General features: G+C 53.1%; 3 protein-coding genes and 1 long non-coding RNA gene across 10 annotated transcripts; 3 read left to right on the forward strand and 1 right to left on the reverse strand.

The window, feature by feature from the left end:
• The first annotated feature begins 692 nt into the window (after positions 1 to 692).
• On the forward strand, positions 693 to 5,248 carry SLC25A39 (solute carrier family 25 member 39). Of its 2 annotated transcripts, none has more exons than XM_047708392.1 (12): positions 693 to 846; positions 1,909 to 2,008; positions 2,142 to 2,201; positions 2,325 to 2,369; positions 2,614 to 2,747; positions 3,084 to 3,151; positions 3,281 to 3,405; positions 3,587 to 3,760; positions 4,069 to 4,178; positions 4,380 to 4,461; positions 4,542 to 4,622; positions 4,717 to 5,248. In XM_047708392.1, the coding sequence occupies exons 2-12, from the start codon at positions 1,924 to 1,926 to the stop codon at positions 4,830 to 4,832; spliced, it is 1,080 nt and encodes a 359-aa protein (XP_047564348.1). In that variant the 5' UTR covers positions 693 to 846; positions 1,909 to 1,923; the 3' UTR covers positions 4,833 to 5,248. The 2 variants fall into 2 exon arrangements, with proteins under 2 accessions (XP_047564348.1, XP_047564349.1); XM_047708393.1 differs by having other exon boundaries at positions 2,638 to 2,747.
• A 635-nt stretch (positions 5,249 to 5,883) lies between these two features.
• RUNDC3A (RUN domain containing 3A) lies at positions 5,884 to 15,323 on the reverse strand. Of its 5 annotated transcripts, none has more exons than XM_047708391.1 (11): positions 14,971 to 15,323; positions 11,150 to 11,265; positions 10,624 to 10,772; positions 10,351 to 10,436; positions 9,294 to 9,383; positions 9,112 to 9,192; positions 8,862 to 9,027; positions 8,596 to 8,753; positions 7,734 to 7,871; positions 7,503 to 7,609; positions 5,884 to 6,477 (listed from the first exon to the last, which is right to left on the reverse strand). In XM_047708391.1, exons 1-11 carry the CDS (start codon positions 15,075 to 15,077, stop codon positions 6,335 to 6,337), a joined length of 1,341 nt encoding a protein of 446 aa, XP_047564347.1. In that variant the 5' UTR covers positions 15,078 to 15,323; the 3' UTR covers positions 5,884 to 6,334. The 5 variants fall into 5 exon arrangements, with proteins under 5 accessions (XP_047564347.1, XP_047564344.1, XP_047564343.1 ...); XM_047708388.1 differs by having other exon boundaries at positions 10,624 to 10,757; positions 14,971 to 15,292; XM_047708387.1 differs by having other exon boundaries at positions 10,624 to 10,760; positions 14,971 to 15,292.
• A 3,778-nt stretch (positions 15,324 to 19,101) lies between these two features.
• On the forward strand, positions 19,102 to 28,748 carry LOC125086794 (uncharacterized). The gene is made up of 3 exons (XR_007123266.1): positions 19,102 to 19,220; positions 26,986 to 27,008; positions 28,424 to 28,748. It is a non-coding gene; the product is annotated as an uncharacterized LOC125086794 (long non-coding RNA).
• An 11,342-nt stretch (positions 28,749 to 40,090) lies between these two features.
• On the forward strand, positions 40,091 to 55,514 carry SLC4A1 (solute carrier family 4 member 1 (Diego blood group)). 2 transcript variants are annotated; one of them, XM_047708968.1, is made up of 20 exons: positions 40,091 to 40,190; positions 43,682 to 43,764; positions 43,886 to 43,976; positions 45,011 to 45,090; positions 45,946 to 46,126; positions 46,233 to 46,368; positions 46,830 to 46,953; positions 47,081 to 47,165; positions 47,316 to 47,497; positions 47,948 to 48,158; positions 48,385 to 48,597; positions 48,775 to 48,923; positions 49,036 to 49,230; positions 50,108 to 50,281; positions 50,740 to 50,829; positions 51,317 to 51,483; positions 52,008 to 52,261; positions 52,894 to 53,063; positions 53,157 to 53,333; positions 53,779 to 55,514. In XM_047708968.1, the coding sequence occupies exons 2-20, from the start codon at positions 43,750 to 43,752 to the stop codon at positions 53,857 to 53,859; spliced, it is 2,775 nt and encodes a 924-aa protein (XP_047564924.1). In that variant the 5' UTR covers positions 40,091 to 40,190; positions 43,682 to 43,749; the 3' UTR covers positions 53,860 to 55,514. The 2 variants fall into 2 exon arrangements, with proteins under 2 accessions (XP_047564924.1, XP_047564925.1); XM_047708969.1 differs by lacking the exons at positions 40,091 to 40,190; positions 43,682 to 43,764; positions 43,886 to 43,976 and adding an exon at positions 44,674 to 44,733.
• Positions 55,515 to 62,301: the final 6,787 nt, after the last annotated feature.

The raw sequence follows: 62,301 nt of genomic DNA on the forward strand, positions 1-62,301 counted from the left end.
CCACAGTGGTGGTGTCACTTGCCCAAGGTCACGCGGTGGTGGGACTAAGACTAAGTTGAGTCCGGCTGACCCCGGGCTTCCTGGCTCCCGGGCCAACCTTTTCCCCGTCCCAGCCTGGGTGGCCCGAGTCGCAGCTCGTCTAATCCCAGCGCCCACGGGCGCACGGGACCCAGCGGTCTGCCGACTGGTTTTGGAACTGCGCCTCAGTGGATCACCTGTAAAATGGGGATAATGCTAATTCCTGTTTGGTAGGTCGCCATTATGTTGTAAAGCCTCAGCAGGGAGCCTGGCAGGTAACTGTTTGTCATCACTAGTTGATATCTCCGTGGCCTTGGAAGAACTGATTCAAATCCCTGCCTCCTCGCAGATGAGGACACTGAGGAAGAGGCGGAGAGCGCGTTATCCACGCTGGCCCGGCAAGATAAGGGGAGCTCCGGGACTCTCGGGGCAACGCTCGACCAGGGCACTGGTGGGATGGAGTTTGTGAGAATACACAGTTAGCTGCGGTGCTACCGCCGGTCACGCGCAAAGTGGAGACCCACGACCTTGCTTGGAGCGCTGGCCGGGCGGGGTACCCGCGGCGCAGCCGCAGCGCTGGGAGGGGGGCGCGGCGGGTCCGGGAGCGGCGGCTGGTGGGCGGGGCCGATGGAACTCCGGGCATGTAGCTGGTCGGCCGATGGAGGGCGGAGCCTCGCGGCGCGGTCCGGGGAGCGGGGCGGGCTTGGGTGCTTTCAGAGACGGCCTTGGTGCGGGGCGAGCGCGCGCGGACCGCACACCGGCCGCGGAGCCGCCATGGGCCCGCTGGGCCCCGGGCGCCGTGCAGCGCGAGCACTGACCTGGAGTCAGGTGGGCGGAGCTGGACCGGGGTTGAGGGCCTGGCAGGGGGCGGGGGCGGAGATGGGCCTCCGGAGGTCCCGGGGAACCTGACTCGGGGTTGGGCTGGGGTCCCGGACTCTCGAGACGTCAGGCAGACCTGGTCGTCCCATCGGGCGTCCGCTGCGCGCGGGACCGGGGTTGCTTCGAGGAGCAAGGGGAGATCCTGTCTTCGCACACCTTCTTCCCGCTCTCGTGGCCGAACCTCCGGCCTCTGTCTTGGGGAGAGAGAGCAGAGATTGTCCTTCCCATCCAGGCCTGAGGGACTGGCCCTTCCGGCCTCGGGAGGGTGCGGGAGGGAGGGCCGGGAACCCAGCCTTCAGTTACGAGAGCGGGCGGTTTTTTCGCGGCCATCAGATTTGTTTACATGTTTCCCCCATCGCTCGGCCCCACCTTCCACTCCCGGTGACGGGGCACAGAAGTGCCCGCCTCGGGAGTCGGGGGCTTAGAAGGATGGCTCAGGCGTTTGATCGATCTTTGGGTTCTCAGGGCCAGACGGGGCGCCTTCCCCAATGAGGGGGCACAGTAATTCCGTGTCACTCACAAGGGGGAATGACAGTGGACCGTTGTTTTTTCTTAACCAATGAGTAACTACGCAAGTTTCTTTCCTATCTACTCCCAGAGTGACCTTGTTCAGGTCGTTTCACCTCTCTGAATCTGTTTCTCCACTGGCAAAGTAGAGCTGACTAAATTGCTTTAAAAGGTAATTGTGAGGGGGCTTGGGTGGCTAAGTCTGTTAAACTTCTGCTTTCCGCTCTGGTCATGATTCCAGGGTCCTGGGATCCCGCCCCGATTGGGCTCCCTGATCCTGGTTCTCACTTTCCTCCCCGCTGGTGCTGTCTCTTTCTCTCAAATAAATAAAGTCTTCAAAAATAAAAATAAAAGGTAATTGTGAGGATTGTCTGAGTTCATATTTAGTGGGTGAATTTAGGTAAAGGGCTGGGTCAGATCCCAAAGTGCCCTGCCTCGTGTCTCCTCTTCCCAGTGGTTTTTGTTTTGTGAGTGGCGGTTCCAGTGGACTTGTTTGTTTTTCAGAATTGAAGCTACAAGATGGCTGACCAGGACCCTGGGGGCATTAGCCCCCTCCAACAAATGGTGGCCTCGGGCACTGGGGCTGTGGTCACCTCCCTTTTCAGTAAGATCTGGGGAGGTGGAGAGGGGGCAGCTGGGGTCTGGGGCAGGCCAGAGATTGGAGGCGACTTGGTCCTCTGGTGGGGTCAAGGGGAGGGGTCCTGAAAGGAGCCTTCAGACCTGCCCTCCTCCTCCAGTGACACCCCTGGACGTGGTGAAAGTTCGCCTGCAGTCTCAGCGCCCCTCGACGGCCAGCGGTGAGTGCCTAGCCATGGAGCCCAGAAGGGGCCTGGGCAAAACCAAGATCTTCCAGAGATGGGGTCCCTGGGACAGGTCAGAGTGGGGGCCCTTCTGACTTAAAGGACTGCCTTGTGTTTTAGAGCTGATGCCTCCCTCCAGACTCTGGAGCCTCCCCTACGTGAAATGTGAGTTCCCCGAACCACAGGGAGCTTGTGAAGGTCCAGGGGATAGAGTGGCCCAGTCTCCCCAGGGGACTTGAGTGCCCACAGCCCTACCACACACTTCAGGTCCTACCAGCGAGCCCTGTGTCCTGGACAAGAATGTCCACTCAGGGACCATGGCCTGTGCTGGCCTCCAAGGGATGGGACTCACCCCCTCCCTGCGGGGTTCCAGGGCAGTGTCCTCCTAATACCCTCTTCCCTTCCCCAGTGCCCTCCTCTCTCCGATCCACAGGGAAGTGCCTCCTGTACTGCAATGGGGTCTTAGAGCCCCTCTACTTGTGCCCGAATGGCACCCGCTGTGCCACCTGGTTTCAGGACCCCACCCGCTTCACTGGCACCGTGGTGAGGAGCGGCTGGGCCCCCGCCTGGAATCTGGGTGCTCTGGAGGGATTCACATCGGTCGGGTGGGAGACCCAAGGAGGAGTGGGTGGTGAAAAGCAAGTAGCAGTAGCCGGGGCGGCTTGGGAAGGGCTCTCTGGCGGAGGTGGTGCCTCTCTGCGGTTTGAAGGGTGAGCAGGAGTCTGTTGGGAGCTAAACGGGCGATTGCACGTGTGCTGGCCTGAGGGGCTCTTGCCTCCCAGCAGGACCCAGGGCTGCGGGCGGAGGTGAGGGCATCAGGCTCGGGCCGTGTCCAGGGGGGCCCCATCACAGGGCTCATTCTGGTGTCTGTGTGGCCAGGACGCCTTTGTGAAGATCGTGAGACACGAGGGCACCAGGACCCTGTGGAGCGGCCTCCCAGCCACCTTGTGAGTCTCCCAGTCCGGCACATTGCTTTTCCCTGCTCTCCTGCTCTCCTGTCATGGTGGCTGGGGCGGGGGCGCCCGGGAGGTTGGGAGCCTTTGGGAGTCCCAGCTAACATCTGTTCACGCTCCCAGGGTTATGACTGTGCCGGCCACTGCCATCTACTTCACCGCATATGACCAACTCAAGACCTTCCTGTGTGGTCGAGCCCTGACTTCTGATCTCTACGCCCCCATGGTGGCTGGCGCACTAGCCCGCTGTGAGGACAGCCCGGGGCCCTTGATCTCTCTCTGACCCGCTGCTCTGCCGGAGCCGGGTCCTGGCTTCCAGCTCTGGTGTCCGGCAGCTTAGGGGTGGAGGGATCTCTTGGGCCTCTAGATCCTGGGAGAGGCGGTGTCTGTCGGCCTGTGAGCTGACCCCTCCCTCCTGTTCCCCCGCAGTGGGCACCGTGACTGTGATCAGCCCCTTGGAGCTGGTTCGGACAAAGCTGCAGGCTCAGCACGTGTCCTACCGGGAGCTGGGATCCTGTGTCCGAGCCGCCATGGCCCAGGGCGGCTGGCGCTCACTGTGGCTAGGCTGGGGCCCCACTGCCCTTCGGGATGTGCCCTTTTCAGGTAGGAGTCAGGTGGGGTAAGGGAGCCTTTGGATGACATACAGGTGGCCTACAACGCAGTGACTTTGAAGTTGCTTTTCTGGACCTTGAATATCTCATCTGTGAAATGGGTTCAGCGGGTGGGGTAGTCACCCAGGTTTCCTGGAGAAAATTCTCACGGAGGATCTGTCACAGAGACCGGCCCGCCACAGACAGTCCTCATTCTCCAGAGGAAGGGCTCGTTGCATTGTGCGGGGGTGAAAAATGGGAGGTTTGAGGCCACCCTGCTGCCCTTCCTGACTCTAATGAGTATTTCCCTACATCCCCAAGCCCTGTACTGGTTCAACTATGAGTTGGTGAAGAGCTGGTTGAGTGGGTTCAGACCAAAAGACCAGCCATCTGTGGGCATCAGCTTTGTGGCTGGCGGCATCTCAGGGACGGTGAGTTGATTGGGCCCGGACAAGGCCAGTGCGTGAGGGAGAGTTGTGGGAGGCGCTCCAGGGAGACTGGCTCAGGTAGCTCCCTCTTGAGGAGCAAGCTCGCCCTGCGTAGTGAAGCCCTAGCTAAGGCTGGCAGAGCTCAGCTGGACACGAGGGAGGGGGTCCTGGGACCGGAGACCAGCCCTCTCCCCACCCCACCAGGTGGCGGCCATCCTGACTCTACCCTTCGACGTGGTGAAGACTCAGCGCCAGGTCGCGCTGGGAGCGGTGGAGGCTGTGAGAGGTGAAGGTTCTGGCTGGTGCGGGGCCGCGCGGGTGGGGACCCAGGCGGGGTCCTGACCTGGCTGTGCCTCACGTTTGCAGTGACGCCCCCACGCGCAGACTCCACGTGGCTGCTGCTGCGGAGGATCCGGGCTGAGTCGGGCACCAGGGGCCTCTTTGCAGGTGAGTGTGTGTGTGTGTATGTGTCCCAAGCTCAGGAAGGATTGGGGCCCCCTGGGTTCCTGACCTCTGACCCTAACCCCCACTCCCATTGCAGGCTTTCTCCCAAGGATCATCAAGGCTGCTCCCTCCTGTGCCATCATGATCAGCACCTACGAGTTTGGCAAAGGCTTCTTCCAGAGGCTCAACAGAGAACAGCCCCTGGGCTCTTAGAAGGAGCCAGGGGACAAGGACCCCATCTCTTCCGTGGCTGGGGGGTGCCGAAGGAGACTGAGCCAAGTGCCTTGTCCTCAGCACTGAGGGGAGGGGCCTCATTTCCCATCCCCCTCAACTATGAGTCCTAGGGGTAGGGGCTTGCCCCTCGAGGCCCAGGCAGGCCCCTTCCCAAAAACAGCTTCCTTCCTGCTGTTTCTCATTCCCAAGCCCCGAGGATAATCACTTTTCCACCACCATCCCCACCCCTACCCCAAGTTCAAGACCAAATCCGCTATTTGTCCCCTCCCTTGCCACCATTTCCCTGTGTGTTTGCTGTAGCGGGGTCTGCTCCTGGGGGCCACCAAACCCTGGGCCTGGTGTAGTCTGCCCCCGTCCCTGTGAATCCCTTGAATCTAAAGACGATGAACCTCTCACTATCGCCTCTGACTGCGGGGTAGGGAGGGGTGGGGAGGAGGAGAACTTGGTGAGTGGCTTGCACAGAGGAGGCCTGGAAGGGACCAGGAGGTTGGCTCTGACGACCCAGGTGATATCCATAGAGAGGACACCCTGCCAACTTAGAGCTGGGTCAGGGTGAGGACCCAGAGTTGAGGGGGTGACTGGTAGTGTTAGAGCCACGGGGGAGGGTGGCAAGACCTCTCCCCACGGATACCCTCCAAGTGACAACAGAGGGAGGATGCTTCACTGGGGGTGCAACTTTGGGCCAAAGCTGAATCCCTCAGGATGAGGAAAGTCTCAGAGAACGGGGCCCTGCCAGGGCTGGCCTCCTCTGTCCTGCCCTCGGGCTGTTCAGTGTCTTCCCTTCGGAGGGCTAATCAAGTACTAAGAGTGTCAGGTTGAATGGGGCACCGACACGTTGTGGTCTTTCCCTGGACAGACAGGACAAAAGCACCCCACTTCCTCAATCGTTCTGACCGGTTTGCTCCCGTGGGGCACACACCCGTGGTGTCTGGTCTACCATCACCCCAGTTACGGACCCAGCACGGGCTCTACTGAATTGTGCCACCTTAGGACAGCTCGCAGTCCCAACCCCCCACAGACAAAGTTGCCCTCAGTCTTCTGGTTTTTATTTGCCGGATCCCCTCAGAGCCCCTGCCCTGGGGCCGAGGACGGAGTGACTCTGGGGAATACACAGGGTCGGACTGGAGAGGGAGGGGGGTGGGGTGCTGAGGCTGGGCCATCAGCTCCTGAGGAGGGGGGTGGGGATGAGCGAAGAAGAGTCCGGTAAGAAGCCAGCCAGGTGCCAGGGTCACCAGAAGAATGATACAAGCTTTCCCCAGGGCACCCTGTGGCCTGTGGTGCTCCTGCGTCCCGGCCCAGGCAGCTTCCCTTTGCAGCTCCTGCTCCCTTGGGCAGAAAGTTAAAACGGGAAGAAGCAAAGGGTGCCTTTGGCAAGAGACCCATGGCTGGGTGGCCAGAGTTCTCTGGAAAAGTGGCCTGGATTGGGGGACTTTGTGCCTGTGCCCCTGGAAGGGGGTGGCCAGCACTGCCCACGCCGCTCCTCAGCTGGGGCTCAGTGCCGGGCTGCCCTCTGGACTGTCGCTCACCAGGCACTCGTTGGATTTGAAGCTCGCCAGGGACTTGCAGCTGGGGATGGAGGCCAGGGAGCCGCAGAGGCCCAGCATGGAGGGCGTGGGGTCCTTCCCTGAGGAGAGAGGGCAGGTGAGGCCGAGCCAACCGGTCTGCCTGTGTGTGAGCAGGGGAAGGGGGGGTGCAGGCGAAGGTGAAGGAAGGGTAGCCCTCAGGTCAGCACCCCCCCCCCCCAACTCCCCCTGGAGATTTTCCTCATTTCTGGAGGATTTGGCATTTTCGAGTAAACCGGGGTAAGCAGCTGGCCATGTCATGCCCAGTGCCGGGACACTGTATTGTAATCGTCAGTTTATGTCTCTGTCTCCCCCTGAGGTTCATCCTCTCTGTCTGTTTATTAAACACGCGGTGAGCACTTGTTCCGTTCCAAGCACTGGGGATACAGAGAACGGATGAGACACAGTCCCTGCCCTCACGGAGCTCACAGTCTGGTGGGGGAGACAGACACACAGACAATCACAAACACAGTGTGGCGGGGTTCCACGTCCACAGCCTGCCTTGTCTCAAAGAAGATCTAAAGTCATCCAGAACAGTGTGGTGTTGGGAAAGAAAAGGCAGGAGTCCAGGCCCCAGGAAAACTAGGGTAGGGAACCAAGGTGAAGCCAGGGGAGGGCAACACAAAATGCATGCGTTGAAGTCCTGGACATTCGCTTGAAGGGAGCCACTAATTTGGCTCTGAGCTTCCTGGCAGCCAAAGAAAAGGGGGAAACAAGGATCAGACAAGCGGTTCACAGAGCACGTGAGATAAGAGCAAATTAGGCAAAGAATTCCCTGAGAACCTGTGAGTCACGGAGCCCCCAACAATGCTACACTGGGGATTAACCAGCACCCCCATGTTACTGATGAGCAGGGCTTGGCAAGGTGAAGTGCCAGACCAGGGACCAAGCTCGAACAACTGGAAGAGGCGCTGCCTGGGGTTTGCAGCAGGGTCTGCCCGACACCCCAAAGCAAGCTCTTAAATGCGATGCTAAGCTCTCTGAAAGGGCTCAGTGAAGGAGGGCCTCGGCCAGGGTCACCGCAGGCCCCAAGGCCTGGCCTCAGCCCTTCTTGGAAGAATGTTGGGTGCTGGATTAGGGGGCTCACCGATGGGGCCCCAGGGCTCCTCGTCCCGTTTGCCCTCTCCCAGGCGCTGGGAGTCCGAGCTCAGGCTGGCTTCAGCTGACAGTGGCTCCGTGCTCATGAAACTGTGTCTGCAGCAGAGCAGAGGGCTGATGTGCAGGCAGAGGCCTGCAGCCCGCCCCAGCCCCCCTACCAGCCCCACTTCCCCAGTAAGGACCAGCACTGAGGCCCAAGCTGAGCCCCGCTGAGGCTTACCTCCGGTACAGCTTGGGATTGTTGGTGCCCTCTGCCCCACTGAGCGTTCCCAGGGATGGCCATTGGTTGACCAGGGGCGTGGTGAGGTCTTTGGAACCCTGGGCCAGGGGAACGTGGTCACCGGGGATCAGACCTGTCCTGGGATGGGGAGGAGGGGTCAGGCCTGACTAGGAGAGGGCACAGAAGTGGGGAAAGGGGGTCTCAATGGGGGTGGGTAGTTACGAATGAAATCTGAGCAGCGGAAATGGGGACAGAATGTTGTGGACCAATAGGGCAATTCCTGGGAGTCAGTGGAGGGTACTGAGGTCAGGGAGGAGATGGGGATCTAGTGCGCTCATGCTCATGATGGGAGCTGGAGGGAATGATGGGGTGCTGTGGGACTCAAGTTAGGGTGATGGAGTGGGTTGAAAATAGAGTGGGAATCCTGAAAGGTGAAAAGTTTCAGGCAGAAGCTATCAGAAGGATGAATAACAGTGAAGTCCCCGGCGGGGGGGCACTGTGGGGATGATAGTGGTTGCAGATCAGAGGGGTGCTGAACAGAGGGAAAGCGATCATGTCCACCGTTTCTGAGTAACAAATGAGGTCTTTCTGAGTAACGTTCTGTAGCCATGCTAGCTGATGGAGTAAGTGGGGAGCCGGTTTTTGGGGGGGCGGGTCGCTGGATCTTATGTCGAGGGCAATTTAGTTCACCGGTGAGGGGGTCTTGGGGTGGAGGTGAGAGGATCAGTGGTTTGATGCTGGCGGTGGGTGGCGCTGGCTGCTGTTACCAAGAAAGCGGGGGCGATGTGGTCGGGGTGGCCGGGACGCGGCGAGGTTGGGGGGCGGGCGGGGAGGACAGGGGTTGGGTGGCGGCGGCGCTCACAGCTGCTCCTGCAGCTCCAGGATCACGCCTTCCAGCTCCCGCTTCTCGCGCTGGTTCTGCGCCGCCGCCTCCTCCAGCTGCAGCTGCAGCCGCCGGTTCTCCGCCTCCAGGTCCTTCAGTTGCGACTCGCGCAGGCGCACCAGCTCCTCCAGGTAACCCTGCGGGACCCGGGTTCAGCGCCGGCGGCGGGACGCGGGTATCCCCGCCGACGCCGCCCGCCAGCCGGCCGGCCCCCCCACCCTGCTCCCCCGGCGCGCGGCACGCACCTTCTGCGCGTAGACGATGCGGAACTTCTGTTCCATCTTGTGCCATTTGCTGTACCAGCTGTCCTCGTCGGTGACGAGCGGCAGGTATGGGTGCTCGGGAGAGTTGTCCTCGCTCGTACTGCTCTCGGCGCTGTGCCGCTCCTCCTCGTCCGTCAGGTAGTCGTAGCTTGGGGGGAAGGCAAAGTGGGTACGGCCCGCCCTGCCTGCCCCTGCCCGCCCTCCGTCGGCCCCGCACCCACGCGCGGCTCACCTCTGGGTGAACTTTAGGTAGGGTGTGTAATCGATCACCACGGGGGTCTTCCCGTCCAGCACTTCGCCCTTGAGACAGAAGCTGGGGGCGGGAGAACCACAGGGTGGGGAGGCGGGCATGACGGAACGCGAGTGTGGACATCCTCGGCTCAACTCCCTCCGCCCCCGCCCCCGAGACCCCACCTGAAGTCTATGGCGCTCAGTCCGATCAGCATCCCGGTGAGGACGGTGGCTTCCTCCCGCAGCATGATGGCTCCCGAGTCGTAGAAACGTCTGCGGGGTTTGGGGGTGGGGGGAGGCTGGGTATCGAGGGACTGACAGTGCCGCAGCCTCTTCCGCCCAGGGAGGCCCCAGCCCTCAGGACTTCTCCTGTTGTCTCACTACAAACCTTTCCTAGAGGAAGGAGGTATGTCTCTCCTGCTCACCCTTCAGTGTGGATCTCGGCTCTCCCTCAGAGTGGCGCCCACTGTGTCTCCTGTGTACTAGAACGTGTGTTCCCCGAGAAAACTCTCCCCCATCCTCTGAACTACCCCTTTCCCACCAGTTGTGGGACCATTCAGATCCATACAGTCAGGAAACAAGTTCTCATCGTTAGTGCTTGACATACAGAAGGTGCTCAAAAACGTGTTGATGTGAACTCTGAAATGGGAGGTCAGACTAGAGATAGAACGGAGTAAAACCATCAGGTTACACGTGACCACTGGGGGGCGGGGCGGGGCGGGGTGACACATACTGCGGACTGTACTCGGTTGCAAACACCCATCCTGCCTGTGACCCCTGCCCCTGAGACCCAATCTCTCTGCAAATCCACAGTGCAGGGACTCAGGCTATGCACACCAGGACTTTAGTCCACGGGCGGCAAGTACAGACTGCTGCTACTGTTTGGGAAGTAGGTAGGGCTCTGTGTCACAGGTCATGGAACGAGGCCAACAGATAAAATGATGCATAGTTGAGGCTTGTTCAGAGGCATGTCGAGGTTAGAGCTGTGCATGAGATCAGTACTGTGGAGTGATAGAGAAGAATGAATGTGACTTGGAAGAAATGGTGGTGATGCTAAAGGCTGTCTGGGACTGCAAGCTCCTCAGCCGGAGGATAGTCTGGGAGAGGGAAGCTCGCAGGGCATGCTGGGAGTTGTAGTTCAGGGACTGAAGTTTGCTCCGGAAACTTAAGGATCAAGTATGTTTAGGCTGCGAGCACGCACACTGGGACCTGTGGTCTGAGCTGATGGACAGGGTCTGACCTGGTGGTCCGGGTGTCCCGCAGAGCTGTGGTGATATATTCTGACATTCGTTTCTCCATCAGTGCCACCCGGATCCACGCCCGGCCCTGGAAAGCACATTCAATTTTACTTGTTGCCCTGAAGGGACCCAGGAGTGCACCACTGGGTCTAGACCTCCTGTGGTTCTTCCACCCAGTGACTGTAGGCAGAGTTGAGGAACAAGGAGCAGGCAATTCCCACCTGTATCCCCTCCAAGCAACAGCTGGCCCAGCCCCGCCCATCAAGGCCCCTCACCTTGGCTCTGGCTGTGCTGATGTTCTCCATGTTCTCGATGCTGCTTACACAATTGTTGGGCACTTTGCTGCAGGCCAGCCGGATATAGTCCCAGAAGCCCCGCTGCCCGTCTGAGCTGAACCAGCTCACCGGACCTGCTGGGGCACAGGCTGAGCCAGGGCAGGGAGGGGGCTCAGCAAAACAAGGAAGTTTGTAGAGGGTCCGTGTGATGGGGTACACACATGCTAAGTATTAACAGCCCCACCTGCACAAAGCTCCTACCCCAAACACATGCGCCCAAATACCTGTACACAGAAGGCACGCTAGCATGTACCAGCACGCCCACTGATGGGGCTTGTGTGCACCCACCTGTGTGGCCAGAAGACCCCCTCCCCTCTTCCCAGCTGTGTGCATGGCCCAGCCAGAACTGGGGCCAGGATCAATGATGGGGTTCAGAAAGCCACGAGAAAGATCAGAGTGGGTGGCTGGAAGCTAAAGCCTGGGAGATGGGAGGGCTGGACGACGGGAGACAGGGAGCTGGGCCCACCTTTGAAGCGGTGGCTGAGGATCTGCTCTAAGATGGCTGCAAAATTCACAAACTCCTCGGATGAGTCATCGATGGGCTCCGCTGTGTATTTCTCCAGCAGCGTTTTCACAGAGAACCTGGCAGGAGGTCGGGAAAGGGGACAGCGGCGTGTCCAGTGAGAAGACAGAGTAATGGATTTTTAGAGGAGGGGTGTTAGGCGAAGAGAGGGAGAGAAGGGCAGAGGAGAGGTCATGAAGAGGGAGGTCATGTGGGGAGGCACAGGAAAGGGAGGTGAGAGGCAGGGGAGGTACACAGTGACCACAGAGGTGCTATGACATGGGAGTGATGGAGTGGCAGGCGGGAGACCGATGGACAAACAGGTGACAGGAGAGCTGACAGCCAGAGAAAGGAAGCTTCAGGAATAAGGTACAAGAGGGGACAGAACAGTAGGTAGGCAGAGGAGGCCCTTGGAGTCAGGGACTGTCCCAGAGCCCCTTCTTTCCTGCCCTTGCTTTGGAGTTGCGTTTTTGATGGGTGTGTGTTGGGGGTCAGCTAGGAGTTAGAAAGTGGGCTCGTACCCCTGCCCAGAGCTATCTTCTGCTATTGCTGGAACAAATTTCCGTCCCTCCCTGGGGGGGGGGGGTCACTTGGGCCAGGGCATGTGAGTTGAAGCTGAGCACATGGAGCGTGGGCCTGCAGGGGTGGCCAGGTGGGCTCTTAGCACACGGATGCCCCCCTTCCCCCTTCGCCTTCCCAGCTTGGTCGCCCACACACCAGCTGCCCAGAACCAGGCGGTGCAGAGCTGGGCTGGGGCGGGGTGTGTGTGTGTGTGTGTGTGTGTGTGTGTGTGTGCAGGGTGTAGGTCTGACACACACACTGGGTGGGAGGGGGCATTGGCAGCAAATCTCTGGGAGGGGTTTTAGGGGCCCAGACACCTGGCTTCTCAGAGAGGAGGGGAACAAAGGAAGGTAATGGAGACTAGCACCCCTTATCCCTCTCTGCAGTCCTGCTTGGAGCCTCAGCTACCTCTGCAGTCCCTCCCTCTGCGATCTCCACCTGCCATCCCTGCAGTGGGTGGGGCTGGAATGAGGACGCGGCTCCCAACCTCCCTTTATTGCCCTATTGTGGGCGGCAGAGCTGGAGTGGGTACCCAGGGATACGGGGGCTGCTTGAAACTGCCCTTTCCCCCGGAAGCTTATCAAGCCCTGTGACGTGCCAAGCACAGCATGTACTCCTCACCCAGCCTTACAACAGCTCTGGGGTAGGTCCTCTTAGCATCCTCCCCATGTTACAGATAAGGTGACCGAGGGTTCAAGAGGTTGACTGATCTATTCAGAGTCACAGGGCTTGTGAGGAGTCAAGTATGGATGTCTGACCCCAAAGCCCTTGCTCCTTCCGCTACATCCTGGGGCCTCCTGCTGGCTGTCACGATCACAGAGGTCTGGGAGAAGCCTCTGCCTCCTCTGCCTTCCACTCTGCAGGCTCCAGCCCTTAGCACTGGCCTCTGAGGCTCTCAGGCCAATGGCAGACTTGAGGCAATGGACCTCCTTCCCTTCTCTTTGGGCTTAGAGCTGGTCTGGCCTGAAATCAGAGCCAGATCAAGTGTGGGGTTGTAGTAGGGGGGAGGCGGACTGCTGGGCTCAGATCCTGTTCCCTTGTGATACCCTTGTGGCCTTGGACAAGTCATTTAACCTCTCTGAGACCCAAACAGGAATAATAGTACCTGCCCCAGACTCCAGGAAGGACTGGGAGAAGGAGCATGTGTATAGTCCATTGGGCAGGGGTGTCGAGGAGCAGGGCCATTAATGGGAAGATTGGCCCCACCAGAAAGAGGCTGTGTTTGGGACATTAGCTGGGCCTCATTGTGTAGCACACATCACCCCCCTATCGTGGTATTTTCTGGTCATCTGGGTCAGCCCTCAGTGGGGGCCTGGGGCTGGTTTCAGCACGGCGGCCATCTGCCATCCCTCATCAGGGGTGCTGTAGAACTGGCCATCGCCCCCAGGAGCCCCATGGTGTGTTCCCTGTTAGGAGGTGCAGCGGCTGCTGCAGGTTACCATGGAGACAGGGAGGCCAGGGCCCAGGGGAGCCCTTGGCCTGCTAAAGGGAACTGTTCTGGGAGCTGGAGGTGAACCACATGATGGCGATGAGGTGGCAGAGGCCCAAGGGGTTTCTGAGCCTTTACCATGCCCCCAATCACCTCTTAAACTATCCCTCCCACTGCAGCTCTAAGCCCACTTCCAATCCACCAGAACCTTTGGTGCTCTGGGGTACGCCAAAGGGAGATACCCTCTTCCCCAACACTGGGGAAGGCAGGCAAGAGAAAGAAGTATCTTCTTCTCAGGGACAGAAAGGACATCATCAGGGCCGGGCTATTTCCATATGCCAGGCACTGGGCTAGGCTCCTACCGGAATTATGCCGTTACTATTCCAGCATGGCTGTTACTTCTACTGTGGGAAAGATGAGGCACCCAAGGCCCAGAGTGGTTAGGAAACTTCCCCATGGTTGCACAGCTAATAACGGATGAAGTAAGAGCTTGACTTTAGGATCCTCTGGCCCCAAAGGCAGAAAGCTTTGTTTTATGCCACACTGGCAGGGTTTGAGGGGTGAGGATGGAAGCGTTGGCCTGTACTTTGGTCTGGGTGGGCCATTGCTGCACTCACTCCTTCTATAACATTCCAGGCATTTTTATAGAGGTTTGATGTGCAAAGCACCGTTCTAGGGACTAGGATATATGTGAGACAGAGGCAGGATGGCTGGGTGTGGGCTCAGGAACCTGGGAAGGAGTTATGGGAGGCAGGAGCCAGGGCATCAGGTGAGCACTGATTCCTGGGGGAAGCAGCAGGGCCCAGGCCTGTGTGTAGGCAGGTGAGGTGGCAAAGCAGGACAGCTGAGCCCTGCACTTGGAGCACCCTGCCCTCGGAGGTGGCATGTCAGGGGGTGGAGAGGTTGCAGATGGAGAAGGCAGCTGGTGGGGGGATGGGGGTGGGAGGAGTGGTCCTAGAGGGAGAAAGGAGGGCAGGTGAAGCTGAGGGACAGGGGCTGAGCAGCTGGCCACTGGTGGCTAAGGGCAGGGCTGATGTGTGAAGGTTCACTTCCTGGGCCCCCAAAAAAGCAGATGAATCTTTCCCAACACTGCGACAGCCCCACCCTCAGGGACCAATGGCCCTGCCCTCCCAGTCTCCTCCCTTGAACCCAGGAGACCCAGGCTTCTACAGTCAGACCCTCAGTCCTTCCCGTGGCAGGCCCAGTGCCCCTCACCCCTCACTGGGTGGATTCGGGGGCTTTGCCCACATCCCCAGTTGGCCCTGCCACAGGCTGCAGCTGCCCAGAGATGGAGGAGGGCACCGATCTCTGCTCCCGGATTGGAGCATGGGAAAATCTCTCAGGAAGCCCCACCCCAGAGAGGCCAGTCTGACACGGATGGGAGTCAGGGTACGCTCGGAGGGCGAGGGCGCTCACGCTGCTACTCCTCAGTGCTTCCCTGCCCACCCCGCCCCCGCCCCCGCCCCCAACAAGGGAGCCAGCCATCCCACCCCTCCCCCTCACACACAATGTCACTTCCTGGTTTTCACAGGAAGCTGCAGTGCCAATTAAACACCCCTCACCCCCCAGGCCGCGGGCTGGGCATAGGCCTGACTTGGCCTAGAAGGGTAGGGACCAGACCTCCAAAGCCCCTCCTGGTCTGGGCCTGAGGGGCAGTGGACGCGCTTATCTTAACTCTGTGCTTCCTCCCTTTTATCCGCGGTTGCCGTGCGTCCTCCCGCCGGCAGGCTCAGTCAGTATCTCCGCAGCCCGCCCCGACGCCTCTCCCTGACCACCCCCCGCCAGCGGCGCCCACCTGCACACGGTGATCAGGTTCCTACGTTCCACGGCCACATTGCGGGAAGACGCTTTCTTGGAGGACAGCCCCAGAGCCATGGTGGTCTGGACAAAGCTCGCTTCCATCCAGATGTGCGGCCACTGCTGCCGCCACCAGCTGACCCCCCCCCCCCAACCCCGCTTGGCGCCCCGGCCCCCTCCCCCGCCGGATCACAGCTGGGCCCTCTGCCCGCCGGGGCCCCTCGATCCCTGCACGGCCATCCCCCTACCGCTGCTCCCGCTGCCCGGCCCCCTGGCACCCTCCCCCGGCGGCGATTCCAGAGCAAAACAAGGCCGGGGAGGGAGCTCTCCGAGGTGCTGAGCCGGGGCCCGTCACCCCCTCCCTTAACTGCCCGCCCCCCTCGGCCGGTGACGTCAGGGCCCTCGGGCCCCGCCCCTGGCAGGCCGGGCACCAATCCGCAGAGGATGCAGAATTTGGGGGTGGGGGCTGGGGCCCGAGGGAGGGCGGAGGGGGGTCCCCGGGAGAGGCAGCGATTGGAAGGAGAAAGAGGGGGCATCTGGCCTGTTCTCCACTCCCACACTTAGGGCGGGGGACCCCTCGCCTCGCGTCTCTGAGTTCCGACGACGAAACTCTCTTGTTTCTGACCTGTGATCGGTGGTGTCTCAGTTTTTCTCCTGCGGCCGGAGAAAGGAGGTCCTCACTTTCATCCCAGCCCTGCCTCTCCAACCGTTCTGTATGTGTATCTCAGCGAGGCCCGGGCCAGGTCTACGTCCAGAGAGCGCAGGTGGCCCCTGTGCGCTAACCTAGGAGGCCAAGGTGTAGTCGGAGAGACTGCATATCTGATGTTTGACTGGTCAGCACCAACGGATGGATTCAACTGCTCCTGGGGTGGGGGATGGGAATCCAGAACAAGCTGTAGGAGCCCAGGGCCTGGAACCACTCACGGCAATGAGACTAGACTTGCAGCTACGGCCCTGGGTTCTATGGCGGTTCCCAGCAGTAGGGCTGGTACCCATAGTGGTGCCAAGGCATTGCTTTCTCTCGGAGTCCTACCCCCTCACATCACCCCAGGGCAGCTGGCTTGAGGTTTAACCCCATGGCTGCCAGCATTGCTGCATGGTGCCATCAAATCCCTGCAAGGCTAGGAGGGCCCCCAAAGCTGATTGCATCTTTTAGGGGAAGGTGAAGGAGATGGATGCATGGTGTGGCTTTCTTGTCCCCCGGTTGCTCTCTCTTCCCTGGTCTCACCGGCTCCATTCCTCTACTCAACCTGTTCTCTTTCATACACTGAAATCCCCAGCTCCTACAGAAATCTTTCTGTGTTGTTTAAGAGGGGGTCCACCCAGTTTCCCCACCTGGCTTTAGGAATATCCAACCTAGGGCTCAGCTGATACCTAATCACCAACTCTACCCATATGCTAGATTTACCCCACTTTCCTAGCGTATTGTCTTATGTCTCCACATTGATTCAGATGTGCACCAACATCTGAATACGATCAGCAGGCAGAGACCCTCTGTTGGCACGATCAGAGGAGGAAGAGTTAAAAGGCCTGTACAAGTTCACAACCCTGGTCTGACTCCCTGGGGGCAGGGCAAAAAGTCCTGGCTTCCAGCACAAATCTCACGCCTACTCAACCTCAGCCTCAATTCTTGGCTTCTGGGACCTTAGACTTGGTCTTTTCAATTTCCCCTTTGCCTTTCCCCTCTTACTTCACTTCTAGAAGCCCCTCTTATCATCTTCCTGCCTCCAGATATAGAGCCAATGCCAATCATGATGGTCTTCTGTTTTTCAATTGCAGGATATGTTATATGCACGTAAGAGCACATAAAATACATAGGTTCGGTTTAAAGATTTAAAAATTTAAAGTTTAAATTTACATACAAACATCTGTGTCATCATCTTAAAGATCAAGAAATAGAAAGTTGTCAAGAACTCAGGATTTCCCATGTACTTCTCCCAGATCTTGTCTTCATCCGTACTCCCAAAAGATAACCATGACCCTTACCTTTGCGATAATCGTTTCCTTGCTTTTCTTAATAGTGTTATCACCTATGTGTCCATCAATAAAAATATAGTTTAATGTTTCTTTATTAAAAGAAATTACTCTCTTTTTATTCGTTCTATTCTTTCCATATTATTTTCCTTGTATACTATTCCAATGCATGTCATACTACAGTTTATCTATTTTACCATTGAGGGTAACTTTGTGTATCAGCTGGAGCCTAGTAGGAAAAATAGAAACTGTATCATGTATTTCAGATAGAGGAGATTTAATACAGGGAGTCGGTTACACAGGAGTCAGAAGACTAAAAGCAAAAAGAGAAAGAGAACACTGAGACACCATAGAACTAGTGACTAGATGAAGCAACAAGGGCTGAGGGAATAAAAGAGAAGAGGTGGGATTACTACACCCAAGAAGACCACAGGTAGGACTCTACTCAGGCAGTGTCATCAGTGGTCTGCTGCTTAGTCCTCAAAGGAGCCATCTACAAAGCTGATTCTTGGCATGCAGGAAGAAGCTGAAGGCTGGAGCCTACTTCCAACAAGAGAGCAACTTTGAGGGGCACCTGGGTGCTCAGTGGTTTAAAGCCTCTGCCTTCAGCTCAGGTCATGATCCCAGGGTCCTGGGATCAAGCCCCGCATCGGGCTCTCTGCTCAGTGGGGAGCCTGCTTCCCCTCTCTCTCTCTACCTGCCTCTCTGCCTACTTGTGATCTCTCTGTGTGTCAAATAAATAAGTAAAATCTTAAAAAAAAAAAAGAGAGAGCAACTTTGAACAAAACCAGAAAAATGGGGAGATAGTTTCTTCTCCCTTCTTCCTACGTTCCATCTCTCTCTAGTGTCTCCTATTAAAAAAAGATTATTTGAGAGAGACAGAGAGCAAGCAGAGGGAGAGGGAGACTGGCAAACTCCCCGCTGAGCAGGGAGCTTGATGGGGGGGCTTGATCCCAGGACCATGTGATCATAACCTGAGCCAAAGGCAGATGCTTAACCGACTGAGCCACCCAGGTGCTCCTCTCAAATCTTAAAAGGAAAAGAAAATACCAGTAGCTTCTATAATCCTTATTTCCGTAACTTGTCATAAGTTGATCTTTATAACTCTTCTCTTCCCTCATTACTCATTTCATTTTCACTTTGCCCTTAGCCAAAACCTCAGTTTGTTATTACTGTTTTTTAACCAGGTCAGGTGACCAAACCTTCCTTCTTCATGAATCTAAGTCCTCAGAATTGAGTTCCTATGTTTGTTTGTTTGTTTTCTTTAACTTTCAGTATTGGACTTGGAAGAAGAAAGAGCCATGCTAGAGAATCACATGAGTTCTAGACATAGTCCTCCCTCCCATCATTGTGTAGAGGCAACTCAATAACCCTTGGTATTTGGGATAGTTACCCCAGAAGGTAACCTCCTTCTGTGCGCTGAGCCCCAAGCAAGCCTTAATCTCCAGCTGAGTGGAACCATTGTTGCATCTCTTAAAAGGATTCTTCGCTTGGTGTAGTTAGTGTTCTCCATGCTCCTTCCCCATTCCCCAGGCCCTTGGGTACACTGGAAGAAACTCCAACTGCCAGAAAAACTGCAGCTCTTTCCCTGAGGGCTTTTCTCTGGTCACTGAAGCCTGCCTTACTAACACTGGGCAGGCTGAAAGTCCTGGGGCATGGTCTCCCATTCAGAGCACACTTCAGGGAATCCTGGATGGGGATCAGTGAATAAATACCTCACCTCCCTCAGCCTTCATGTGGGAAGGTCCTGAGGCTCAATGATTACTGGTTCCTTGAGTTTCCCAACAGGATTTTTTTTTTTTTAGATTTTATTTATTTATTTGACAGAGAGAGATCACAAGTAGACGGAGAGGCAGGCAGAGAGAGAGGAGGAAGCAGGCTCCCTGCTGAGCAGAGAGCCCGATGCGGGACTCGATCCCAGGACCCTGAGATCATGACCTGAGCCGAAGGCAGCGGCTTAACCCACTGAGCCACCCAGGCGCCCCTCCCAACAGGATTTTAAGCTCTTGTGGTTCACATGCTTGCCTTGCTTGACAGTATACCCTTTATTGACCTCCTCTCCTTCCTGGTGTTACTTTCCCACCTGCTTCCTGGTGGTTCTTAGCATTGTTTCTCAAATACTTGGTTTTGAATCCTTGACTTAGGTTCGACTTCTAGGGCAAATCCCAAAATAGAGCTGGTGTCTGAGGTGGTCCCAGGAAGCAGATCTCCAGAATAGGATTCTGGAATTGGACCACTCACCTTCCAGATGGCAATAAGGATTCCATTGCTGAGGTAAGCAGAGCCCTGACATCCACTAGAGTGCCACACATCACTGCCACCATGGTGAATGTAGGGATGCACTACTAGTATTTGAGATATAAGAGAGAAATGATGATTACAAGGATTGTGGAACTGGCCAGTTAATGCATTTGTTAAATGCCATCAAAGTGCTAAAAGACAACAATGAGAGACTCACTTCAGCCAACTATCAACTCAGGGTACAGTGTAAGAGCCAGAAAGCCTTTATGGCAGCATTTAAGGGAACTCTCATGTGCAGCTTGTGCTGGTCAGACTGTGCTGAGAATCAATCCCATAATCTGAATGTGAGAACAGCAGAATGATATGTTTAAAGATGCAGCAAGACATGACCCTAGTAGAGAAAGAGTAGGACCCTCAGACCTGGTATGGGATCATCCGTCTAGGAAACCCCAGGTTTTCCTGAACCCTTTGAGCCAACGGAAGTGGCCTCTTCTCGTTTGTGGAAAGAGCAACCTCTTCTTGCTTGGATACCATGCAGAGTTCTCCCCTGAGGCAAATGCCTCGCAAGATGATACATGCCCTCTTCAAGATTGGACCCTGACCCCCTCTGTGATCCTAAACCAATAACTGTGGTCAAGCGTCACCATGAACCAAGTGGGGAAGTACTGTCCCAGCAATGGGAAGAAAGGGATTATTCATCAAAAGACTATAGGATCTGGCTAACCTGTAGCAGCAGAAATTGAGAGAACATGCTTGGGAATGGATCTTGAGGGTACTGGACTAGGGCCAGGGGGTGGAATATAAATAAGTCCGGATAATGGAGAGTTTATTGATCTGGGATATGCTACCATGACTGAGACTTCAACATTTTAAAGGCTTGGCAAAGACATCCAAAATCAGTTGCAATATGCTACTGGCCTAGATCTTCAAAGTTTAGGAAATCTATGCACTACAGCAAATGAGTAGGAGATGCTGGAACTTCCTTGGCAGAGTACTGGGGAAGGGGTTCAAAGGCACAGAGAGGTGGGCACACCGGAATGAAATTATTATTGTATGTGACCAGAGAACCCTCCAGCCTCCTGTGCTCCTCATGAAGGTTCAGAGATACTTCCTTCAGTAGAGTGATAAGAAATGGACTAGTTGTTGGGGGGCACTGGCACCATTTGTAGCTCAGTAGTGGCTCTGCTCTCCAGGCTAAAGTTGATGGTAGTGGAAACTGCTGTGGAAGTGGGCTTCCAAGAGTCAACAGGTACAACAGGAGCCCAGAACAGAGGCCAAGTGATGGCCCTTAACCACCAGAGTCAAGGTGGACATAATTACTGTAATGGATGGAAAGACCAAAACGGCCATCTGGGATCTCTTGTGAGTCCCTATTTTCAATTCTTTTGCATTGCTGTGTCATATGGTTATTCTATGTTTAACTTTTTGAGGAACAGCCAAACCATTTCCACAGTGGCTGAACCATTTTATATCCCCACCAGTCATATATGAGGGTTCTAATTTCTCCACTGGCACTTGCTACTTTCCATTTTTTATAATAGTCATCCTAGCAGGTATGAAGTGGTATCTCATAGTGGTTCTGATTTGATTTTCCTAATGACTAATGATGTTGAATATTTTTTCATATTTTTATTGGCCATTTGTAGATCTTCACTATTCAAGTCCTTTGACAATTTTTTTTAAAAAGATTTATTTATTTATTATTTTTTTGACAGAGACAGAAATCACAAGTAGGCAGAGAGGCAGGCAGAGAGAGAGGAGGAAGCAGGCTCCCTAGCGAGCAGAGAGCCCGATGCGGGGGCTCAATCCCAGGACCCTGGGATCATGACCTGAGCCGAAAGCAGAGGCTTTAACCCACTGAGCCACCCAGGCGCCCCCCTTTGACAATTTTTTAATTGAGTTGTCTTTGTGCAATTCATTTTTAAGCTGATGCTGCTAATTTACTAAAAAATTCTATAAGCTGAAATAATTGACCTGTAGCTTCTTTTGGATTGTCTAGACACAATTAGGTTATTTGCAAAAACAGGTTTGTTTTTTCCTCAGCAAGTAACAAGCATCTTTGCCCTGTTTCCAAGCTCAAAAGGAAAGATTTTGTTATTAAGTGTAATGTTTGCTATAGGTTTTTTTTTTTTAAGATTTTAATCATTTATTTGAGAGAGAGAGAGCATGAAGGAGAGAGGTCAGTGGGAGAAGCAGACACCCCGCCGAGCAGGGAGCCCTATGTGGGACTCGATCCCAGGACTCCAGGATCATGACCTGAGCCGAAGGCAGTCGCTCAACCAACAGAGCCACCCAGGCGTCCCTGCTATAGGTTTTTTATAGATATTCCTTATCAGGTTACAGAAGTTCCCTTCTATTCTTAGTTTGCTCAAAGTGTTAATCATTAATGGATGGCAAATTTTATCAAATTCGTTTTGTTTCTGAGATGAATATATGGTTTTCACACTTTCATATTCATGTGGCAATTTACATTAACTGATTTTTCTAATGGTATAAATTCCATTTATAGGATAAGCCAATTTGGTCATGGTGTATTATCTTATATATATATATTTTATATATTACATATATAATATATATTCCATAAAAATTTATGTTAATGTGTAAGATTGACCTGTTATTTTCCTTCCTTGTGCTATCCATGCCAGGTTTAGGTATTAAGATTATGCTGTTAAATGAGTTAAGACATACCCTCTTATTTTTTATGCTTTGTGGAATAATTTGTGAATCTTCGGAAATATTTGCTTCTTGACTATGTGGCTGAATTTGGTGATGAAACTATCTGGTCGTGGAACTAGTCTTTGACTGCTGATCCAATTTCTTTAATTGTTGTGGATTATTTGGGTACTCTGTCTATTCTCTTTAGTGTTTTATTTTGACTTTGTCACTTGGTGTCTCCATTTTTAAAAATCAACATCACCGAAGAATAATTTACACACAATAAATGTGCCCATGTTAATTTTACAAGTCGGTGAGTTTTGACAGATATATACACCCACAGCAAAAATACGGAATATTTCCATCACCAGAAAGTTTTTTTTTTTTAACCAAAAAGATTTCTTTGTGCCTCTTCCCTGTCAATCCTCTGAATCACACCTCACCTCAAGCAGCCATTTATCTACTTTCTGTCACTGTAGACTAGTTTTTGTTTTTGTTTTTTTTTAGAATTTCATTTAAATGGAATCATATAGGAGATAAGATTTTGTGTCTAGCTTCTCTCACTTAGTGTAACATTTTGGAAATTCATTCATGTTGTTGCAACTATCATTAATTCAGCCCTCATTATTGTTGGTGGAGATCGGTGGATAAATACAGTGGGTAATGTGTATTATTCCACTGTATGGCTGTAACACAATTTATTTGTCTGCTCACTTGGGATTGGGACATTGGGATTATTTTGTTTGTTTGTTTGTTTTTAAGATTTAAGATTTGTTTGTTTTTAAGAGAGAGAGGGGAGAAAGCAGGCTCCCCACTGAGCAGAGAGCCCGATGCGGGGCTCGATCCCAGGACCCTGAAATCATGACCTGAGCTGAAGGCAGAGGCTTAACCCACTAAGCCACCCAGGCGCCCCTGGGATTATTTTGATTCTTTTTTAATATTTTGGCTAACACTACTACAAATAGTATTGTATAAACTTTCAATACTTGTAATTAAATTTTTTGTTTCTCTTGGGTATAACCTAGGAATGGAGTTGCTAGATCATAGGCGAAGTATGTGCTTAACTTTATAAGAAATTTCCGAAGTGGTTGTACCATTTTTTACATCCCCATCATCAATGTGTAAGAGGTCCACTTGCTTCATATAGTTGCCAAGATTTCGTATTTATATCCTTTTTCATTTTAGCCAATCTGGTAAGTGGGCGGTGGTACCCCACCATGGTTCTTTTTATTGAGGTGTAATTTATAGATAGCAAAATGTTTAGATTTTGAGCACGCCATTCACTAATTTAATAGGTAGACGCAGTCAAGTATCCCACATACCAGTTAGGAACCCAGAATATTTCCATAACCCCAAAAACATTCCCCTGTGCTTTGTCCCAGTTAATCCCCACTACCACAGAAGCAACTACTGATTTCTAGAACCATAGATTAATTCTGCCTATTCTAGAACCTTATATAAATGGAATCATACAATAAATAAATACTCTTTGACACTGGCTGTTTTCATTCAGTGTGATGCTTTTGCAATTCACTGATGTCGAAGCATGGGTAAGTAGTTGTTTATTTTTATTGATGAGAAGTATACCGCAGTTTGTCTAGTCATTCTCCCGTTGATAGACGTTTGAACTGTTTCTAGTTTTCCAGTAGTTATGAACGAATCTTCGATGAATGTTCTCATTCAAGGTTTTTGTGAACATGTATTTCGTATCTTCTTGGATAAATATCTAGGAGTGAATAAATGAATCGTAAGATAAATCTATGATTAACTTTTAAGAAACTGCCAAACTGTTTTCCAGAGTGGTTGTACAGTTTGTACAATGTATAAAAGTGTAAGCTGTCCAATACTCCACCTCCTTTCCAATACTTGGTGCTGTTGATCTCTTTGCGTTTTAGCCATTTAAGTGAGTATGTAGTGATATCTCATCAGATATATCTGATGACTCATGATGTTGAGTTTTTCATTAGCTTATTAGCCATTTATTTCTATGCATGTATGATGTATCTGTTCAAGTCTTTTCCCAATGTTTTTCACTGAGTTGTTTGCCTTTTTCATTATTGAGTTGCAGAAGCTCTTTACATAGTCTATATACAAGCCTTTTGTCAGATACCTATGTTGCAAACATTTTCTCTCAGACCATGACCTATTGCGTTTCTCAAGGGGCTGGATTTTGTTGTTTTCCAAAATGCTGGACTTGGTTCTAACAGGCAATTAATTAACTTATTCATGATAAACTTAATTCTTTTGAAGCGTATTTTTAAGATGTCAGGGAAGGTCTAAATTTGCCTTTACTCTAAGGTTAAAATGACCCTACTACTAAAGTGTTTGTTACCTTTCTGGAGTTTCTACTGAGTTTCTTGAGTGTTTTAACAAGGATTCTCCACTCTGGGTGGCCAGAACTTAACTATATCCTAGTCTTCTGTAATCTCTGAAGTCTTAGCTTACAGCTGGCCACTCACTGTCTCAGATGTAAGGAATTTTACCCTCATATTCATGGCTTAGTATTCAACAGCAGTCTCTAGGGTAATCTGATGCATATTTCTAGAGCTCTTTCCATGCATAGCTCCTTTTTCTTTAGTGTTCCATTATGCAAATTCCAGTTGTTACAGCTTCCCCAAGCTCTGATCTCTCATCTCAACTTTAGGACAACCGTCCCAGCACTGTATTCTTGACAGTGCCCCCAGGCAGAAACTGGGACAATCATAGGGCTCATTTGTTTTTCCCCATTCTTCTAGAGATCTCGGCCCTGCACTGCCTAGCATCAGTCTCTAAAACTGTTGTCTCATATATCTTTTCTAGTTTTCTAGTTGTTTACAGCAAGACAGCAAGCCTAATCCTTCTAACTCCATCAGGATGAGATAGAATTCCCTTTTCTATTCTTGAGTTGGTTGAAGTCATAATTTTCTTTTCTTTATTTTTATTTTTTTTAAAGATTCCATTTATTTATTTGACAAAGATCACAAGTAGGCAGGGGATGGGGGGAAAGGCTCCCCGCCAAGCAGAAAGCCAGGCACAAGGCTCGATCCCAGGACCCTGAGATTATGATCCGAGCCGAAGGAAGAGACTCAACCCACTGAGCCACCCAGATGCCCCAATTTTCTTTTCTTTAAGTCATAATTTTCTAAGACTTTGTCCATTTTATAGAAAATTTAAAAGTTTTGGCATAAATTTATTCATAATATCCTCTTGTTTTTAATGTCCTTAAATTTGGTAGTGAAGTTTACCTTTTCATTTCTTTTTTAAATTTTATTTTTATTTATTTATTTTTTAAGATTTTATTTATTCATTTGACAGACAGAGATCACAAGTCGGCAGAGAGGCAGGCAGAGAGAGAGGAAGGGAAGCAGGCTCCCTGCTGAGCAGAGAGCCCCTCATTTCTTTTTTTTTTTAATTTATTTATTGGGGTGCCTGGGTGGCTCAGTGGGTTAAAGCCTCTGCCTTCAGCTCGGGTCATGATCTCGGGGTCCTGGGATCGAGGCACACCCCCCCACCCCCGTTGGGCTCTCTGCTCAGCAGGGAGCCTGCTTCCCTTCCTCTCTCTCTGCCTGCCTCTATGCCTACTTGTGATCTCTGTCAAATGAATAAATAAATCTTTAAAAAAATTTATTTATTTATTTTGAGTAATGTCTACACCCAACATGGAGCTTGAACTTACAACCCCAAGATCAAGAGTTGAATGCTCTTCTAAAAGAGCCAGCCAGGCGCCCCATCACCTTTTCATTTCTGATATTTGCAATATGAGATCTTTGTTTTCATGATAAATTGCACTGGAAATTTTTAAATCTTATTGATCTTCTATTTTATGTATTTATTTTTAAAGATTTTATTTATTTATTTATTTTTATTTTTAAAAAAGATTTTATTTATTTATTTGACAGACAGAGATCACAAGTAGGCACAGAGGCAGGCAGAGAGAGATGGAGAAGCAGGCTCCCTGCTGAGCAGAGAGCCCAATGTGGGACTCGATCCCAGGACCCTGGGATCATGACCTGAGCCGAAGGCAGAGGATTTAAACCACTGAGCCACCCAGGCGCCCCTATTTATATATTTATAAATATATTTTAGATATTTATAGATAGATGTTTATATATTAATAAATACATATAGATATTTATATATAAATACATATAAATATTTATATTTGGTACATTTGATTTACTGCTTTATCGTGAAGAAATTCACTTACTCAGTTGGGGGGCTGGTTAGGCAAGTCCAAAGTCTATAGGACAGGGGCTGACACTGCAGTCCCCAGGCAGAAGTTCTTTTCCATCAGGGAGCCCTTACTTCTGTTCTAAAGGCCTTCCAACTGATTGGAGAGGACCATCCATATTATGCTTTACTTAAAGTCAACAGATTATAGGTGTTAATCCCATATACAAAATACCTTCACAGCAACACCCAGATTAGGGTTCGACAGAATGATGGAGTACTAGAGACTAGTCAAGTTGACATGTAGAACGAACCCATCACGCTGTTGCTCGGTTGGAATAGGTCTAATGCTTCTCTCATGATTAGAGGTTATAAGTATTAGGAAGGAAGATCATGGAGTCCCATATTCATCCCATCACATCAAGTATACATACTATCAACATAATTAATGGCTGGTGATGTTGACCTACCTCACAGCTGAGGTAGCATCTGTCAGGTTACTCCCCTGTAAAGTTATGTGCCTGCCCCACACCCCCATACACACTTCCCAGACTGTGGTCTTTTTGAAGGGAGTCACTATGCACTGCCTACACCTGAAGAATGGAGTATCTATCTATCTATCTATATATATTTTAAAGATTTTATTTATTTATTTGACAGACGGAAATCACAAGTAGGCAGAGAGGCAGGGAGAGAGAGAGGAGGAAGCAGGCTCCCTGCTGAGCAGAGAACCCGATGCGGGGCTCGATCCTAGGACTCTGGGATCATGACCTGAGCCGAAGGCAGAGGCTTTAACCCACTGTGCCACCCAGGCGCCCCGAATATCAATATATATTATCTAAAATTCTTCTGCTTGGGAGATTTATCTCTTCCCCTCCATTTATTAATTTACTCAATCATTTAAATATATCAATATAGACTCATAGATATTTATTTTATACTTTGGGTTATAATCCAATACTACTTTACTTTTTTCCTCAAATTGTTCTAGGTTGGACCACTGGGAACTGCGTGGTATGTATTTTCGCATCTTCTTCCCTATACCTTTCGGCATCGGTAGGCACATTCAAGAAACATTTATTGAGCATCTAATGTGTGCCATGCCCTGTGATAATCATCCACGACCTTCATGTAGTTTACCACATAAGTGGAGGGAATGGAGAGGAAGAAGGAAACTGGAAGTTAGAGCTATGAGATTTGAACATTAGCAAGGAATGATAGGCTCTGATTTGGGTTGTAGAAAGGTCATCAGTTATAGGGAAGCCAATGGATAGCTCCTTGATGATTGGCCAGATAAGGTGAAGTTTTGCAATTACTCCTGGGTTTCTGGCTTAAGCAATGGGTGGATGGGGATGTCATCAGCTGAGATAGGGCAACTTGGAAGAGCACCAAGTTACAAAAGTGTGCAGAGTGTAAGGAAAAGATAGCTCAGGAAAGACAAACTTTCGGGAGCACTCACATGGGGGGAGGTGATAAGAGGAAGATGAGTCAGCCTAGAAGATAGAGAAGAAACCATCAAAGAGATAGGAGGGGAACTAAAAGCAAACATTTCCAAGAAGGGAAAGGCTGCACCTGTCAAATGCTACAGAGAAATCCAGCTGGGGAGCTGGGCAGTGTCCATTAGATTTAGCAACTAGTTGGTTATTAGTGGAAAGGGGAGATGGGAAGACACTGGATAGTTTTGGGCAGAGCAGGGAACGAGAGGGGAGTAAGAGGAGTTGAGCTGTGAACAGGAGAGCAACAAGGCAATCGTCGTAGGGTCAACAGAAGATCGGTTATTTTATTTTTATTTTATTTTTTTTAAGATTTTATTTATTTATTTGACAGAGAGAGATCACAAGTAGGCAGAGAGGCAGGCAGAGAGAGAGGAAGGGAAGCAGGCTTCCTGCTGAGCAGCGAGCCCGATGTGGGACTCGATCCCAGGACTCTGGGATCATGACCTGAGCCGAAGGCAGCGGCTTAATCCACTGAGCCACCCAGGCGCCCCAAGATCGGTTATTTTAATGGGATAGACTTAAGTTCATTTAGGGCTGTAGACAAGACAGTGTGTGGGGGAGGGATGACATTGAGGAAGACCAGAAGTGGTGGTGGGGGGGGGGGTGACGGCGTGCTCAGGAGGGGTGGGAAGTCCGAAGGAACAGCCTGAGCCCCCTGGAGGGCAGGCAGTGTCACTACAGATAAGTTTACAGGAGTTGGGGGTGGAAGAGGTTATTTATTAAATTCATTAAAGTCCAAGGGCCTTTACTAGTGGAGAGAAATCCTCATTAGTAGTAAACTTGGTTTCATGTCCCATTTATTAACCTTCTGAATCTACTGAGGAATTGCTAGCTTTAAGCAATCAACATCTCTCTAATACTCACACAACAAATTCTCCCAAATCAGGAATTTGACAAATTAAATTTCTCTCAACATTTTCTTTCTCTAAACAGAAGCATGAATTGCCTTTTGGCAATGACATTGAAACTAGGAAACGCTGACTAGTGCGTTTACTATGTGCCAGGCACTGTCTGACGTGCATTATATGCTGTATTTCATGGATCCTCACAACCCCAGGAAGAAGGTTCTAGACATCACCTGCTTCCATTCTGGCATCTGAGCAGACTAAAGCCCAGAGAAGTGAAGTAAATTGCCCAAGGTCACACAGCTGGAAAATGCTAGAGCTGGAATATGAGCTAAGTCACCTGGGCCATCATGACTCTACACAGTGAGGCACCATAATGAAAACAAGGCTGATGTGGGGGGACACTTTACACACCTTGAACAATCAGCAAAACATACACAAAGTTATTTCCAAACATAATATGTCTAGTTACCAGGCCAACTGAGGCTTCTTTGTAATGGGTATTTTCTTTCTTTCTTTCTTCTTTTTTTTTTAAAATTTAATTTATTTATTTGACAGACAGAGATCACAAGTAGGCAGAGAAGCAGGCAGAGAGAGAGGGGGAAGCAGGCTCTCTGCTGAGCAGAGCCCGATGTGGGGCTCTATCCCAAGACCCTGAGATCATGACCTGAGCTGAAGGCAGGGGCTTAACCCACTGAGCCACCCAGGTGCCCCAAGTAATGGGTATTTTCCAGGGATCTAAACTCTGCCTTTAAAGTACAAAATGAGGAGAGGGAGCTTAGAGAGAGCAACCTGGTGTTGGGCCACATGTGGTCTGAGCGAGGACTTCCAACAGCCGAGTCCTGGATGTGAGAGGACACCCTGTGGTGGGATCGTGCAGGGTTTCGGAGGCTGCTGGGCAGGAGGCCGATGGAGGAGGGCACTGGCCGTCCTAGCATTTGAGATTGAGAAGGGATGGTGGGACCCACCAAGTGGGTCCTATGCAACACCTAAAGGCTTTGAGCTCACCTGTATACCTCTCTGCTACATCATGGTTGGGGGGGTGTGGCACGGGAATTCCTGCTCATCCTGAGGTTTATAGGCCCAAATGAGGTATGACTTGTTGCCTGGGAGGCTCCCACGGGTTCTTGGCTGCTGCCGTTCCCTGCACAGCCCCAGGACTGTGGGGTTTACTCTCCCAGACTTGAGGCCCCAGGCCCCACAGCATGGGTTTGAAGCTTTTGTATCTCCAAATACCTAGTATGGTGCCTGACACATTATAGGGCAAAATAAATGTTATGGACCTACTCCTTGTGTGAATAAATGAACTAAGTCCCCACCTTGTCAGAGTTGAGGCTTAGCAAACCTCCTGTCTTCCAGCTCTCTGAAAGACAAACTGAGGCACGGACTGGATACACTTCCCCCATCCTCCACTTCCTGCCCCTATCAGACCCAGTATTTTTTCTCCAAGGAAGATGAATTAATGTCCCCTCCGAAGTCTCCCAGCTGACAGCACTGGCTTCTGAGATAGGGGCCTGGGCCCTGCAGACACTGCTCCCTACTCCCCACCCAACCCCACCCAACCCCACCCAGGGCCCCTTCTGCACCCAGGGACAGGCCCAAGTTGAAATTAACCAGTAGGGGGGGGGGGGCATGGCTGAGGCTCTGGGTCCTGATTGGTTGTTCCACCGCATATTCAAAAAGAAATAAGGAGTGTGGTGGGGGGGTTGGTGTTGGTGAGCTTGGACTTGGGGGCTCCCTGCCCTCCTCCAGGCTGTGGGAGGAGCCGCTGTTGAAATGAGTCTGTTGGAGCATGGTGGCCTCCCCCCACCCAGGGACACAGAGGCACAGGGAGGAATAGAGGTTTCTGATGTTTCCCCCATAAACTCTCCCCAGAGCTCAGTCATCCTGTTGGGATTAGGTGTGGGCAGCTCAAGGTCCCCTGATGTAGAGAGTTGGCAAAGGAGGAGAAGCTAGGGTCTGGGGTTTTTGAACCCAGAGACCTTGTACTTCTCCTGCCCCAGGAGCCCGGGCTTTGGGCATCTACCCCCACCTGCTGGAAATATCACGCCCCCAGGGCCCAGCATCTGGAGGCCTCCCTCAAGAGACTCCTGTGATGACTTAGGGTTTTCTCCTAAACGTAGCAATAGCTATTAATTATCAAACACAACTGCGAGCCTGGAGTTTTCTACAGGGCTTCCGGTACAAAATCTCATACTACCTCATAACCTCTCTGGGAGGCTGAATGTTATGGATGAAGGATCTCAGACTTTAATAATATCTGGGAACTCACTCAAGGGCACATAGCTACTGAGAGCCCAGATGCAGTTGGTTTGACTCCAAAGCCATTGGCTTAACCACAACTCCCTGCAACACACACACACCCACACCCCCCCACACACACACCCATAGTCCCAGCCCTGGGACAGACCCTGCCATCAGCTGTCAGCCAGAGGCACCAAACATCTGGCTGAGCAGATACGAGGAAGAGAGAAGGGATGGAACTGTTGGAGGAGGGAGGAGCTGTCCCTTACGTCAGGCCTGGCCCTTGGCTGGAGGAGCCATCCGTCTCCTCCAGGAGAGATGGTGAGAGAAACCCCCCTCCCCCTGCTGGAAGGGGAGGCCCAGACAGGGAGGCCTACCTGCCCAGATGTGGGGCAGCCACACAGAGAGACCCCAGGGGACGCATAAAAGAGACAAGTCGGGGCAAGACAGGGAAGATGGAGGGAAGATGGAAAAGGAGAGCCCCCAGTCCTTCTTCAGCTCTGGGGTGCCAGCGGCTGTCTTCCCAGACAGGCAACTGAATAGGAGCAAATTCCTGCGCCTCCTCCCCCCTCCCTGCTCTTGCCTCTCTCCCCCACCCCCACCCCCTCCTATCCCCCCCCACCGCTCCCCCAGCCCCGGCCCAGCAGGTGTGGAGCTGCGGCCATCCATGGCTTACTGTGGTCTCTTGTGGAGTCACAACTGCTGCCTTATGCATTCTATCAGCACTTTCCTTTAAAATAAAGGGCACAGAGAAGGTGACTGGGGGAGTCCCCTCCTTAATGCTGGGGTTCCTCTCACACAGCAATTTTTGGCCGTCTGCACATGGCACCCTGCTTACCTTGGCTCCTGGCATCAAGGATCCTCTGAGTTCAGAGGGATATATCAGCCTGGGGCTGACCCCTACTCTCCCCACCCCCACCCCACCCCCCACCCTCCGTCCCAGCCCCGCAGCGAAGGAGGCTCCTCCACACTTCCATAGGCCTGGAAAGGAGAGGGGAGGGCAGACAGCTTCCCAGTGGAGATTAATGATCCTCAATAGCCCGGATAAGGCGTAGGCGGCCTCCACCCCACCTAGTTCCAAGCTCCTACCGGGTGTGGGCCTGCCCTGTAAGCAGAGGGGGACTGAGTCACAGGGGGGCCCTCGGGAAGTAGAGGAAGAGCCCTGTGGAGGTCCCCTCAAGAAGACAGAGAGGAGCAGCCACAAAACGGGGCACAGTGGCAAGTCAACCAAAGGGGAGGTGGCCAGAGGGACTGGAGCTCAATTTTATTTTATTTTTTTTTAAGATTTTATTTATTATTTATTTGACAGAGAGAGATCACAAGTAGACAGAGAGGCAGGCAGAGAGAGAGAGAGGGAAGCAGGCTCCCTGTCGAGCAGAGAGCCCGATGCGGGACTCGATCCCAGGACCCTGAGATCATGACCTGAGCGGAAGGCAATGGCTTAACCCACTGAGCCACCCAGGCGCCCTGGAGCTCAATTTTAAACACTTAACCAGGGGAAGGGACCAGGACTAGTCGGGCAGGACCTGGGATCAAGAGCAAGTTCACAGCCAGGAGGCCAGGCCAGGAGGTCAACAGAAACCGGGTCAGAAGGAAGAATTTGGACTTTATCCTGAGGTTGCCAGGAGCGGCTGGGAGTGGAGTAGGGAGGGAGGCCAGGGTCAGGCGGCCCCTGGAGCCTGTGGGTCCTGGAGCATGGGTCCCTGTGTGCCCTAGCCCCCTAGCCCCACAGGGAGGAAGAGAGGGCCACTCTCCTCGCTTCCTCCGCCCATGCATGGCTGCCACGCATGGGGTGCCCAGTGTGGAGTCTCTCCAGCCCACTCACCTGTGGGTTCTCTGCCCCACCCCCAAAGTCCCCCAGGTGTGGAGCTCCCCCCACAAACAGGCCTGCATCCTGCCCTCCCCCCACCCCCTCCACTGTCTGGGCCCTAGGTGGGGGGTGGCAGAATTCAGGCCCCAATGTGGGTTCAGCCCAAAGAAAGGGGTAATGAAGGGGCTGGCCCATCTGTCCAGCCCGCCCTCCAGGCCTAAGCTTGTAAGCCTAGTGAGGCTACTGCCCCACCTGAGCCTGAGGGTCCTACACGGCTCCCGGCTCCCTGTGGCTCCCTGCGGCAGCCCCGGGAACTCTCACTGACTGAGAAGAGCCATTTCCTTGAGGGTTTTCCCTTCTTGTCGCCATCCCTGGCTGCCTGCGTGGGAATCCCATTCCACTTCCACGCTTATGAGCAGGGTGACCTCTGGGAAGCTACTTGACCTCTCTGTGGCCCATTTCATTCGAATATTGGGAGGATTAACAAAGAACAGCCTGTAAGACAGCTCACCTTTTTGAAGGGGGTCTTTGTGCCCTGTAATCAAGTCTTTTTTTTATTTTTTAAGATTTTATTTATTTAATTGACAGAGAGAGACACAGAGGGAGAGGGAATGGAGCAGGGGGAGTGGGAGGGGGAAAGCAGGCTCCCCACTGAGCAGGGAGCCCTTTGCAGGGCTCCATCCCAGCACCCCAAGACCATGACCTGAGCCAAAGGCAGACGCTTAACGACTGAGCCACTCAGGTGCCACAGTAATCAAGTCTTTCTGTATGGCTGAGGAAGCAGAGGGTCAGAGGTTGCTGGCTAATGGGAAAAAGTTTGTCCCAAGTCTAAACTCTTCCTCATTCCAAAGCCCTTCAGTCTCGGGAGATTTACGTGCTGTCCGAGGGCTGTGCTACCCTTGGGGACAGAGGCTAGACCATGGGGTCAGTGTTGGATGAGAAAGAACCAAAAAGGATGATTTGGACCAGGACGTGCTGGGTTGGGAAATGGAAGGGGCTAGTGCTACAGGGGAAAGAGACAGCATTGTCAAGGTTCTGCACCAGACGGTCCCACTTGTCTGGAAAGAAACCTCCTCCTTGAAGCCTTCCCTGACCACTCTGAGATTTTATCACAGAATTCCTGGGGACTGAGCAGTTGCAGCTCAGCCTGGGTGAGCAGGGTGCCCTGTCACTGCATGCGATAAGGGCCAACCATCTATGCATCACTGAGGCATTCCTAGAGAGCTTTCCTATGTATTAGCTCATTTAAAAAAAAACTTTTTCATTTATTTACTTGACAGAGAGAGAGAGAGAAGCACAAGCAGGGAGAATGGAAAAGGGAGAAGCAGGTTCCCCACTGAGCAGGGAGCCTGATGCAGGACTTGATCCCAGGACCCGGAGATCAAGACCAGAGCCCAAGGCAGTTGCCCAACCAACTGAGCTAGCCAGGCATCCCTGTACTAGCTCATTTAATCCTCCCAAGGGCCCTGGGAGGGAAGGATGATAAGTTTACAACCTCAGGCCTAAGGTTCAGGGAAGTGTGAATGTCTTGCTCACCGAGCATCAGCAGAGACCCAAGTTGTGGCCCCCTGGTTCCAAGTCATACACGGTCTGCCCACTCCAGCATTTCTCCTGAGGGTGGGTTTGCCTCTAGGCCCATAATTTAAATTCCAAATTTCCTAACAGCCACAGGGCTGGCGGGTAGGAAGATCTTATAAGATGGGTAGGTAGTTCTCCTTCCACTGAAACAAAGGGAAACAAAGAAACCTATCTCTTCCTAGCACTGGGTTCCAGGATGAAATAACTCATGACTTCTATGTAACGTCCTCTCACCCAGTGATTTGCAGAAGAGTTACAGAAACCTGTTCAAACAACCAGCTCTTGTGTTGATCCCATTAGAAGATAAAGGCAGGCCGTGGTGAGAACTCACGGTGGAATTTCCCAGGGACACAGCACTAATAGACTCTACATGATTGTTTCTTGGCTTCTACCTTGATCTAGGGCGGAGCTGAGTGATCAGAGGAGCCGCACGATAGGTAGAAAGATTGAAACGACTGTGGCTGCAGAGAGCAAGGTTCACATTTTGGCCGTGTCACCTGCTGTGTCACCTCAGGCAAGTTACTTGGATCTCTCCAAGCCTCATTTTCCCCACCTGTAAGATGGGAATGAGAATACTTATTATTAAATAGTTATTGTGGGGAGTCATTCATTCATTCAGTAAAAATTCAGAGCCTACCTGTGCCAGACACTGTGCTAGGCTCTGGAGATACAGTGATGGACGAGTCTAGCAAAAAATTTGCCCTTGTGGAATTTATGTTCTACTGGGGAGATAGAATTAAGCAGGAAACTATCAGCTGGTAGGAAAAAGAAGAGGATTTAGCAGGTGATGTGATTCTGGCAGAGATGACAGGGCGTCCTCTAATTTTCATTCTCCTTTTCTTCCCGTGTACTAGAACTCTGGACACAAGACTTCCCAAAATAAAGACTACATTTCCCAGGCTCCCTTGAAGCTGACTATAGCCATGTGACTAAGTCCTGACTAATGGGATGTAAGCAGAAACAGCCTCCAGGAAATGGCAGCTCTTCCTTGACCTTTTCCTCCTTCTTATTGCTTGGAATGCAGAAGTGATGGCTGAAGCTCAAGCAGCCATATTGGACCACGAAGAGAAAGCCACTTGCCAAAGATGCCACAAAATAGAAGGTACCCGGGTGAAGTTCCTGACACTGCAGAGCACCAGGCCACCAGGGACCTCTTACCTCCAGATTTTACTTCACAGAGAAATAAACTTCTGTTTGGCTTAAACCACTGAGATTTTGGGTTTTCTCTCACACACAGTCCACCCTGATTTTCCCTGACACAGTGATGGAGTGGTGGGGGGTTATCCCTAAATGGTTGGTTGGAGAAGGTTTTTTGCAGGGGTGACATTGATCTGAGGCCTGGTGAGAAGGAGCAGCCAGGGAGGGACTGGGGAAGAGTATCCAGGCAGAGAGGGGAGAGACAGGCAGGAATGATGCAGGTGCCTAGGGGGCATGGGTGGCTCTATTGGTTAAGCATCTGCCTTTGGCCCAGGTCATGATCGCAGAGTCCCGGGGTGGAGCCCTGCATTGGGCTCTCTGCTCAGTGGGGAGCCTGCTTCTCTCTCTGCTTCTGCCTGCCCCTCCCCCTGTTTGTGTTCTCTCTCTCTCTGTCAAATAAATAAATAAAATCTTATAAAGGAAAAGAATGATGCAGGCGCCTTAATGGAGGAGGAACAGGGGGATGGGCAAAGGGAGTGGGGAGTGGGTGTCACCTGCTGTGGGGAGTGGGTGTCACCCCACATGGCGGGGAGTCATGAAGGATTTTATGCAGGGGAGTGAGGTCTTTTGACCTGTTACTAAAAGATCACTCTGCAGGGTGCCTGAGTGGTGCAGTCAAAGCATCGGACTCTTGGTTCCAGCTCAGGTCCCCCTCTCAGCGTTGTGGGATCGAGCCCTGCATCAACTCTGTGCTTAGCACAGAACCTGCTTGAGATTCTTTCTCCGTCTCTCTCTGCCCCTCCTCCCCACACTCTCGCTCTCTCTCAGATAGAAAAACAAATCTTTTAAAAATATAAATAAATAATAAACATAAAAGGTCACTCTGAGTGTCGGAGGGCTCCTAGGGGGCCCAGGTGAAGTTGGGAGGCTCCTGGGGGTGGCTGAGAAGTGAGATGGTGGGATACAGGATTCCCAGAGAGGAAGGCTGGGCTGGTTCATCCTTAAGCATCTTTCCAACTCCACTCCCATGCCCCGCCTCCCCTGTTCTCCTCCCCCCACTCCCCTCATCTGCCCTAATGATGACTGGTCCGTTCATAATGTGCAGGGATTACTGCCCCATTTCCATTAACCCCTGGCCGGCTCCTACTCACACTGTACCTTACACCTCTGGTCCTTCCAGGTGGGAAGCCCTGCTCCCTCTTCCGATTCTCTTTTCTAAGACTCAGCTCAGAAGACTCCCTGGGGACATCTACACTTCCCAAATTGCTTGTCCCTCAGGCCCGCCCTTCCTTTGTTCACACCCCTGACATTGCACTCTGCGATTATGTGCTGCTCTCCACGCTGGACATAAACTCCTTGAGGGCAGATGCTGTGATTCAGTACCCATAGCTCCTAGGGTACTTTACACGTGTCTGGAGCAGGTGACATTGTCAAGCTAGTTCCCATCTTCATGTCGTCTAGTCATCATGACAGGGGATATGTCCAGCTCAGAGTCACATATCCATCTAGGTCACAAAGCCTCCTGCCCCAGCAGTTCCACGGAACCCAGACATCCCAGCCATGGGGCATTTTCTCACTGTTTGAGTCCCCACTCCACGAGGGCAGAGGAAGTCATATCTTAACCAGGAAATACCCATGGGCCCCTCCAGGTCACCTGGCCAGACCCTCTCTCATCTGGCCACCTCCTGGTTCCCTTCAGTGGGTTATGCCATGCCATCTGGACATCCCCTCCCCTTAGCAGCTACTGCAAACCATGGTCCTCTTTGTCGTGATCGTGGGTCCAGATCCTCCCTCCTGTGCCTACAGGGGAACTGTCCAGCAAGGTTTTGCTGGGGGTTTGCTGGGAGCCACCAAACTCACCCAATGTGTACCCAAGAGCAGCTGTGAGATTATGAGCCATGTCTGCCTTCAGTGGTTACTGGCCCAAGCTGCTCCACCTAACACCTCATTGCCAAGTCCATTGCCAGGGAAAGCTAACGGAATTGCCATGGAACCCCCACCGCCCTACTTCCTCACGTGGAATCTCAGCCTCTCCACCTTCAGGCCAGGAGAGAGAAGGCAACCTCCTTTCAAAGGCCCACTGTCAAGTCCTCACCTCTCACTGAGGACTGACTATATCCCGGGATGATAGAAAATGAAAAAGTCTCGGGGCGCCTGGGTGGCTCAGTGTGTTAAGCCTCTGCCTTCGGCTCAGGTCATGATCCCAGGTCCTGGGTTCGAGCCCCGCATCGGGCTTTCTGCTCAGCAGGGAGCCTGCTTCCTCCTCTCTCTCTGCCTGCCTCTCTGCTTACTTGTAATTTCTCTCTGTCAAATAAATAAATAAAATCTTTAAAAAAAAAAAAAAAAAAAAAAAAGAAAATGAAAAAGTCTCATCCCTTCAGGAGAACTGAACTCCCTGCCCAGAAGTTCTCCCTCTGGGGCAACCTGTGTGGTCTGCAATAACATCGTACAGGGAGGGTACCAAGTCACTGCTCAGGGTGGGGCTCCTCAGACTCAGTCCGGGGGTCCACCCTTAGCTTCTCTTGTTCCTGCAGACACTTGGCCTTAGCTCCCAACCTTCCATGGGCACAGACTTGGACAATGACACCTGTGAACATGGGGGAGGGGAACCTGGTAGGCTCTTCCCTTAGAGCTAGGAAATGGGAGCGGGGTGGGGGGACAGGAAGAGGTGGCAAGAAGGAGTCCATGGGAAGAAGGAGTCAGGATACACACTCAAGGCACCCTGGGGCCCTGCTTCACTCCCCCACTTGCCAGGCTTTCTGACCATCTCTGTCTGGCCCAGGGTCATGGCTAAAGGGAGGTCAGCCCCTCTTATTTGCCCAGTGCCTCACCCAGCGCTAGGCTCGTGGAGCCTTCAGATGAAGTGAAGTCCAAGTTGGACTAAAATGAGTGATGGGAGCCATCCTTTCTTCCTGGAAAAGCATAAACAATCAAAATGCGACGTTGGGCAGATTGGGGGAAACATCAGCATTCAGTCAGGGCAGTAAGAATGACCCAGAACAGGTGGAATGAGTAGAAAGAACCAGAAGCCTATCTGCTCTGCTGCCGCTTGGGTGTCTGGTGGGCTGTCAGGGGATGGTATCTGCAGAACAGCCCAACAGCTGGGCCAAGCGTCCTCCTAAGTCAGATGTGCCCACCACCACCCCACAGCTGCCTGTCCTTTCTGAGCCGGGGAGGGGGGCTCCTGTGCTGCCTCCTGCCTCCTGCTGCCTCTCACTCCTGGGCCCAGCGGAAGGGCAAGGTGCCCGGGGCCTCTGGGTTGCGGTGTGAGGGCAGGGGCTTCATCTGGCATCTGCTGCCGCCGCTGTCACAACCCAGGCTGGCCAGGGCTTGAGACAGATCCTCCCAGCCCAGTGTGAGCTCCAGTCCTGGAGCAGGAGGAGGCATCCCCCAGCTGCCTTCAGCCGGGGCCTCTGTTAGTGGCTTGCATGACAGCCAAGGGCAGCAGGAGGGAGCACAGGGCTTAGCATCAGGCAGGGAGTGGGCCTAAGGCCCAGCTCCAGTTCCCCCAGCCAAGAGGCCTGGGGCCGGTAGCCTACCTCTCTGCTCCAGCTTCCTCAACTGTCAGAGAACAACAAGGAGCCGAGCCTTCCTCAGAGGGGCTCAGAGAACACAGAGGGGTAGCGCGTCTGAAGGGCTGGGCCCAGGGCCTGCATAGAGCCTGTGTCAGGCCATCGGTTCCTCTCTTCACTGGGAAGCCACTGGACTCCTCTGTCCCTCCGGTTGCCTTTTGTGGGAACTGTGGACACAGCAAGGAGTAGGTGAAGCCCTCAGCCCAGTGTCTGGACACAGGAGGAATCGGCGGCCTCTTTCCCTCTCTGTCGGGCTCAGCACAGTGTAAATTTGTGGTCGAGACCCAGGAAATGGTGGGGAAATTGCTGGATATGCCATCGATCTGACCCTGTCTGTCTGAGTTGGAAATGGGGCTTCCCCAAGCTGGAAGCCACAGAACTGGGGGCTCTCACTTTATAGTAAGGACACTAAAGCCCAGAGAGTGCAGGCACTTGCCCAGGGTCCCACAGCCAGTGGGTTTGGATGCTGGCCTGGGATGGTTTTCCCTCTCGGTGCCTGGAGCCGTATCCACAAACCCCCTCCTCTGTCTGCTTTCAAGCCTTTCTTCATTCTTGCCCATCTGAACTCATCTTTCAGTCTCTGCTTCTCTAGCAACCGGAGCCCAGGGACAGGTGACTGGCCTGGCACCCGCAGGAGCAGAGGCTGCCCTGCTGGGGGGTGTGGGCAGGGGCACGGCGGGGGCCGAGAATGCGGGCTGCTCTGGCCTGGGGGCCTGGGCCAGGCTGCCGACAGAGAAGCCAGTGTGCCCAAACATTGCTGCTTTGTGAGCTCTGAGCTCTGTGTGGGGAAGATTGTTTTTGTTGACCTGACATTGTTTCAGGTTGACTGAGTGGCAGCGTCTTAGCACCCTGGGACCGGCTCTTTGGAGCCATCCAGGGTCTTGGGGAGAAGGTGGCTAGGGAGCCCTAGTCTGGGGCAAGAAGGGGACGGGGCTGCCCGGAGCCTGTATGCATTGAGTAGGTCCCGTGGATGAGGTGTAGAGCAAGAGTGAGTTCGGGGAAGACACCGAGAGAAGAGAGAAGGCACCTGTGTCTCTCGGGGCCAGAGCAGAGGAGCATGGCCAGAGTGAGGACGGACAGAGGCAGGATGGGAACCCCCAGGAGCTGGAGCAGACCTGTTGGGAGGCTGAGAGCTCGAGAACCCAGCCATCACACCTTAGTCGGCGAAGGAAGACCCGGGAGAATCCCTGGGAGCCAGGAGGGCAGCAGGAGACCTTGGGGGCTGGCCGACTGGGGTGGGGTGGGCCAGAGGCACAGCTGTCCAGATGTGTGTGAGAGATAAGTCTGTTTACTGGGCACCCAGAAGGAGCAGGGCGGGGGGGTGGGAAGGGGCTCCCCGGGACCGTGGGGCGGGCAGATTAGGAGGCGGGGGCATGAGTCAGGGGTTTGGGAGCTGCCCCCGGGGTTTGGGAGCCAGGACTCGGGTGCTGTCAGAGCGGGTGTGAGCTCAGCTGGTGGCAGAGGACACCTGTAGCTGCGGGAGCTTGCCGAGGGACTCCGAGGCTCGTGAGCAGGTGAGCAGGGCTGGGGGGTTGGGGGGGTGGTCTTGCTGCACCTGTCTTGAGGGTTTCTGCAGTGCCCAGCCTGAATCCGTGCCCGGGGGACTAAGGCGCCCGACCTCCAAGGGGGTGCTGGTGGGTGGGATGAGAACGGTAGGATGTGTGTTGTTACCCCTAAGGGCACAGGCCTGTTGGCACCTCCAGCTGGGGAGCGCGGGGGTGCAGTGTTGGGAGAAAGACACGGGCACGTGGCGGCAGAGGTCTGTGTGGCTGGTGTTGGAGGGGGCAAGTCGGATCCCCCTCCAGGTGTGGGTCTTGGTCAGGCTCCTATTTACGAGCCCCTTGGATCCCACAGACCCAGGTCTTGCCCTCAGCCATGCATGGGGACCCACAGGGCATCCTATCCCCCCTCTGTGAGGACAGTTGTTCACTGACCCTCTTTCCCATTTAGGACACTTTCAGGGACTCAACCGGGCAGACCCGGCTCTGTCCCCAGCCTAGGGGGTGTTTGAAGAGAAAGAAGGAGTCTCCCATCACCCAAGGATTTCAAAGCACTTAGGCTAATTCCATGGGAACAAAGCAACAAGATCAGAGAGAGAGGAAGATAGCAAGTCTGACCTTGGTCCCCAGTCACAGTGATAATGATGACCAACATGACCTGGAGCTCCTTCTGTGTCAGTCAGTGTTCTAAGGCCTCTACATAGACCAACTTAGCGCTACAACAGCCCCAGAAGGTAGGGTTTATTACTGTTACCCCACTTTGCAGATGAGAAAACCAAGACACAGGGAGGTTGAGTCACTTGCCCACGGTCACACAGTAAGTCACAGGTCTGGGATCCGAACCCAGGCAGGCCGAGTGGAGAGCCCATGCTTTCAACCCACTAGCACTCGACCATCTTAGAGCTGTCTTCTCTTCTGGGAGGCAAATCAGCACGATGGCGAGAGAGGTAGTGGGAGTCAGGCAGGCTGGCCTCTTTCGTCCTGCCTCTGATACCTACCTGCCAAGTTAACCTCTCTGAACCTCAGCTTTCTCATCTGTAAAACGGGGCTAGTGACATTACCCATTTCGCACAGTGCCTCAAGGGTTCTAAGAGATAAGGCAGGATGGCTCTGTGTGGTGGGGGCGGTGATCGCACAAAGGCAGTGCTCTGCCACCAGGGAGCCCTCCCCATCATCTGGTAGCCCCCCCGCCCCACCTCTGCCAGCTGTGCTCCACCTCCAGGGCTCCAGATGCCCTGCTCACCCTTATCTGGCCTAGCCCTGGCTGGCTGGATGGCCAGGTGTTTGATGTGCTTCCAGACGAGGGGCGGCCATCCCGTTCCAAGCTCTTATCAGTGCCAGAGCACGGCCTGCAGCTGAGTGGTGGGGCACCGGGCCTGGTGGGGGCTGCAATCTGGGTCACGGGGGCACCCTTTACGGCCCCAGCTGAGCTCCAGGCACCTCCAGTCTCCCTTCTTCTGTCTCTCACTGAGGTCTCAGAACCCTGGCAGGAAGGCCCTCCCATTGTACAGACGGGATGACTGAGGCCTAGAGAGAGGCTGGGGGCCATCAGAGGCTATTCAACCAGACAGTGGCGGACAGACAGCGTTCTCTGGCTGGAAGGCCCCTCTGCCCAGTCCACCTCTCAGATAGGAAATGGAGAGTCCCAGCCCAGCCCTTTAGCACCTAAGGCTTGAGACTGCTCAGGATTTGAGGCCCCGGCAGAGCAGAAGGCAAGGCCAGAGAAGGAAGAAAGAAAATAGAAGTGGGAGAAGAGGAAAGAGGGGGGCAAAAGAGGGAGAGAGAAGGGTGCCTGACTAGGGTCTTCATGGGCAAAGGCCCATGCAGGACGGCCCTGTCCTCGGTCCTTGGGACTGTCCCCTGGTCATCACTTTCCCTACCAAGACAGGAACCCCTGCCCTTGTAGTTCGGTGGGGCTCTGCCATGCCCTCTCCTTCTATCTCTTGGGACGGCAACACCCACCCCCCAGCCCTCAGAAAGAAATGTCTCCGGACCATTCTGTCTGTATGTCCTCCCCGCCCTGTTCCCTCACACAGCAGCCAGCCCTGCCTGGCATGCGCCTCCCTCTGCCCGCTCATGCCCACACCTGGGGCCGCACTTCCCTACCTGCCAGCCCTTCAGATCCCACAAGAGCTTCTCGGCCCAGCCCCGGGGTCCCCCCCTCAGAGACACCCGACCCCCAACCCCAGCAGTCCGCCCTACCTTTCATCCTGCCACATGGTCCTTGGCACCCAACTCCTTCGGCTCATTTCTCGTTGGTCTGAGGCACGTATTGTCTCCCGAAGCCCTTGGCCTCTCCTGCCTTCCCAGCTGCCTCCCCAGTCCGGGTGGGGGTCTCTCGCGAGAAGGGACAGTGTCTTGTTCATCTCAGCTCCCACTGCTCAGTGCCATGTGGGCACAGGGCGAGCATGTTCGTCACCCGACCCCAATCCCTGTTGCTGGGTGAGAGTGAAAGAGAGCCCCTCCACATCCAGTCCCCAGGGAACTTCTGTGCTCCCCTCAGGCTGGGCTTCACCTTCCTGGGGGTGAGCATACCTTCCTCTCTGCCAGAAGCACACTGAGCAAACCTGAGACACAGGGTCTGATCTCCTCTTGGCTGGGTCCCAGTCATGCTGACTCCTCAGTCCCAGAGACCCAAGCCTGCAAGGGACAGCCACACTTCCCTTCACCCAGCATGTACTTACTGAGCACCTACTCTGCGGCACCCATTCTGCCGAGGAGTAAGGGATTCAGTGGGGACCGAGACACGGATCTTAGCACTCAGGTGGCATCCCTTCTAGCAGCATCCTCGAACAACAGATACACAAATGACTCAAGAAACCAGAAAATGACAGAGTGGGCTAGTGAATGATAGGGTGGTGGGAAGGGAATCTGAAGAGCTGAGATATGAGAAGGGATGAGGGGCAGAGGGGCACTGAGGATGTAACAACTGTGTATGCAAAGGCCCTGGGGCAGGAAAGGGCTTGGTAAGGCCAATGAGACAGATGGGGAGCGAGCAAGAGAAAGGGAGCTCACGAGGGGGTGAAGGAGAGAAACAGTGACACTTCATTCAACACCTGTGAGCCGCTCCCAAGGATGCTACAGCCCCATGCCTAGCAGAAAGTAACTATTTCTGGGAGAAGAGGGTACGTTGTGAAGACTCCCAGGGGAACGAATTTCCTTGAAGAAGGAACAGGTCATGATGCCCCTGGAGTTGGCTAAGTCTAGGGAATGGACAGGAAAAGAAGCTAGGATAACTGGTGGATGGAAGAGGGAGTTGAATTTGAAGGACAGCCCATTCTCTCAAACTGCCTTTGATTGATGCCAGCCAAGCTACCTCTTCCTGCCCCAGCTCTCCCAGCTCCTCCTGGACACCTGTCCTCACACCTACAAATCTAGCTCCTCCCCCCCAGCTTCCTGCCCCTGACCCCACTGCCTCTCAACACCTGGGGTCCCCCTTGACTCTAATGTAGCCTCCTCTGGGGGAGGATGCCTGGGCCTCACTCAGCCTGTGCTCCCCCCTGCAGGGACCCGCGGTGTGGGTTATGCTGGGGGCTTGGATCGCTGTGGATAAGCGGACAAGTAAGATAACGCCATGGGGGACTGGCAGGTAAGTCTTTCGTAGTGTCTGCAGGGCTCCAATCTGGGGCCTCTGGGACTCCCCGGACTCCTACCTTCATGGTGGCTTAAGAAGCCCTTCCCAGCCCAGCCCTGACGGCCACTTCCTATAGGAGAATCATGAAGAGGGGCTGGAGGACGTTCTAGAACAGGAGGAGTATGGAGACCCAGATGTCCCTGTGGTTCAAGTGGAGGAGCCAATAGGTGAGCCCCAACTCTTTTTCTTGCTGGGATGAGCTGCTGAGCCCCGAACAGAGACAGTAAAGGAACTTGTCCTCTCCCTTCTCCACACCCCCTCCCCTCTGCCACCAGTCCCAGGGCCAGTTCTCCCCACAATCCTGGCTGATTGAAGGATAAACAGAGTTTTGTTTGAAATGATCACAGGAGGGGACTGGGGGTGGGGGGGACAGGACTAGTCACCCATGGCCAGGCCCTCAGTTTGGGACAGGGCAGCCAGGCCCCTCGGGGACAAGGGCATGAGCCCACATGCCATCTGTGTCCATCCCATGCCAACTTCTAGGCCAGGCACCAGGCCTGTACTGGGAACATCATTCTGTTTGGGGGCGTCTAGAGGTCCTGAGGAGTCAGGGGCCACAGGGACCCCCCAGGGCAGAGAGACAACAGAAAACCTTCCTGGCCCTGCCAAGGTCTCAGTTGGGGAGCCCCAGGTGGGGACCTGTTTACTGTCAATAGGTCTTAAGTGCTGACCATTGGTATTGAAGATAAGAGGCCCCTCTGGGAAATGAGGGCTGGGAGTGGGGTGTGGAGTGGGGGACAATATAAAGCAGACCCCACCCAGGCTCCCAGAGCTCCACTAGGAGACAGGGAGAAGTGCTGGGCTGGTGGGATTGCTGAGGCAGCGGGGGAAGAAGGAAGGGAAGCTGGTTCCAGAAAGTGGCAGAGAGGAAGGAGATCCTAGGAGAATCCCGGGAATTGCCGTTCGGAATTCTCCACTTTGGAGGTGACCCTCTCTGTCACCACTGAAGATGACTCCCAGGGGTCTTCCACAAGGCTCGAATGGGGCGTGAAAGAGCCAGGCTGGGCCAAGAATGGGCACAGGGCGCCAGAGACCCTTGAGCAGCAGTGGGGGTGGTGGGGGCAGGCACTGGGTCCTAGCCAGCAGCCACAGGAGGGAGTAAGGAAGGCGTGACTCTCTCAGAGGCTCACTGTGGGGAGTGCAGGAGGACCCTAAGGGCGGGATTATCGGGGGGCAACACTAACCCACCTCCGGTTTTCAGCTGACCACGCTGAGCCAACAGCCACAGACTACGAAACGGCCACAGACCCAGACGCCACATCGCACGCAGGCACCCACGAGGTGAGGACACCCGGCATCATCTGATTGCTGGGACACTGACCCTTCCACTAGGAGAAGGGAGGTGAAGAGGGATGGGCACAGCTTCAGCAGCGGGGAGCCCCACACACAGGCAGAGAAGGCGTGAGCATTTCGGGGAAATAGAAGGGAGGAGAGCACCCCTGCTGGCACGGGGGGAAGACTTAGGTCCCTCTCCCACTGAGCAGGGAGCTCCCTGGACAGAGATAAAGTGACTGCCAAAGGTCTGCGCTCCCAGGCTGGGCTGGCAGGTGCTCCTTGGGGAAGCACAGAATTGAATACGTGCCCCTCTGCCCAGGCCCGCTGGGCCCCTGCTGGACATCAGACTGTCTAGCTGGTTAGGAAACTGCATCTGCCCTCAGCAAGGCCCCTGGGAGTGACCAGCTGGCCCCAAGGAAACCCAAGGGCATGCTGAGCCCACTCAACAGTCTTGGAGACAGGAGACCCACCCGATGACCCCAAAGGCTTCCTTTTTTGTTTTCCTCCCAAGGGTCTGCTCTAGCACCCTTTTGGTCCAGAGGTTCTCCAAATACCTCTGAAATGGGGTAAGGGCTTGGTCAGGGAGTTGGGGAATAGGGCTGGAGTGGAGGGCTATACCCCCCACCCCGCCACCACACACACACACACACACACACATGCTTCTTATCTCCCTCAATGCATCCAGGTTGTTGCTCCCACCCATCCATTCTGAGCTCAGGGTCTGCCCTGAGTGCTTCAGGACTCTGGGCCTCCTCCAAACACCTCTCAGAGCCTGCTGAGCGCCCACCATGCCCTGGACTGCCAGTCTCCCCAGGGTGCTGTCCCGGGCCTGGGCACTGATTCAGGTTTGTGGGGCCGCAGGCGTACGTGGAGCTTCAGGAACTGGTGATGGATGAGAAGAACCAGGAGTTGCGGTGGATGGAGGCGGCACACTGGGTGCGGCTGGAGGAGAACCTCAGGGAGGACGGGGTCTGGAGCCGCCCGCACCTGTCCTACCTCACTTTCTGGAGCCTCCTGGAGCTGCAGAAAGCCTTTGCCAAGGGTGAGCCCCTCGGGGCCCCCACCCGAGACCTGCATGTGCGTGCGGCATGGTGGCGGGCCGGAGGGCCACCGTCCGGCCATCCGGCTCACCCCTCCATCCCTTGCAGGTACGGTCCTCCTGGATCTGCCGGAGACCTCCCTGGCAGGAGTGGCCAACCAGCTGCTGGATGGGTTTATCTACGAGGAGCAGATCCGGCCTGAGGCCCGAGACCAGCTGCTCCGGGTCCTGCTGCTCCAACACAGGTGCCCCTGTCCACCAGGACACAGACTCCGCAGCCCAAGGGCCTACCTCCCCGGCCCACTGGCCTGGAGCTCTCCCTGGCGGCCTAGGGGGTCTCTCCCCCACCAGACCAGGGCCCCCATTTCTTCCATGACAGCTCCTACCTCTGACTTCTTGAGGGGCGGCCGTATCTCTGTGTTCAGATGTGGGGGCTACTGGTCCTCCTCAGGAGGGCAGGCTCTCACGGCCCCTCCCTCCCTCCATCCTGGCCCCACCTGGTCATTCCAGACAGAGACCGGCCGCTTGCATCCACAATATCCTCCCAAAGGAGGTTGACTATCCTTTCGCCCCAGGGTCCCTCTCATCTGGTCACTGGGAAGCATTGCTTAATTCCTCCGACCACCGATCTCCATCTCGGTCTAGGTGTTACTAACAACCCAGCCCAAATAGCTTACTCAGCCCATGTCCCCTGTGTGTCCCACAGTCACGCCGGAGACCTGGAGGCCCTGGGCGGTGTGAAGCCCGCGGTTCTGACGCGTTCTGGGGACCCCTCCGAGCCTCTGCTCCCGCAGCACCCCTCTTTAGAGACACAGCTCTTCTGCCAACAGGTGAGGCTGTGGGGAGAGCCAAGAAGTGACCCACCTGAACAGGTTAGAAATGAGAGTGTTTAGGGGAGGAGGGGGCTGGATGATCAATGTGGCCAGAGGACTCCCCTCACCACCCTCCACACCACAGGGACAGGAGGGCACAGAAGGGCATTCGCCATCTGGAATTCTGGAGAAGATTCCCCCAGATTCAGAGGCCACCCTGGTGCTTGTGGGTAAGCAGCTAGGGTCTGCACCCCTGATGCCCCTACACCCCCAAGGCGATGCTTCCTATCCCTGCCCAGCCTCTCTCTTCCGAAGTATGGACCCAGCCGCTGCCCCCCTCAGCCTGACCTGACCACCTCCCATCGCCTCCTCCCCGGCAGGCAGAGCAGAATTCCTGGAGCGGCCGGTGCTGGGCTTCGTGCGGCTGGAGGTGGCCACAGAGCTGGAGGCTGTGCAGCTCCCGGTGCCTGTGCGCTTCCTCTTCGTGTTGCTGGGACCTGAGGCCCCCAACACTGATTATACCCAACTTGGTCGGGCTGCGGCCACTCTCATGTCCGAGAGGGTAAGGCAGGCTTGGGAAGGGCTGGGGGAGCCCGAGGCTGGGGGGCAGCTGAAGTCACTCACTGGACGGGCCTGGGTCACTTGAGTTTTGCTAGTCGGTCTCCCCCCTGCTGCTTCTACCATGTCTGGCCAGAGGCAGGTGGTCTGGCCCAGCCCTGCCTGACCAGACCTGGTTCCACCCAGTTAGGTCTGGCCTGGCCTCGGCTTACTGTAGTTCAGGCTGGTCTGCGCTAAGCTACCCCATTTGCTTTAGTGGATTCTCCTTTCCCCACGCAAGGCCCTGTCTGGCTCCCCCAAACCTTTTTTTGGTGGGAAAGGAAGGGGGAGCAGGGCGGGCAGGACAAGAAGGAGCTGGGAGAGAGGGTTCTGGTTCCTGGAGGCCACGATGTGGACTCTTGGGTCCTTTCATCTAGCGAGTCCCCGAAGTCCTGACCCTCTCTCCGGCCCCCAGGTGTTCCGCGTGGATGCCTACATGGCCCAGAGCAAGGCGGAGCTGGTCCGCAACCTGGAGGGCTTCCTGGACTGCAGCCTGGTGCTGCCTCCCTGCGAGGCTCCCTCTGAGCAGGCACTGCTCAGTCTGGTGCCAGTGCAGAAGGAGCTGCTGCGGAGACGCTACTCTCAAAGCCCTGCCAAGCCCGAGCCCGGCTTCTACAAGGGCCTAGGTACCTGCCCTGCGGCTCCCACAGACCCTCAGGGTCCCCAGTGCAACCCTGCAAGCCCCTGCCTCCCCTCCTCCCATCCAATACCCTGGTGTCCCCTCTCTCTGTCCTCATGCCTCCCTGACCCTTTGGTCACCTGTTCCCATCGGAAGATTCTCCCCACGATTCCTCTCCCCCCAACGCCTCCTGCCATGACCCCCTGTGACCATGGCCCTGTCCTTGACTACAGATTTGTACGGGGCTCCAGGGGCCCCTGGTGGGCCAGATGACCCTCTGCAGAGGACAGGCCTGCTTTTTGGGGGCCTGGTGCGTGACATCCGGCGCCGCTACCCCTACTACCTGAGTGACATCACAGACGCGTTCAGCCCCCAGGTCCTGGCCGCTGTCATCTTCATCTACTTTGCTGCCTTGTCACCTGCCATCACCTTCGGTGGCCTCCTGGGTCAGTGCCTCTGCATGATCCTCTAACCTTCACCTCTGACCATTTGGCCTCTGTGTTGGCCTGCCTTTTGACCCAATCAGACAATCTGGACCCCTACTACAGCCTGCCTGTGAAATGCTCTATTGGACCCTAGAAACGACCTCTTGACCTTGACCACACTATAACTTCTACCCACAGGAGAAAAGACCCAGAACCTGATGGGGGTATCGGAGCTGCTCATCTCCACGGCGGTGCAAGGCATTCTGTTCTCCCTGCTCGGGGCTCAACCCCTGCTTGTGGTTGGCTTCTCGGGACCCCTGCTTGTGTTTGAAGAAGCCTTTTTCTCGGTAGCCCTGTTCTGGCCCCACCCGGACCCTGTAGCCGCCTGGCCCCCGCCTGCCTGACCACGGGGTGCCTGGGCCCACCTGCCTGACCCAGTCCTTCCCCACCCCTTTGCAGTTTTGCATGAACAACAACCTGGAGTACATCGTGGGCCGTGTGTGGATCGGCTTCTGGCTTGTCCTGTTCGTGGTGCTCATAGTGGCCTTCGAGGGCAGTTTCCTGGTCCGCTTCATCTCCCGCTACACCCAAGAGATCTTCTCCTTCCTGATCTCCCTCATCTTCATCTACGAGACCTTCGTCAAGCTGATCAAGGTGGGGGAAGTGGCAGTGTGGACACACGTGTGTGTGTGCGTGTGCGACTCTGTGCACAAACTATGTGGCCATGTGTGTCATTGTCCACGTGTCCTTGTGGCCCGTGTGTCGCTGTGCCTTCATCGTGCCTGGCTGTGACCACAGTCACGTTGACACCTGCTGCCTCTGGGCCGGTAGTCCGGCGGTGACTGCAGAGCGCCTGCGCCTGAGGGGGCGCCCCGTGTGCGCCTGTGCAGCTCGTAACCTTGCCTAGAGTGACTAACAGGCTAGTGTGTACGTGAGCCTGGACCGGGGAAACTGCGTTAATGGAGGGGCAGTAGGGGTCCCAGACGCTCTGCTGTCCCCCAAGCCCCGCTGGCGCTCACCATCAAGAACCACGGGGCCTGGAGCAGCCTGTCTCCTCAGCTCCCGCACCTTCGACTGTGTTACCTGTACATCTGCATTGACTACGGAGACAGGATGGACACTGCGTATCTGCCTCTGATTCTGTTGCTTGGTGGGGCTTTCTGTTTCCAAGTCTTTGAAGCCCTTTTTAGGAGCCTCCTTGGCACTTCTTTTCTGCCCACCAACTTTATATCTCCGAGACCCCGCGTGCTCCCATGCACACCTACACTCATTGCCGCCATGACCTGCCCCACCCAAGCTGAGACTGGTCTTCACTCCGAAAACCAAGCTGTAGAATCCCATTGTCCCTCTGTTACCCTGTCATTTGAGGAAGAAGAGAAGTGGATGGATGGATGGATGGATGCAGGATGGATGGATGAATAGACAGATGATGGGCAGAGGGACAGATAGATGGATAGATGATGGGCAGATTAATAGATGGATGATGGATAGATGGGTGAGGAAAATAGGATGCGTTGGTTTTCTGCTCCAGATCTTCCAGGACCACCCGCTGCAGAAGCATTATGACCACAATGTGACAATGGTGCCCAAACCTCAGGCTCCCCTGCCCAACACAGCCCTCCTCTCCCTTGTACTCATGGCTGGCACCTTCTTTCTCGCCATGATGCTACGCAAGTTCAAGAACAGCTCCTACTTCCCTGGCGTGGTCAGTACCCACCCCCGGCCCCGCTCTTCCCCACGCTGCCCTGGCCCAGTCCAAAGCACTCCTCCAAGTTCCTCAATGCCATTAACTCTCCTTCTTACCCTAGATTTCCATTCCCTATTCCAAACCTTCCTGGCCCCCTGGCCCCCACCTCTTTAGGCTTTCACTCTTCAGGCAAGCCCATCTCCCTTTCTCAGCCTGTCGAGGCTGGGAACCCAGCGGGGAGCCAGGGACAGTTCTTAGAAAGGGGTGGAGAAGCTGTGGGGCCAGCAGTGGGGCTGAGCCAGGGAAAGAAGAAAGAAGGCTGGTACATTGAGGTGCAGGACAGGGTATTAGATGTCGATGGATACCCTGGGAAGAGCAAGGACCCTGCATGAAGAGGGGGCAGGAGTGTGGGCAAGAGGGAGGCAGGAGGTGAGGAAACAACTGAGCACTGACTGGATTTTTCCACCTTCCCTCAGCTGCGACGGATCATTGGGGACTTCGGGGTCCCCATCTCCATTCTGATCATGGTCATTGTGGATTTCTTCATTGAGGACACTTACACCCAGGTGATACTCTCTCCCTATTGTCAGCTTATTCTCCCAGTATGCCCCCTCCCAAGAACAACTTTCCCAAACCTGAAGCCAGCTAGAACTCCCTCTACTCATCCCAGCCTCCCGCGAGAGCCCCAGGTTTGTCCCACAGCCCTATAGGACCCCTCTGGTTGAAGCAAAGGTCGGGGTCAGATTGCCTTTTTACTTCTTAACCCAGGACAATAGGAAAGAATCTGTTCTGCAGCCAGGCCGATCTGAGTATGTATCTTAGGTCTGCCACCAAAGAGCTGTGTGATGCAAGGCAAACTACACAACCTCTCTGATCCTGTTTCCTCATCTATAAAGTGGGGAATGAGAAGATGTATATAAAGACCTTAGAGCAGTGACTGGGTACAAAGCAAGTACTTAGTATAAGTTCCCAAGTGCCCAGGATGCTGGCTCCCCTTGCCTCCTTTCCCCTATTCCCCTGCCTGGTGTTCTCACCAGCATCCCCCTCCCACAGAAACTCAGCGTGCCTGAAGGCCTCTCCGTGTCCAACCCCTCAGCCCGGGGCTGGGTCATCCACCCATTGGGCTTGTATGCGCCTTTCCCCATCTGGATGATGTTCGCCTCCGCCCTGCCGGCCCTGCTGGTCTTCATCCTCATCTTCCTTGAGTCCCAGATCACCACGTAAGAGCCAGGGGCAGGGCTGGGCCTGGGAGGGTCTGAGGCAGGGAAAGGGACAGGCTCCAGGCAGGTGTGACAGCAAGGACTGAGAGCTAGTCTTAGTCAATCCCAGTGCCCCCCCCAGCCCCCCGATGAAAAGGAGTGATGGATGGGCAGGGACAGGGGCAGGTTCTGTGGGACCTGACATGGTATCATTTGGGGAGGCCTTTTTAAGAAAAAGAAAACAAAATGAGAACTACAAAAGGAAGTGGCACACTTCAGAATGGACCTTTACCAGATCAGCCTCATCAGCTTCAACGTAAATCTGCCTGTGGACGTTCTAGGGGCTGACTTGAGATCCTTCCACTCTTAGAGTCTGGATTATCAAGAGGGGGTGGGAGGGAGGGGAGCAAGGAACTCCAAGGGAGAGGAGCACAACAGGATAAACTAAGGTACAGAGGGACCCAAGCATGGAGAAGGAGAGAGGGGGCAAAGAGGGTGGGGATGGGGGAGAATGGTGCTTACCCCTGACCTCCCACACTCCCCAGGCTGATTATCAGCAAACCAGAGCGCAAGATGGTCAAGGGCTCTGGCTTCCACCTGGACCTGCTGCTGGTCATAGGCATGGGCGGTGTGGCTGCGCTCTTTGGGATGCCCTGGCTCAGTGCCACCACTGTTCGTTCTGTTACCCACGCCAACGCACTCACGGTCATGGGCAAGGCCAGCGCCCCAGGGGCTGCAGCCCAGATTCAGGAGGTCAAGGAGCAGCGGATCAGTGGGCTCCTGGTCGCTGTGCTCGTGGGTGAGTAAGGGCTGGCCACACTCTCTGCCTTGCTTCCAGCCCCCAGCCTCAGCCTCTTAGGATCCAGAGCCTTCTGCAGCCCTCTCTCTAGCTTGGCTGCTCTATGACTGATGGCAAGTCAGGGCTCCGAGCATCATCTGGGGTGGGAGAGAGAAGACAGAACATCACTGGGGTTTATCTAAGTTCTGGAGCAGGTGAGAGTACACCTGGGGTCAGTGTGGGCAGCACCACGGTTACTGATGGAGTCGAAGGGTGGTTTCTTAAAGGAGGCGAAGTTAGTATTAGCTGGGGGAGGGTTAGGGTTTGGGTAGGTGGCGGGGGATGGAGGCATTCAGTGCTGGGGTGATAGAAAAGTTGGGCTTTTCTGGCCTCTGTGAACCCCCGAGGCCAAAGGAATAGGCTTTGATGTCCTACAGGCAGGAGTTTGACTCCCTGATCTGCCACTTGTAGCTGTGTGGCCTTAGGCAAATTGCTTCCCCTCTCTGTTTCCTCATCTGTAAAATTGGGTACTACCTATTAAGAGGATCCACAGAGAGGGCTTCATGTGGTCCCTATGGCTTCGTTCTCCAGCCCCTAATGCTGTCAACCCTCTGGGGGCCCCCGGGGCTAGGAGTGCATGGTTCTCCCGGCAGGTGTGTCCATCCTCATGGGGCCCATCCTGTCCCGCATCCCCCTGGCTGTGCTGTTTGGTATCTTCCTCTACATGGGGGTCACGTCCCTCAGCGGCATCCAGCTCTTCGACCGCGTCTTGCTCCTGTTGAAGCCGTCCAAGTACCACCCGGATGTGCCCTACGTCAAGCGGGTACAGGGCCCTCGTGGCTCCCCAGCCCAGAGTGGGGTGGGGGTTGCTGGGCGCCAGGGCGGGGCAGGCAGTAACCACCGCCTCCCCCTGCAGGTGAAGACCTGGCGCATGCACCTGTTCACGGTCATCCAGATCATCTGCCTGGCAGGGCTGTGGACGGTGAAAACCTTCCCCGCCACCTCGCTGGCCTTGCCCTTCGTCCTCATCCTCACGGTGCCTCTGCGCCGCCTCCTGCTACCCCTCATCTTCAGGAAGCTGGAGCTCCAGTGTGTGCGTGGCTGCTCCCCACCCCTACCCTGAGGGCCTGGGATGGTGGGGGAGGGTGAATAGAGGGCAGAGGCTGAAGGCCAGGACCCCAGAGCTGGGGGGGCAGGGAGTGGGTGTGCTTCACGTGAGCTGTCCTACCCTGGAGCCCTTGTCCTGGGCTCTTCCCATAGAATTCTCCCACAATGTGACAGTCACCATGGGGCTGCCCTGATGCCCTCTGTAGGCCCTCCCCTGCTGGGGCACCCCATCCCCAGGGGTCCCTCACCCCTTGGGAAAAACTCATCCAGACCAAAGCTAGGGGCTGAGAGGGCAGGACATGACTTGTCCACGGTCCAGAGAGCCAGTCCCTCTCCGTGCTCTAGAAGTGCCCTCGGTGCTGGGGGGAGGGCTCCTCTGCCCCAGCCGCTCCCAGAAGCTCACCCTCAGTCCTTCCTACTCTCCCCTCCAGCTGGATGCTGATGATGCCAAGCCGACCTTTGATGAAGAGGAAGGTCGGGATGAGTACAACGAGGTGACCATGCCCGTGTGAAGGGAAGACATGGGCTTCCGAACTCCCTCCACCCTCCCACTTCCCCACACTCCCAGGAAAAGCAGAAGTTCATGGGTATCTCATGGACCCTCGTATCCCTCCTGGGGTAGCTACTGGAGCCCCAGGATCGTGGGTGAGGGATGGGAGGGGTGTCTAGAAACCCTTCCATGAGGGGTAAACCATCTTCTATGTCTAGAGATGGTCAGTAGGGTCCACACTAGGGATTTTGCTGTGAGGTCTCTCCTGCTGCCATGCTGTCATGTGGGGCTCCTAAGCTGGAGGGCTTAGATCTGAGCCAGCCTCTTCATAGCACAGGCAGGGGCAGTAGCGAGGGAGGTAGAGGGGGTAGGGTTCAGGTTCCTGCATGCTGTGCGACCTTGGGCAAGTCCCTTGACTTCTCCGGCCTCTGCTTCTTCTTCTGTAAAATGGGTATATTTAGAATAATACCCACATTACAGGATGGTTACTGAGGACCAAAGACAAATGTGGAAAAGGATTCTTGTCAGCTCTGAAAGGACTAGCATATGGTAGTTATCATTCTTCTCTAGGCTGGCCCAAGGTCACACAGCTCCTGAGTCCTATAGCTGAGATTTGAACCAGGTCTCCTGACTCTGAGGCCAGAGCCCTGTGTTCTACCTCAGTCACCTACCTTCCCATGCTTAGAGATGCCCCAGCTGACTCCCCACCTCTCCTACTCTGTTCCCAGCCCCATCCTGGGGACCCTCTTCTCTGGGGCAGAGGGAGGTGTCCTGGTGAGGGCAAGGTGGCAGTAAGGATACAGTCAAGTCTGGGACTCAGGACTCCAAAGGCTCACTCCCTCCTCCCATTCTCACACTCATTCATACATCCATTCATTCCACAAACATTTATGGAGGGCCCTGGACCCCCGCAGACACAGAGGCAACTGAGACGAGACCCTGCAGTGGGGTGGGAGGGAGTGGGGGTGTAATGCACAAATCTGTTCTAGATTTGGATGGGGGTGGGAGGAAATGGGGGGAAGGGAGGGAGGTTTGTAACTTATTGATTGTATTTTCTAAGAACTCTCATTGTACTCTGGCTTCCCCCAAACACCCAGGCCTCTAGTTTGAGACGCAGTGTCCACGATCTTACTCCAGCTGAATCTTGGGGGGAGAACCCAGATTTGATCAACAGGGGGAAGGGCCAGTGGGCTCTGCAGAATATGGGCATAATCTATTTTTTTTACAAAACAAAAATATAAAAAGAGCTGGAAGTGGTGAGAAATGGTTGAAACTGAGAGTCAGGAGCTGGGGGCAGCTCCTGGGAGGCTCTTGGCGGGGGTGGGGGCAGCCCTGAAGGCTGACAGACAGCGGCCTCTCACCACTTCCCTGTGCTATGCCTCGGATTCCTCATCAGGAAAATGGGGATGATAATGGTACCTACCTTGTAGGATTGTCATAAGGATTAAATGAGACAGTAAAGTGCATATGCTTAGCATAGCCTGATCTCAGGCCTCAGAGGAAGCGCATAGACTTTAGCTGCTGGTGTGGTGATGCTCACTGGGATGGCCCCACCCCCTCCTTCCTGCTCCTTGAACACCCCTAAGGAAAGCGGGGGAAAAAAAGTCACCCACTCGGCTAGCACCCTTCCCCTTGATGCTTGGTTATAGGTTTTGCCAATAAATGCGTCTGTGGTGGAGTGACTGCCTTGCGGGCCTTTCCCTCTCAGCTTCGGGGGGTCAAGGGGTCTTCTCTTGGTTGGACCAGGTGGGTAGGGCTGGTGCCAGGGTTGTAACCTTGGGTGGGGGCAGGGAGAGCCAGGCCAGAGGGGTTGGCAACGGTGCTGGGGCTGGGACAGAACTGGTGGCCGGGAGTCCTGCGGTGGAGAGGGCCAGCCGCCAGTGAGAGGGTGGGAGAGCTGAGGGAAGGCACATTGACACTGTGGACATCCTACCTCAGGACAAGCAAGACCCCTGTCCTGTGGGCCCCACGTCCTTTTGGGCCAGGCAGAGCCTTGGCCTATGCTCATCATCTCATCACGCTGGGCAACACCTCTGAGGGGGACTCCCAGGGAGGGAATGCGGTTTGCCCTCAGTTACAAAGGAACGGCGTCTCTCAACCAGCCTTTCCACTAGCCCTCACTCACGTCCCCATGGAGGACCAGCTGCTTCCAGCCATTCTAGGGGGCTGCTGAGCCAGGAGTCACTCTCCCCTGAAGGGGAGGCTGCCAAAACAGAACCCCTCCCCACCTTTCTGAGCCTTCCAGCAAGAGGTCAGTGCCACGCTGGGCCGTCTGGCTTCCTTCCCTGCATCTATATTTACTTGCTGCCTATCCCCAGCTGACCCCTCCTGGGCTGCCCAGGGCAGCTGCCCAAGGGCCAGAGAGCCACCTCGGCCCCAAGGAGAGCAGTCCCGGCTGTCCACTCCTATGCACAGCAACTTCGTGTCCCCACAGCAGTTGGCCTGTCCTCGGGGTTTGCCAGAACCCCACTGGCCGTCTTGAGCCAGGAAGGCATTAGGGAAGTGTGAAGGCCACAGAAATCAATCCAATTGACTTGCTGCCTGTCCTGAGGCCTTCCTCCCCTTGCATTTCCTGCCCCCACCTCAACAGATGTGGGACCCACTCTCTCCGCCCCCTCCCCCGCATTTCCTCTAAGAGCTGTCCTTCTGCCCCACTCCAACCCCCCAATATATACACACTCTCTCAAAATCTCAGCAGTTTTAAATGCTGCTCACCCATTCAACCCCATTTTTTTTAAACCTTAACAAATGTAAAAGAACTGAAATAATAGAAAGTATGATCAATGCCCATAACAGAATTAAATTAGAAATCAATAACAGTGGGGCGCCTGGGTGGCTCAGTGGTTAAGCCTCTGCCTTCGGCTCAGGTCATGGTCCCAGGGTTCTGGGATCGAGCCCCCCATCGGGCTCCCTGCTCAGCAGGGAGCCTGCTTCCCTTCCTCTCTCTCTGTCTGCCTCTCTGCCTACTTGTAATCTCTGTCAAATAAATAAACAAAATCTTAAAAAAAAAAAAAAGAGTTGCAAAAAAAAAAAAAAAAAAGAAATCAATAACAGAAAGATACCTGGGGAAAAAAACAACAACAAGCCTCTAAATATTTTTTTTAAAGATTTTATTTATTTATTTGAGAGAGAGACAGTGAGAGAGAGCATGAGGGGAGAAGGTCAGAGGGAGCAGACTCCCCATGGAGCAGGGAGCCTGATGTGGGACTCGATCCCAGGACTCTGGGATCATGACCTGAGCTGAAGGCAGTTGCTTAACCAATTGAGCCACCCAGGCGCCCCAAGCCTCTAAATATTTGAAAACCCAACAAGTCACTTGTAAATAACCCATGGGTCAGAGACGAAGTCTTAAGAGAAATTAGAAAATATTTTAAAGTGAATGCAGATGAAAACAGATCAAAATTTGTGGGATGCAAATAAGCAGTGTCTAGAGGGAAACGGTATTAAATGCTTAAGTCAGAAGATAAGAAAGATTCAACTCAGTAATTTAAGCTTCTACCTTTAAAAACTGGAGAAGGGTGTCCCGCTGGCTCAGTCAGTAGAGCATGTGACTCTTCACCTCAGGGTTGTGAGTTCGGGCCCCATGTTAGGCACAAGTTTACTTGAAACAAAAACAAAACTAGAAAAGAAGAGCAAATTAGAACTAAGGTAAGCAGAAAGAGAGAAATAATCAAGATTGACCAGAAATCAATGAAATTGAGAACAAACAATAGAGAAAATCAGTGAAAACAAAATTAGTTTTCTTGGGGAAAAAAAATCAATAAAACTGAAAAACTTCTAGCCATGCTGACCAAGAAAAAAGGAGAACTGTAAATTTTAAATAACAGAAATTAGAGGACATCACTACAGACCCTAAGACATTAAAGAAAAATAGCAAAGAATACTACAAACATAAATATCCATAACTTTCACAACTTAGATGAAATTAACAAATTCTTTGAAAAAAATGCACTGTCAAAGCTCAATCGAAAAGATATAGAGACAACAATAACAACAAAACAACCCCATGCAAAAAATAAGTAAAGAACTTGAATAGACATTTCTCCAGAAAAGATCTACAAATGGCCAAAAAACATGTGAAAACATGATCAACATCACTATTCATTAGGGAAATACACATCAAAACGACAATGAGATACCACCTCATACCCATTAGGATGGCAGAAGGAAGGAAGGAAGGAAGGAAGGAAAGAAAGAAGGAAGGAAGGAAAGAAGGAATGATAGAAGGAAGGAAGGAAGGAAAGAAAGAAGGAAGGAATGATAGAAGGAAGGAAGGAAGGAGGGAGGAAGGAAGGAAGGAAGAAAGGAAGATGAAACAAAGTGACAAGTGTTGGCAAGGATGTAGAGAAATTGAACCCCCTGTGAACTGTTGGTAAGAAAGGAAAATAGGGTACTGCTCCTGGAAAACAGTTTGGTGCTTCCACAAAAAATTAAAAACGGGATTATCATATAATCCAGCAATTCCACTTCTGGGTATATAACCCAAAGAATTGAAAGCAGGGTCTCAAGGGATATTTATGTACCTATGTTCATTGCAGCATCATTCATAATAGCTAAAACTCGGAAGCCTATCTAAAACTTATCCATTTGATGAACAAATGGATAAGCAAAATGTCGTCTGTACACAGAATAGAATATTATTTAGCTTTAAAAAGAAAGGAAATTGCGACACATGCTACAATGTGAATGAACCTTAAGGGCATCACACTAAGTGAAACCAACCGCGCACAAAAAGACAATGCATGATTCCACTTCTAGGAGTTACTTAAAGTAGTCAAAAATCGTAAAGACAGAAAGTGGAACAGTGATTGCTAGGGGCTGGGGAGGGGGCATGGGAAGTTATTGTTTAATGCGGACAGAGTTTCAGTTTTACAAGATAAAAAGAGTTCTGGAGATGGTTGGTGGTGATGGTTGACAATGTTATTATGAAGGTACTTCATTCATACCATTGCACTGTAGACTTAAAAATACTAAAGAGAGATTTTCAAATATTTTGAACAAAATGAAAATACAACTTATCAAAATTTGTAGAATGCAGCAAAAGCATTGCTTAGAGAAAAATTTATAGTATCAAATTCAAATATTTGTAAAGAAGAAATGTCTGCAGCAGCTGGGTATCTCTGTTGGTTAAACATCGGACTTTTGACCTCAGGGTGGTGAGTGCAAGCCCCATGCTGGGCATGGAGTCTACTTAAAAAAGAAGAAGAAGAAGAAAGCTCTAAAATCATAATCTAAGCTTCCACCTTAGGAAACAAGAAAGAGAAGAGCCATTTGTATCCAAATTAAGCAGAAGAAAATAAATTATAAAAATCAGAGCTGAGGAGGGGATGCCTGGGTGGCTCAGTTGGTTAAGCGACTGCCTTCAGCTCAGGTTAGGATCCTGGAGTCCCCGGATCGAGGTCTCCATACTCAGTAGGAAGTCCACTTCTCCTTCTGACCCTCCCTTTCTCATGCTCGCTCTCTCTCTTATTCTCTCTCTTTCAAATAAATCAATCAATAAATTTTTTTTTAATTTATTTGAGAGAGAGAGAGAGATTGAGAATGAGAGAGAGGAGCATGAGAGGAGAGAGGTCATCTGGAGAAGCAAACTCCCTGCTGAGTAGGGAGCCCAAATTCGGGACTCGATCCTGGGACTTCAGGATCATGACCTGAGCTGAAGACAGTCGCTTAAACAACTGAGCTACTCAGGCGCCCAATAAATAAAAATCTTAAAAAAAAAAATCAGAGCTCAGCGTTGTGAGATTGAGCCCTTGTCATCGGGCTCTGTGCTCAGTGGGGAGCAAGTTTGGGATTCTTTCTGCCCTTCTCCCTCTGCCTGCCCCGCCCCCTTACACACACTCTCTTTAAATAAACAAACAAACAAACAAACAAACAAATAAAATCTTTTTAAAAAATGATGTGAAACTCACTTTCCCACTAAGATCCAGAATAAAGCAGGATGTACCCTCTTGTCACTGTTTTTCTTTCTTTCCTTCTTTCTTCCCTCTTTCCTTCCTTCCTCCCTCCCACCCTTTCTTCCTTCCTTCCTTTCTTTTCTTTTCCTTCCTTCTTCCTTCCTTCCTTCCTTCCTTCCTTCCTTCCTTCCTTCCTTTCTCTCTTCCTTTCTGCTTCATTTATTTACTTGAGAGGGAGAGCAAGCAAGGGGAGGAGCAGAAGTGGAGAGTCTCAAGCAGATTCCCCGCTGAGCCTGGCGCTGACACAGGGCTCCATCTCGGGACCCTGAGATCACGACCTGAGCTGGAACCAAGAGTCAGATGCTCAACTGACTGGGCCACCCAGGTGCCCTGCCACTGCTTTTCTTTCTTTTTTTTTTTTTTTTAAGATTTTATTTATTTATTTGACAGAGATCACAAGTAGGCAGAGAAGCAGGCAGAGAGAGCAGAGGAAGCAGGTTCCCTGCGGAACAGAGAGCCTGATGTGGAGCTTGATCCCAGGACCCTGAGATCATGACCTGAGCCGAAGGCAGAGTCTTTAACCCACTGAGCCACCCAGGCACCCCCTGCCACTGCTTTTCAACATCATACTGGAAATCCTAGCTAAAACAGTAAGAGGAGAAGAGAAAGGAAAAGGTACACGAATTGGGAAGGAAGAAATAAACATCTTTATTTACAGATGACACGATCATCCATATAGAAAATTTGAAAGAGGGGCACCTGGGTGGCTTAGTGGGTTAAAGCCTCTGCCTTCAGCTCAGGTCATGGTCCCGGGGTCCTGGGATCGAGCCCCACATCGGGCTCTCTGCTCTGCAGGGAGCCTGCTTCCCCCTCTCTCTCTGCCTACTTGTGATCTCTGTCAAATAAATAAATAAAATCTTTAAAAAAAAAAAAAAAAGAAAATTTGAAAGAACTAACAATAACAACAATAAAAAACTTCCTGGAACTAATAAATGATTCTAACAAGGTTGTAGTACCAAGGTTAATATACAAAAGTCAGGGGCACCTGGGTGGCTCAGTGGGTTAAAGCCTCTGCCTCCAGCTCAGGTCATGATCCCAGGGTCCTGGGATGGAGTCCCTCATCCGGCTCTCTGCTCAGCGGGGAGCCTGCTTCCCTTCCTCTCTCTCTGCCTGCCTCTCTGCCTACTTGTGATTTCTATCTGTCAAATAAATAAATAAAATCTTTAAAAAATACATACAAAAGTCAATCACTTTCCTATATACCAGCAATAAACAAGAGGAATTAGAAATGAAAAATGTGGGCACCTGGGTGGCTCAGTCGTTAAGCATCTGCCTTCAGTTCAGGTCATGATCCCAGGATCCTGGGATTGAGCCCCGCATCGGGCTCCCTGCTGGGTGAAAAGCCTGCTTCTCCCTCTCCTACTACCCCTGCTTGTGTTCCCCCCCTCGATGCATCTATTTCTGTCAAATAAATAAAATCTTAAAAAAAAAAGAAATTAAAAATGTATTATCATTTATATTAACACTCAAAGTGAAATATTGAAATATAAATCTAACAAAATATGTATAAGAACTATATGAGGAAAACTATAAAACTCTGAGTAAAGATATCAAAGAACTACCTAAATGGAGAGATTTCCATGTCCATGGATAGGAAACCTCAATATTGTTTTGGGGTTTTAAAAAGGATATTTTATTTATTTATTTATTCATTCATTTATTTATTTATTTGAGAGAGAAGCAAAGAGACCAAGCATGAGTGGGGGAAGGAGCAGAAGAAGAGGGACAGACAAGCAGACTCCCCACTGACTGAGGAACCCAACACAGAGCCCAATCCCAGGACGCCAACATCACAGCTTGAGCTCAAGTCAAATATTTAACTCACAGAGCCACCCAGGCACCCCAGAAAGCTCAATAGAGTTAAGATGGCATTCTTGCCAGGCGCCTGGGTGACTCAGAGTGTTTGGGCATCTGCCTTTGGCTCAGGTCATGATCCCTGGGTCTTGGAATCAAGTCCTGCATGGGGCTCCCTGCTTGGTGGGGAACCTGCTTCTCCCTCTGCCTCTCTCTCTCTCTCTCTCTCTGTCTCTCATGAATGAATAAATAAAATCTTTTTTAAAAAAAGATGTCAGAATGAATACTGTTATGCTGAAAAAAATAAAAAATTAAAAAATAAATAAATAAATAAAAAAAGATGTCAGGGGCGCCTGGGTGGCTCAGTGGGTTAAGCCGCTGCCTTCGGCTCAGGTCATGATCCCAGGTCCTGGGTTCAAGCCCCACATCGGGCTTTCTGCTCAGCAGGGAGCCTGCTTCCTCCTCTCTCTCTGCCTGCCTCTCTGCCTACTTGTGATTTCTCTCTGTCAAATAAATAAATAAAATCTTTAAAAAAACAAAAAAGACGTCATTCTTGCCATTTTGATCTATAGTTTCAAAGCAGTCCCAATCCAAGTGCCATCAAGTTATTTTGTGGCTATTGACGAACTTCTTCTAAGGTTTACATAGAGACGAAAACGACCTAGAATAGCCAATACAATATTGAAGGAGAACTGATACTACTCGACTTCAAGACA

The sequence above is a fragment of the Lutra lutra genome, chromosome 16 (assembly GCF_902655055.1).
Source record: "Lutra lutra chromosome 16, mLutLut1.2, whole genome shotgun sequence".
NCBI classification, from domain to species: Eukaryota; Metazoa; Chordata; class Mammalia; order Carnivora; family Mustelidae; genus Lutra; species Lutra lutra.

What these genes read in the sequence shown, in the direction of transcription:
- SLC25A39 (XM_047708392.1), top strand. Translation starts at nt 1,924, where the DNA reads ATGGCTGACCAGGACCCTGGGGGCATTAGCCCCCTCCAACAAATGGTG. An exon ending in TGTGGTCACCTCCCTTTTCA is followed by an intron (nt 2,009 to 2,141) that starts GTAAGATCTGGG and finishes CTCCTCCTCCAG; the next exon opens with TGACACCCCTGGACGTGGTG. An exon ending in CTGGCGGCATCTCAGGGACG is followed by an intron (nt 4,179 to 4,379) that starts GTGAGTTGATTG and finishes CCACCCCACCAG; the next exon opens with GTGGCGGCCATCCTGACTCT.
- RUNDC3A (XM_047708391.1), bottom strand. Translation starts at nt 15,077, where the DNA reads ATGGAAGCGAGCTTTGTCCAGACCACCATGGCTCTGGGGCTGTCCTCC. An exon ending in TCAGCACAGCCAGAGCCAAG is followed by an intron (nt 10,437 to 10,623) that starts GTGAGGGGCCTT and finishes TGTGCTTTCCAG; the next exon opens with GGCCGGGCGTGGATCCGGGT. An exon ending in AATCCCAAGCTGTACCGGAG is followed by an intron (nt 7,610 to 7,733) that starts GTAAGCCTCAGC and finishes GCTCTGCTGCAG; the next exon opens with ACACAGTTTCATGAGCACGG.
- SLC4A1 (XM_047708968.1), top strand. An exon ending in GGCCACCCTGGTGCTTGTGG is followed by an intron (nt 47,166 to 47,315) that starts GTAAGCAGCTAG and finishes CCTCCCCGGCAG; the next exon opens with GCAGAGCAGAATTCCTGGAG. An exon ending in GCTCCTACTTCCCTGGCGTG is followed by an intron (nt 50,282 to 50,739) that starts GTCAGTACCCAC and finishes ACCTTCCCTCAG; the next exon opens with CTGCGACGGATCATTGGGGA.